Source organism: Agelaius phoeniceus, chromosome Z (assembly GCF_051311805.1).
Source record: "Agelaius phoeniceus isolate bAgePho1 chromosome Z, bAgePho1.hap1, whole genome shotgun sequence".
NCBI classification, from domain to species: Eukaryota; Metazoa; Chordata; class Aves; order Passeriformes; family Icteridae; genus Agelaius; species Agelaius phoeniceus.
Genome location: NC_135303.1, coordinates 6085530 through 6157618, shown reverse-complemented (window position 1 = coordinate 6157618; position 72089 = coordinate 6085530).

Here is a 72089-nt window from a genome sequence, read left to right as displayed (position 1 = left end):
AAATCTGGACTAACAATGCTGGAGTCCGCGCCAGTATCCAATAATCCTTCCAAGGTTTGCCTTTCATCCTGATAAACCAGTATTACAGTGCGCTTTGGTCGATCATTCAGGTTCATTGTTAATAAAGTAAGTCCTCCAGTGGAACCAAATCCTCGCTCCCTTCTCGACTGTGATTGATGAGGGGGTAGAGTTTTAGCCATTTGTTCCAAAGGAATCAATTGAGCTATCCTTTGTCATTTCTCGATTTATATAGGTAGAAAAAGAGTATGCACCATAACACAAATTTCCCCTGTATAATCAATGTCTATTACCCCAGGTAAAACAAATAATCCCATCATGGTAGCCGATGAACGACCCAGAAGTAAAGCTCCCATAGGTAATCCATCAATGATGATTGGTCCCATTATTCCAGTCGGAACCTTTTGCGGTTGGGTGGTCATCAAGGTTACTGCTGCTGCAGCTGCCACATCCAATCCGAGGCTCCCGGCGGTGGCTGGTTGAAGGGAAGCTGGGCTGAGGTGTTGACGGCAGCTACTTGTGTCTGGGCGCGGCTGCTGGTGGATGTGCTGGCTTTCCCATTTCCCGAGCGGTGTCGGCAAGCTCCGGTGTTGTGGGTGTCCAAGCGACAATTTTGGCACCAGACGTTGACTGCTTGACAGGCCTGTCCCGTATGTCCCATGCCTCCACACCGGTAACATTTGAATCGGCCAGTAGATAGAGCCCGTGGAGTAATTGTTGCCGCTGCTTGTAGGGGGGCAAGATCTGCTAACACCTGACTCTGTGAGGCTGCTGCCTGTTTTTTAATGCTGTTCCTAATTCCTTAATAGCATCTACTACCATTGCTTGATTCCCTAAGGGCACATTTGCCAATCGTTCTAAAGCTTCTTCTATAGACCAATTAGCTCCTAGGGTATTTAATACGTTCATTTAATATGTTCTTTGTAGCCTGATTACTGTTCTGGAGTGCACATTGTTTTAACAAAGTACCCTTCATGAAATCAGGGACTCCTGCCCGCTCAATAGCATTGGCTACCTTATCTATAAAAGATCCAAATGACTCATCTCTTCCTCGCTTTATTCCCATATAAGAAGGAATCCCCCCTGGCTCTTTTATCCTTCTATAGCCAACCACACCAGACGCATAGCCTCCCGACACTTATCAGGACCAATTAACGCTTGTGCTTCTGTTCAAAGAAAAGGCCCTAGACCCATTAGCTCCTCTAGGGTTATTCCGTGTAACGGGTCGCCTGGCTGCCGTATTATTGCTACTCATTCCTGACAGAGTGATTGCCAGTGTGCATTAAACAAGAGCTGCTGATGCTGAGTGAAGATAAGCTTCGCTATTCCTCTGCAATCAGCTGGCAGCAAAACCTGAGTCCCCCAGATAGAATCAAGCATTTGTTTTGTGGGCTCACCGGTTACCCCAAATTGACTAACTGTGGACCGCAATTGCGACAACAACTTCCAGTCTAGAGCAGTTATTGTTGCTTGAAACCCGCCCCCTGCCACAGGAGAATATATCACCGGACAAGCAACATCCATAGCTGCTTTTATAGCCTCCTCATCCCCCGTATCCATGATATCTTTTGCTACCGCTGCCCATGCCTCCCTTTGCCCCCGTGCAATGGCCCCCGCTAGGTCACTCTCTGACCCAGGGATCGGCGCATTACCAGGAGGAGGAGATGGAGGGTTTGACACAGGCGGTGCGGACGGTGCTGTTGTAGCACACGTGGGGGGTGAGCTGCTGCTTGAAGCAGGAGCCGATGTTGGTGGCAAAATGACTGTAGATGTGGCAGGGGGTAACAGACAATTAAACCAGCCCCCATAACCCTTATTCTTTTCATGCCCCACACTAGCTTGCTTAGCAGCCTTTTCTTTTGCCTGATATTGTAATAACTCATCATGCACAACTCGCCACAGCTTTCCCAACTTTTTTGCAGTTTTATCATCATCTATGACTGCCTGCCACAGCTTGTCCCCAGATTTATGCCACTCTGTTAATTCATGAACTGTATGAGGATTTTGAAAAAGTCCCTGTTCATACCCATAAGCTAACAACCCAGGAAGCTCTTTCTGCAAATCTATGCCCTTAACCTTACGCTTTTGTAAAAAGCAAGTAAATAAATCATATGCTGCTTGCCTTTCTCCATCCATTTTAAAAACGTCAGTGCTGTTGCAGCCCCACAAGGTCTTGGCAGCACGTATCAGCCGGGCTCTCCGTTGAGGTCACCCAGGGCACGGCCTGGTGGACTGATTGCAAAGCCCCTGTATGAAGCTCAGAAGACGTAGCCATTCACCTGGGGCAAACCACAGAAAGAAGCCTTCCTAAAATTAAACAATGCACTGACAACTGCTCCAGCATTTGGGTTACCTGATTTGTCTAAAGATTTTCAGCTGTTTGTACAGGAAAGGCTGCGCCTTGCACTAGGAGTCCTGATCCAACGTCTGGGAAGCTGGAAAAGGCCGGTGGGCTACTTTTCCAAACAACCTGACAACATAAGTGCCGGGTGGCCTCCATGTCTGCAGGCAGTTGCAGCCACTGTGATGCTGATACAAGAAGCCGGGAAGCTTACTATGGGAAGGCACATAGATGTCTATGTACCACACATGGTAACCACTGTCTTAGAGCAGAAGGGGGGCCATTGGCTATCCCCAAGCAGCATGATGAAATTCCAGGTAGTCCTGACTGAGCAGGATGATGTCACATTAAAAACGACTAACCTTTTGAATCCAGCTTTGTTCCTAGGTACCACAACTGAAGAAGGCCCATTAGAGCACGACTGTGGAGAGGTAATAGAGTACCTATTCAGCAAGAGAAGACCTGAAAGATGTCCCGCTAGAACAGCCAGAGTGGGAGCTGTTTACAGATGGGAGCAGCTTTGTGGAAAATGGAACCAGATACGCCGGATATGCGGTAGCAACAGTCAGTACAGTAGTGGAGGCAAAGGCATTACCACCAAATACATCTGCCCAGAAGGCAGAACTGGTTGCTTTAACCAGGGCACTAGAATTAAGTGAAGGGAAAAAGGTAAATATCTGGACTGACTCAAAATATGCTTTTGGAGTGGTGCATGTACACGGAGGACAATGGAAAGAAAGAGGATTACTATCTTCTTGAGGTATGCACATTAAACATCAGGATGCAGTCCTGCAATTGATAAAAGCAGTACAAAAACCTGAACAAGTGGCAATCATACACTGTAAAGCACACCAATCAGGAAACTCCAAAATCTGTGAGGGAAATCGAACGGCAGATTGGGCAGCCCGACAGGTTGCTCGAAGGCTGCAAACAACAATGGCATTGATACCTTTAAAGCTTAATGTATCCCAATTCAATTTGCCCCCAGAACCAAAATATTCAGTAAAAGATGAGAGACTGGCATGTTTGCTAAATGCACAAAAGAATTCAGAGGGATGGTATATGACTGCACAAGGACAAATAGTGGTACCCCCCTTGATAATGAGAGAAGTCCTGCAAATTAAACATAACGAATGTCACTGGGGAGCAGAGGCATTGGTAAAATTGCTAAAGAAGTGTTTAATTTCGGTACGGATGTTAACAATGGCAAAATCAGTATTGTCAAAATGTGATATCTGCTTGAAAAACAACCCAGTGGCTAGGCGACAAGCACAGCTAGGAAGAATTTGGATAGGAATAGAGCCAGGAGACTACTGGCAGGTAGATTTTGTAGAACTGCCAAGAACTCGAGGATACAAATACCTGTTAGTGGGGGTTGACACATTCTCTGGGTGGCCAGAAGCCCTCTCCTGTCGCACAAACCAAGCAAAGGAAACAGTTAAGTGGTTACTACAGGAGATTATTCCCAGGTTCAGGGTACCCCTAGGGGTATCATCAGATAGGGGGCCCCATTTCATAGCTACAGTAGTAAGAGAGGTAAGTAGATTGCTGGGGATAACCTGGGACCTCCACACACCATGGAGACCCCAGTTGAGTGGACAGGTAGAGAGGATGAATCAGACACTAAAAAGGCAAATCAGTAAAATATGCCAAGAAGTGAAATTGCAGTGGCCCCAGGCTTTGCCAATAGCACTACTGAGGATTCAGATAAAGCCTAGGAGTGAATGTCAGTCAGTCCTTATGAGATATTGTATGGGAAACCATATGAATCTCCTGAGCCTAACCCTAATGTACACATCACAGGAAAGCAGGAAGTGTATAATTATGTTCTGTCTCTCGGGAAAACTTTAGCTCGGCTCCGGAGCATCCTTGTGTGGAACAGACCACTGACTCTCGAGAGCCCAATTCATAACACACATCCAGGAGACGAGGTGTACATCAAGAACTGGAACAAAGAACCGCTGAAAGAAAAGTGGAGTGGACGCCATCAGGTACTGCTGACCACCTTTACAGCAGTCAAAGGAGCCAGCGTGGACTCCTGGATTCATTACACCCGAGTGAAGAAAATCCATCCTGAATCACGGACTGTGTAAACTGTGGAACCAACAAGGCTGCAGATAAGATGTGTTTAATTACTTTGAGAATGCTATCAGTAATTGTGCCAATGTTATGGTCATTAATGTCTTTGGGATGTGGAATGCAAAATGATCAACAACTACTCTTCATTCTAGAATGAAGAGAGATACAAACAGAAACACAGGTGATAAAGGTTTCTAATGCAGTTCAGGCTGAGAATGTAATGATTGGATTAGTCAAAGACTTTGCCAAAATGCAAAACACCAGTAGAATAACTGTCTGTTTGCCAATACCAAAGGCAGCAGGTAACCCAGTAAATTGGGGAATCATAACATCAAAACTACCTGAAATACAAAAGGACAAAACAATTACATGTAAACAGGTATCTGAATCGAGGCAAGTAATCAAGGAAACTTGGGAGAAAATAGGAACATGGATGAGATCCATGGGCCAGAAAGACTGTATTCTAAGTGATGGCATACTAGGAACCCCTATGGGAGAATCAGGAGGCATCACACAATGGCAATGCTATTTGCCACACTATCAAAAGATTATAGAAAATGTTACAGAAACCACTCTGGTATGGAAGTGTGAGGCCAAGGATCAGAAAGATCAGATAGAGCCTTGGGACAGTGCGTGGTCTGTGAGTATTCTTCAAAGATTCCAATATATGGCAAACACCCCTTGGTGTATTAAGTGGGAAGGCCCCGAGAATGAAACAGATCTAACAGTAACAAACACTGCCACTAGGAGCAGAAGGAGGGCAGACAAAGTAAGTTGGTGGGCATGTAATAAAACTTAGGACTGCACTTCTGATGATGCAGAGATAAAACAGATGCCACCCCTGGCAATAGCCCTACAAATTGGTTGTGCTTGCAGAGGGATCAAACATAAACAAGGCAGAGTGAATGATAAAGCAGTCATAGGATGTACCAGAATTACAGTCCAAGGTCCAGGACAATTTGTATGGGCAGCAAGCAATGGCACCTGGACAACGCATCTGCCTGTAGATGGAAAGTAAAGGAAATTACTTTAGGCCTTCCAACCTTATGTCCAATTTGGAAAAAGTCCCCATTTAACGGAAAACATGAACTTCTGCAGAGAAGAGCAAGATGGGAAGTCCTAGGCAGTGAAAATCCAGATGACACTTGGCAAGAACCCTCTAGTGGAGTGAAATTTGGGTGAGACATAGAGTCATTACTTGGTCCTATAGCAAACTATCAGAGTAGGGAGATGCTGTACAAACTTACAGGTCAGGTAGATAGACTGGCAAGCGTCACCCGGGAGGGATTTAAAGAATTAAACGTACAATTACAAGCCACCACAAAAATGACTTTACAAAATCGATTAGCCTTAGATTTGTTACTCCTGAAAGAGCATGGAGTATGTGGATTTTAAAGGGACAAGTTGATCATTGCTGCGTTCATATCCCAAATGTAACTGCAGATGTAGAATATGACATCAATCAGTTGAAACAAATAGAGCATGAAGCAAAAAAAAGAGCAAAAGGACTTGACTACAAGCTGGTTAGGAAAAAATCTTTAAAGGGTTAGGGTGGAATATGAGTTCATGGATTAAATCTATCATTGAGAGTGTGATAATCTTACTAATTGTATTCTTAGCAATTTGGTTAGTTTACAGCATCTTAAAGGGAGAGATACAGAAGAAAACGTCCTGGAACCAGAAAATAATAAAGGCACTGACATGAGATCCACGCCCACCATCTTCTGCTTCTCCAGTTTGTGATAGCATCCACATCAACCCTGGATTTGAAGAACCCCAAGTATAAATTGAGGAATAAAGGACTGGATCAAGTGAAAACATTTAACCTATAGTAAAGTGAAAATGCTTTCAAAGGGGGGAGAATGATAGTGGAGCCCTGGAAAATGTTAAAAATAGTCTTTGAAAATATTAGGCTTTGTGTTTTCTCAGATCACCGCACCTGCGTAAGCAGTATGATAAAAGATATAATTGTTGGATGTGATGATTGTTTAGTAAATAAATATAATTATGATATAACCAGAAGAAGAATAGCGAGACACTATGTTGGAAATTAAAAGGGGGCTATGTTTAGCTGAAATCTGTGTATACAATAGAACAATATAACTTTGATAATTAACATGAAAGTTACATAACGATAGAGTACAAAACACATTCACCTCGAACGTATGGTTGGAATCAGATTTGGGTGGAAACTACCCCGATTCCCAGAGCTCTAAAAGAAACAGCACCACATATAATCGCTTATGTGATTATGTGTTTTTGAACGCTACAAGAGGCACAGGTACATGGGAGACTACAGTACAGCCCAAAATGATTAAATCTCTAACTACAATACACCTGTGGAAATAAGGAATGGAGAGAAATAAGGAATGCAAAGAAGATGCAGTCCTACTATAGAGACTTTCTGTAGCTGCCTAAGAGTGTTTGTTATCAATTTTAATGGTATATGAAATTTTTTCTTTGCATGTCCCAAAGGGCATGTTCTGCACGTCTTGGGTCATATTGTGGACATTTTGCATGTAAAACAATATTAGACAGCTGTGCTGAGACTACAGATAAATTCTAGATATCTGGTTCTAAATTACAGAATATTTAGATATTCTCAACTATAGATCTCTAAATTCTAGATACCTGGTTATCACAGACTTGACGAGCCTTCAGATACAATCCTGGAGCAGCCCAGAAGAGCAAAGACAAAAACTTAGGCAAAAGTGATTCTTGGTTTAGATGGCTTAAAATAACAAAATGTGGAGAATATCAAAGCTTTTTTAGTATTACTTTTCCTAGATGGAAACCATAGAGTCTGTGATCTAAAATGTCTCCTACAATCCATAGCTGCTGACCAAGAGCAGAGATATTAGCCGAAGGAATAAATCATGCTGCACACGGATAATCAAGAGATTTCATAATGTGGCCTAAACAATAACAAATCTTTGATATTGAACTGCATTGCTGCTGCCTCAGCAGCCTCCAGATGAATGAGTAGAATAATTCACTGATGCTGTTGAGTCAGAGATGGAATGAAAGACTCCAGTCTTCAGAAGCTGAATCAGAAGGCAATTGAATCAAGGGAGTGTGTCTTTTATAATGTGACTCGCTAAGGCGGGATTTGGTTGGTCTCAAAGTAAAAACCCTCACACTGTTGGTGAACTATGAATAGCACACTCTGGAGAACCATATCTATAAACAAGGGTTACAGAAGGAGAGATAATAATTGTTTTAATTCTTTTCCCAGGCTTGGCCTGGGAGAAATTCTCTCTGTTCTTGCTTCGACTGAACTGAGGATATTCACAATTTCCCCATTTTTGTTTAGAGGAGGAGGCGGTGTTTATTTGATCCTGTGCGATCCCTTGCAGGAAAGAGGATAAACACAGCTCCAGAGCTTTATCAGTTATCAATCAAAACCTCAATCAGACATTGGCTCAGAATGGTCAAAGAGATCTCATACTTATTCTGTTACATTCCATAAACTTTAACTATTCATTCTAAAAGTCAGTTACCAACTTTTAGTATAGTAACATTGCTAATCTGCTGGTAACACTGGAGTCTAACTCATCAACAATCTCTTTCTGGAAACAAAGAAAAGAGAAAATGTTCATTCCCCACTAGTAGAGGGCTCAGCTTGTTGATGGTTGGTGTCTTGATCATCACTCAAAGACTGATGATTGATGGTCAGCACTTTGGCCACTGCTTGAAGGTTGCCTGCTGGCCACATTCTGTTTCTGATGTTGCAAGTCAGGGTGAACACTCCTTGCAGGTATCCATCGTACCCCGGTACCTGCGGAGACATATGCATACCCGCAGCCTCAGGCGATAAGGTGGCACGGGCCCTCCCACTTCTTGGTGGCAAGGTCCCATATCCAGACCTTGGCTCCAGGCAGGTGCGTCTCACCTGCTGAATTCAACGAGAGAAAATGGTTCAGAATTACAGGAATCTCTGAATTCTTTGGCACTGTAAGGTGATTATTCGTATATAAAGCTTTTTCTAGTCGACTGTGTGAAGTCTCTCCCAGCATTCCCCTTTTACATTTTTCCAGAACATACTTCAAGTGCATAAGCGCATTCAACAATAGCTTGACCCATTGGGGAATGCAGAATACCAAGTTTATGTGAGACTCCCCATAAGCATACAGAATGACGTGTTTTCTTGGGAGACAAGGCAGGGCCATTGTCAGTTTCCACAGAAGAAGGTAGGCCCAAAACTGCAAAAGCCATCCTCCAATGGGCAATCACATCGCAACCCCTTTGAGCAGATGCCCACGTGGCAGAGTGTCGCAGACATCTTTTCCCTAAAAATCCTTTCTTTAGGATTTTTCCTTCTGAGAAGCTGAGAGGCCTCAGAGACAGAATGTAAACAATGCTGATCTGCTGCTGTGGAATGCAACAGGTCCACCTGGGATTGGCCCATCTTGGCTGTTTATAATTAATGGCCAATCAAGGACCGAGCTATCTCGGACAGAGTCCGAGAGACTTGCCTTTGTTATCATTCTTTTCTTTTCTCAGCTTAGCTTAGCTAGCCTCTGAGAAAACCTGTCCTTCTTTTCCTTTTTAGTATAGTTATAATGTAATATATATATATATACCATCAAATAAGAAATTGAGCCTTCTGATCATGGAGTCAAGATTCTCGTCTCTTCCTTCACCTGAAAACCCCTGTGAGCATGGTCACAGCAGAGGAGAAGGTGTCAATAGACACATGCACATAGGAAACTTGGCAATGTGAGTAACATCTATTTGCCAAAGCTCCAAGCCCCTTAGGCCTCTGGGGTTCAGCCCTGCTGGTAAAGGTGCAGCAAGTCCATGACAGCACAGGAACTGACAATGTCATGAGCTTCAGTCAACATTAACTGAAATTGCTTTTGCAGAGTGTGTGCACTTTGATGAAAAAATCATGCGATGCTTTGGCTTGCACAATCTTGTCAGGCTGAAGCGCTACCCATGCAGGGTTCGCCAACCTGTCAGCCCTGCATTACCTTCTGCTATGAAACCTGGTAAAGTGGTGAGACTCCGCATGTGCAGGATGGAATACAAATGAACCTGGGTTTCAATTGCACACCACAAGGCTTTCAATAGTGAAAAAAAGCTGCCTTATTGACCTCTCTCAGAAGTGAGCAACCCAAATGCTTGGTTATGTCTGCCACATAGGCAGAGTCAGTGACCAAATTCAGAGGCATCTGAGAAAATTTCTGGAATGCCATAGCAACAGCCTTTAGTTCAACCAATTGGGTCGAGCCGGACACGTGGCCTTCCAGCACTTGCCATCCGGACTCATCCTTCCAGGTAACAATAGCCTTCCCTGTTTTTCCTGAGCCGTCAGTGAAGACGGTGGGTCCCTGCACTGGCACTCAACTATTATTTGGCCGTAAGGACAGACTGATTGTTTTTGCCAGCTGCAGTAACTTGTGACTGGGCAGATGATAAGCAATGTAGCAGGCATAGGGCCTGCAAGGGCTCCCTGGCATGCAGAAGCCTAAGACAGGAAATGCCAAGTCATGGGGAATGGGCTAGAAGCCCCTCTCTTCTGCCTTCGGACCCCTGCTTATCTCTCTGTAAGACTATAGGTCACTTTCCTTTAACCCTTTCTATTGGACAATTCCTCATACCCCTCTACCCTAGATAAAGAGCTGCTTTTGCCCAGCTCAGGCAGAACAGCTGTCACTGGGAACTCCGCAGAGGAATCAATAAAGACGCTCCTGTGGAACCCCACACAGACTTCTCCTCTCTCTCCCTGTGTCTGCCTGCCTAGGCACCTAGCAAGCTGAAGGGCTGCAATCACATTGAGCTGATAGTCACTAAAGAGCTGATATCACTTAATCTTGCTAAGGTGGCCTGCAGCTAAGAATTGCTTGGGAGCTCGGACAGTCTGTCCTGACCCGGACTGCGCTACCTGGGCCGCTGCTGCCTGCTGGAAACACCCTGAAACCCAGCAAAAAGTCGCAATAAGTGGCACACCGAACAGAAGGAACTCTGGAGCAGCATTTCTTTTGAAATCCTTATTACCTTCAGATTGCTAGGACCCCCAAAGAAAAGCCTCCATTATAGCAGGGCTCTTCTGCAGGGGGGGGTCAGTCGACCCTCACAGCTGACATCTGAACGAGTGTTCGAGGAGACTGACAACAGCAGACCGCCTCCAGCAGACCCTTGACCCACACCCAGCTGAAGAAGTGTAAGTTTTAAAAGAGCTTTTATCACGGGCATCTTGGGTATCCTTTTTGGGTTTTTTTCTTTTTTTTTTTTGTCCTTTTGTCTGCTAGTAGGGAACGGGAAAACATGAGATCAAAACTTTGTACATTGAAAGGATCCCAGAATGAGAGGGATTTATACTTAGTAATCCTAGAAATCCTATCTTCTAACAACTTTTCTTTCTCTAAATGTAATCTTTCAAAAACTAACCTGAAAAAATTTATAAAATGAATTCTTTCTCAGTTTCCAGATACTAACACAGACATCATTACTAAAGACTTCTTTTAGGACAAAGTCAGGAACACGATATAGAACTCTAAACTAACCTCCAAACTAACCAAACTAAACTCAGTTCATTCCTATGTTCCACATTATAACTAAAGCCATAGAGAAAGCCAACAGAGATAGCTCACATTCCCTGCAACCTCCTGCAGCAGGGACAGACAACCCCCCTTCAAATCCTAATCACACTGATAACAATCTTTCCCTGGAATTCCGCCCTCCGGCTCCGGGTCCCATTGGTCCCAGCTCTGCCGCTGTTCCATCCTCTGCCCCTTTCCCTGCAATCTCTCGCCGCTTCCCCCCACCACCTCCGCACCTGCAGGGTTCCAGTGGTCCCCCCTTCCCCAGCCTGGACGCGCCAAACACGAATACTGCAGCATCCTGTGCGTTATCTGCAAGTGCAAAAGTGCCTCTTTCCACGGAGTCAGCTCCCCCCACCCTTCTTGCTGCTTCTCCTACCCCTACCACGGCTTCCCCTGCCCCCACTGTGCCCGACCCCACTAATAGAAAGACATGGGAACCTAACTCAAATAAGAACTCATACAATTAAGAAATATAGCCAAAGAAGATGGCAGAAGTTCACATCTTTTTAGAAATTTCCTAGAAGCTATGTTCTCAGCCCATGTTTTAGTACCTCATGATATTAAAAATATTGCTCACTGCCTCCTTTCCCCAGCAGAATATATCTTACGGAAATGGCATTGGAAAAGACAATTCAAAACATTATCAGACTCATATTCTACAAATGCTGATAAGTCAGATTTTACGGTTGAACAGCTGGCTGGGGAAGGGGATTTACAGAAACTCTCTGACCAAGCTGATAGCTAAGGAAGCATTACAAGATGTGGCACTTGCAGCAAAAACCTCCTTACTTCTTACCTACCCCAGATGACTCTTTCCCTACCCAACACTTGTCCAATATTCAACAAGGAGTAGATGAAAGCTTTATCAAATTTGTGGACAGAATTAGAGATGCTCTGAAAAAACAGATAGAGAGCACAGTGGCAAGAAAGGGGCTGGTATGCAAGCTTGCCATGAGTAACTCAAATGAACAATGCAAAACAATTCGGAGGTCTCTGCCCTTGGATACAGAACCTACCTATTACATGCCCTGTTCTAAAAGACTTTTCTACTGTTTTCCCTCTCCGTTTTCACACTTGTTCAACAAGGTTTTCTTTCTAAGAATATTAATCAGAATATCTCAAAGGATTAAAAAATGCTTGGGTATTTGTTCCCTAAGTATTTACAAAGGAACAATTAAAAAAAATCTGTATACATGCTGGATGCAAAATGCAAATAAAAATAAGCTTGAGAGTTCTCCCAAAAAACCTTAAGAAAAAACTCCATGTATTCTGTAAAACCCAGAGTATTCATCTACAGAATACTTAAATCAGCACGTTCTAGAAGAGAAAATTTGTACAGTGATTCTGCACAGAACTATATGCTTTCAAGCTTTTTACACTTCAGGGGCAGTGCCATTCTCTCAACTGTAATGCTCTGAGCATCTTCTGCTCACCATGGCAGCTTTCTGTTCTCCCCTGGTACAGATCACCCTCCCAGCAAAGGGGGAGTGCAGCCACCACAACTCGCAGCCCCTTCCCACGCAGCAAGAACCTGAAGGAGAGAGATGGCTTTCACCAGCTGCTGCGGCTTCTAATAGTGCCACCTTTAGGCTGCTAAAAGCCTGAATGTCTGTGTTGCAGTGTGTTAGTTTCTGAGTCAAATCTTCTGTTATCTTGTGCTATGTTCAAGCGCCCCCTGAGTTCCTACAGTTAGTTTCTCCCCTGTGTTTTGCCCTCCTACCCAGGCGTCCCTCAAGGAATCCCCTCCCTCCTTCCCGGATTTTTCCCTGTCTGTCAAGACAACCTGGCCCATTTGGCCCATCCATCAGCCCAAACCCTACCCTTTGTTCCAGAAAGTTCCCTGTCCCTCACCCTAAGATCCAATCCCTATCCCAACCCTCTCTCCTCCCCTTGTTCTGATTTGTTGTGGCCCTCGAAACCACACCCTGAGAGTCGCTTATTGGTTACTATATGGTGTCCACCCTCCACTTTGAAAGATTTTAAAAGCCCATGCACAGGGCTACTGGGAGTGCTTTTCACTTTTGCTTGCTTTTAGGGTGTTTATGTCTATGTACCTTTCCCCTGCCTCTCCTGATAAATTTACTGTATTTTACACTGCAGAAGAGCCTCTTTTGCCTCTCTCGCCTGGTCCTCGTCACTCCTCCAGGGATCTTCGCTGCTAGGCAATTGGCCTAGAGGTTCTGGCTCAGGCAAAACTCTACCAGTTCCCCGCTCTTGCCATTGCCTCTGGAACGTCCCAGAGCTAGCCAGGGCTCTGGAGGCCAGTGACTGTGACCCATGCCCTGGCATGTCCCAGCTTCCAGAGCCGCACCTGCCAGGCCACAAGCCCCAGCCCTGGTCCCCACTGCCGGCCTCAGCGGCTCCTGGGCATCCTCACCCAGGATGCAAAGGCAGCCACAGGAGCCCCCAAGGGCGCTCTGGAGCCAGGCTGCAGACACCCTAAAGCCAGCACTGAAAGGGATGTGGATGGGGACTGCAGCTGGATCTTGCAGTGCTCACCACCCCTACCTGCTCTCTGAGTCAATCCAAACCTCACCTGCTGCACCTTGAGCACATTTACCCTTCTTGCCCACCCTGGCATGTGGTGTTCCCACATCACAGAGCAGCCCTTTGCAGGGAGTGACCAGCTCCCAGCTGCTCTGCTAGCCTGGCCTTACTTTCTGTTTCCCAGCAATCAACTGAACGGATACACTCATGAGAATTGTAGCACAACATTGGCTTCTCAGGAGCTCTTAGGCAAAAAAAACTCCACCGATGACTAGGTTTTGCACAGAAGAGGAGGTGCCGACAAGCATAAGGCACAGGCAGGGCTCTGGCATAAGAATTCCTGAGCCACAGGATTGCAGGCACTGCTGTTGCCAGCTGCTTTGCTCATATTTTACAGCCAATTGTGGACAAAGACTGCTGTTGACAGGGTAGGAAAATGTAGAGAAAGAAAGGTGTAGGAAACAAGCAAAAAACCTCAAGAGAGCAAAGGCTTAGAAATAGAGAGCTCTACAGAAGTCCTGGGGGAGATGGTTCAATGGAAAATGGCACCAGCAGTGAGCAGAGCCCGAGGCTGCTCACTGCCACCCCAGGGGCTCCTCAGTCGCCTGCTGCTTTGTGTCTGATCCCTGCTGGGCTCTCTCTGCCCCTGCAGTAGATGCAGTCCTGCCTGGAAAAAGGGCTCCATGCTCTGGTGTTGCAGCTTGCTGCAGGCTACATTCTTAGCAGCACTGAAAGAAGAGGTGAAAGCAAGAGGCATTTTCTGTCCTGCCTGCAAACTCTTGTCCTTCAGTGCCACTGGCAGAGATCATCCCTGTGTCAGCTTGGCACTGTGCCTGCTGCATCCTGGTCCCTGTGCCTTCCATCAGCTGGAAGTCTCCTGCACATCAGCACTGGCTATCCCACATGATGAAGAGAGAGCTGTGTCAGAAAAGCAAAGCTTGCATTTTCTTGGTCTTCCTAACAGCCAGAAGAAACATGAGTCCAAAGAACTTTGTTGGTTGTTCCTGGCCTCCTTTTAGACAACTCTTTTGTGCTTTAATGCAGAAGTCTCTTTTCTCACGTGGATGGAATGTGGTGGAATTGGCAGTTGCTTCAGGCTGTCAGGCAGCATGGGAGTTTTGTCTTGTCTCTGCTGAGGATTTGGTGAATTTTCCATTGGTCACTTGGTGGTGTCACCATGGGCTGAGCTCAGCGGCCGACTCTGCTGCCCGCAGGGGATGCATTGGGACGCCAAGGCCCTCAGGGCTGGAATTCGGGGGGAGGGTGGGCTCGGAGCGTGCAGAGGCTGGGCCCGTCAGGAGCTGCTGCTGCTGCCGCTCGCTGTGCTCAGCCCGCTGGGCCGAGCAGCCGCGGCCATGGAGACACAGGCGGGAGCTGTGGCCGAGGCCGGCAGGCGGCCCGGGCCGGGCTGCGAGGACGGCGGCAGCCCGTGCCCTGAGGCCGAGGCCGTGGCGGGCATTTTGCGGGCAGGGCTTTTCCGAGCCGGCCGCAATGTGCTGCCTCCCGTGTGGGCCCGGCTGCGGCAGAGGCCGGCGGCAGCGCGGCGGGGCCGGCAGCGGCGGGCAGAGGCCGCAGAGAGCAGCAGCCCGGCCGGGCCCACTGCGGAGCGGCAGGGAGCTGTCGGGCAGCCCTCGGCCGTGTCTGTGCGCACAGGGCAGGAGCCGCGGCAGGAGCCGGCCATAGCGGCAGCTGGCCGTGCCCAGGGCCGCAGCCGCAGCTCTCCCCTGCCGGCCACAGCAGCAGCCGCTCGCCTCCGAGGCTCCGGCGCTTGCCGAAGACGAGGGGCCCGCCCCCCAGCGCGCCCTGGAGCCCCGCAGCGAGAGGAGGCCCCGGCGCCGCAAAGGGCAGCGCAGAGGGTGCAGGTTGAGGAGGAAGAGCACATGAGGTTCGGCCTGGGGCAGCTCGGGCCTCTCGGCCTTCGCCTTGAGCCCTTTGCTTCTTTTTCATGAGCCCTGATGGCCGTCCTCGGCCAAGGGCCCCTGCAGCTCTTCCCAGGGCTGCAGGAAAAGCTGCCTCAGTCACCGATGCACAGAATCACTGCCTTGGAAGACAGGCACCTTTGAGATGATGGAGTCCAACCCATGCCCTAACGCCTCAACTAAAGCACGGCACCGAGTGCCACATCCAGTCTTGTTTGAAAGGCTTGGGGATGGGGAGTCCACCAGCTCCCTGCAGGGCACTGTCCAGGAAGAACCTAGCTAACACTGGGGGCCTTCTACCCCCCAGCGCTTGGAGCTCTGCAAGTTTGTCTTTCTGCTTAGGCAAAGGCCATGGAAAAGTACTGGGAAAAGTAGTCACAAATAGATTCACCTACAGAGCTCTAAAGAGATGTGCAAAGAATCTAGAAACCCAACAAGAAAGAAAAAAAACAGGGGCAAAAGCCAAATGGCATCAGCAAAGTGTTGGGCATAAACAGCTAGCTGCAGATGGTCTTGTCAACCCTCTTTCTTTGTATTTCTGGGAAGCAAAGGTATCCTGCTTGAGCCTCTGGGGAGATGGGTTTGGGAGGTAAAAGTGACTTCTTTTTTTCTCTTTGGGGCAGCTCCTTTTCCTAATGTCAACTGAGCCTCTCTCCAGCCTGATGCCTGTTGTGATTGTTGCAGCAAAACAATTGATGGCAGGCAGACAGAAGACACTTGACACTTACAGAGAGTTGCCTTTGCCAGTGCCAGCTGGGAGTGGGAGTCAGAAGAAAAACTGGAGAAAGCACAACTGCATTGGAAAATTGCCTTCTTTTTCATTGGGTAAAGAAGCTCTAGATCCACCTGTCAATGGTCAGTTGTTTGTTAAGGATGGGAAGTTGTCTTGGAGGATATTTTTCATGTGCTTTGGAAGTGGATCATGGTCTCCTTCATTGACCAACTGCAGACCAAAGTGCCTCTGCAATATGAGCCACGTGGCAGTTTTTGCCCAGCCATGCTAGTTGTGGCTAGAAGAAAGCAAGGGCAAAGGGTATTTGCAGCCAAAAGGCAGTAAAGCTTGGCTCAGCCAAAACATCCTGGGGAGATAGAGGCCTCCAGCTGTTGCTAGAAATGAGCAAAGTTCCAACCCAATGGTTCTAAGTGCAGATCTTTTTGCCTTGCTCAACTGAAGAAGCAGAAAGATGAGCAAGGAGTTCCCAAAGGCCCATGACATAAGGGGTTGTTTTGCTCATCTCGTGGAAGTTTGCAACTGAAGCTGTGTTTGCAGTTGAGCTAGTGAGAGAAAAAACAAAGAGGTTTGTGACAGGGCCATGACATTCCACAAGAGGAATCAGTGGTGTACATTTTATGGACCTCTCTCAATGCTCTCAAAAGTATTGTAGCCCTGCTTTAAATAGACTGGTCTGAAGCAACTTGGAGAGACAGAGGCTCAAATAGCTTCTAGGGGTTTTTTTTAAGAGTGAGGAAAAGTACGCAAAGGGTGTTGTTTTGTGACATTTGAAAAAGAGACTAGTTGAGAATGAGCAACTGCAATAAATCAAGAGTTAAAAAAGAAGTCTTTTGGTATAGGAATAATTAGACAAAACCTGTCAAGATAGGAATGGATGTTTTGATACAAATGATGAAATGATAGGGAGAAAAATAGATGCCCTGAAGTACAGTGCAAAGGCAGGTAGAGCTGGACTTGAATGATCTCTTTTTCCATTGCTGGAGTTTCTTCCTTGTGAGGAGGTGCTAGGGTATTGCTGAAGGAAAGTGAGACAAGCAGGATGGGGCAGCGAGCCGTGCTCGCTGGGGGCTTGATGGGGCTGTGCGAAGAGCGCCCTGCTGCAGCCAGAGCCCTCCTGGTCTGGGGCCCGGCAGCAAAGGGGCAGGGCAGCCACCTCCTCCTCATCCTGACCCTGCCACTGCTTCCTGCTGCTGCTGAGGGAAAGAGAAGCAAAGGCCGTCAGTGGAGAACACCAGGCCAGCACTGCCGCAGCCTGTCCTGCCCTGCCCGGCCTTCAGTGCCCTGCCAGAGGCATGTGGCATGGTGGGCAAGGAGCAGCAGCTGGTGTGTGCCTGTGGCTCGGAGGCTCCTGAGAGCTGGCATGTAAGTGGGAAAAGCTGCCCCAGCCCTGGCCCTGGCCTCTGCAAGCTGTGGCAGCCGTGCAGACTGTCTCTGCACAACCACCTGCAGTGCCCACAGTCCACTTGGTTGCCTTGCCTGCCCAGGGGACGCCCTCCCTCCCTCAGGGTGCCACAGCTCCATGGCTCCACTTGGGGGAAGAAGTGAGCACAGCTTGGCCAGACAAAGAGGTCACCTTTTGTTGCCAAAGTCACCTGGCGAGAGGTCAATACTTGGATGGGGCCAGATGGGGCAGGGGCAGGCTCTTGCTTGGGATCAACGGCACTCTTGACTGCTTGTTCCTTGTCATAACCTCTGTACACGCTTGCAAGCGTGTCAGCAGCTGCCAGCGGGTGTCCCTGCCTTGCCACCAGCACCATTTTTGGGGAGCTGGCTGTCACTCCAAGCAGCCCCACACCCACATGCCCGGAAGACTGCAGCTGACCAAGAATCTACTGAGCCAGCTTGACAGAGCTGTCAGTTCTGAGAAGGATGTTGGCACTGTAGACATCTTGGTGGATCAGGAGGTTTGAGTGCAGAAAATGCAGTCCTCGCAGGCCCAGCGAGAGAAAACAGAAAGAGGAGGGCAAGAAATTGATGAGGCGAGTTCATCACACAAGAAAGGAAAGAAAGACTCTGAAAGATTGCCTCTCCAGGGCAATGGGCAATAATGGCAGAACACGGTGCCATTGAGAGGAAGAGCTGGCTCAGCCACTGCCAATATCTTGCAGTTCAGTGAATTTCATGATGGCATTTTCCAGCTTGACTATTTTCCCGCAGGCAACCAAAATGCAAGATGCCTACTTGAAAGCAGAGATCCCAGCTTGCAGGAGATAGAAAAGGCAGCCCCACTCGCTGGGGCTCTGAGCCCTTTGTGATCAGCTGGCTAACAACAAGCACAAGAACAACAGGACAGGCAGGCCTGCAGCTTTCTTTTCCACCAGATTTCCAGAAGAAGACCAAGCGCATCTACACCACCACTGGTCCTTCAGAGGAAGACTCCACCCTTCTCCAGGATCACTGCTTGAAAAGAAGCACATCTGCCACTCCAAGAAAGCTACAGCCACCATGTATCTTTGGACTGCTCCCAACACCCCAACCAGCAGAGTGGCAGGGCATATGCTGACTCTGTCAGTAGCTTGTTTTCCTACTAGTGCATTTGTATTTTAATTTTCCTAATAAAGAACTAGTATTCCTGCTCGCATGTCTTGGCCTGAGAGCCCCTTAATTTCAAACTGAAAATTCAGAGAGAGGGAGTTTGCATTTTCCATTTCAAGGCAGGCTGCTTCCTTCCTTAGCAGACACCTGTCTTTTCAAACCAAAAGACAAGGCCATGACATTCCACAAGAGGAATCACTGGTGTAGATCTCATGGACCTCTCCCAATCCTATTAAAGTATTGAAATCCTGGTTTAGAATAGACAGGGATGAAACAACTTTGAGAGACAGAGACTAAAATGGCTTCTGATTGATTTTTTCTTTAGGAATGGGGAAAAGTACCCAAAAGGTGTTGTTTTCTAACGTTTTAAAAGATACTACATCAAAATGAAAAACGGCAATAAAAAGAGTTGTACAAAGAAGTGCTTTTGAATTAGAAACACTGAAATGTGGAGATATGAATGACATTTTCCTAAAAATATGAAATTACAAACCAATATATACAGTGAACTACAATAGAAAGGGAGGGAAGAGTGTACTTTATTTAGATCTTCTTGTATTGCTGGAGTATTTTCCTTCTGAGGAGAAGCTAGTATTTCAATGAAGAACTCTCTCACATCTGCTAATTAAATGTGCTTCTTTCTTCTACTGCTGGGTAAGACATCCCGGCTGAAAGGAAATACTGAAGGCAAAGAACTGGTTCTGCGTGGTCTGAAACTAAAGGATGGTTCCATTGCTGACACAAAACCTGTTCTTTGTGGCATCGCAGCGGAGGCAATGTTGGTATCAGATGCGCTGTAGGGTCTGAAATTACACCTTGAAATTAGTGAGAACTAAAGGAGAGCTAGAGCACTTTGGACCTGCATTCTTGAGCAAGGCTGGGCTTCTTTGTGGCACCTGGGACTGTCTGTGTTTCAAGCTCTCGTGGGAGCCCTTTGCACTGGGAGGGCTTTGAGTTTATTGAGATACTTCAAAACTTCAGAAGTTTTGAACACTTGGAGTCTGGCTCTTTGAAGAGCAGGCTTGAAACTGCAAGTGAGAGTCGGCCTTTCTGGCCATCTTTTACAGACTTTGATAGAAGGACAGTTACTTCCAAAGGGAAAGCTGCACAGAGGCCAATATTGACCCAGTGTTCCCTTTGCTTCCCAGACTTCTAGCTGATCTGCCTTGCCGGGACAGCTGCCCTGCATGAGAAGAAGAATCAGAGGGAGAGCCTGTGACCATTGGGCAGGTGGAATCCCTTAGTGCATACATAGATTGATAGATTTCTACAATTCTATTTCTATATGCATATGGTTGCATTTCTAGATTTATAGTGATGTGTCTGTATGTGTATATATATACATCCATACAGTTAAATTGATCTCTATTGTTATAGATGGGAAAGAATCAGTTACATTTCTAGATTTTGAGATTTACATTTATATATTTATAGAGTTACATTTAGACGTCTACATTTAGACGCCTACATTTAGATGCTTACATTTAGATGCTTAGATATAGATTTAGTGATGCGCATAGTTATTTAGTTAGAGTTATGTGGAAGTTTAGATTCCTGGATTGAGCTGTGTAGGCCTAGGCTGCATTTTTAGCTCTTTCCCCCCTCGGCTGCCTTTTTCACCTCTTGCTTTTCCCCTGGTGCCCCTGTGTTCCCTGTCCCTGTGCTGGGTCCCAGCTGGCGGCAGGGCTGGGCGGAGCAGCACTTCCAGCCCTGGCTGTCCCTGGAGCGTTTCTAAATTGTGGGGACGTCAGAGATACAGCATCTATACTCTGTCTGAAACCGACTCGGACTACAGTAGCATGACACCCAACAGAACCTATACTGTGTCTGGGAGCGACTCTGTCTTAACTTCGTCACCCAGCAGATCCTCTACGTTATCTGGAATTGACTCAGGCCTCCTTAGTATGACACCCGGCAGAACCTATTCTGTTTCTGGAAGCGGCTCAGCCTTCAGTACGTCACCTAGCAGATACTATACTGCGACTGAAGGCCACTCACCCAGCACATACTATACTGCGACTGAAAGCCACTCACCCAGCAGATACTATAGTGGCACCGAAGGCCACTCACCCAGCAGATACTATAGTGCAACGGAATGCACTCACCCAGGAGATACTATAGTGCGACCGAAGGCCAATCGCCCAGCAGATACTATAGTGCGACCGAAGGCCGCTCACGCAGCAGATACTATAGTGCGTATGAAGGTGACTCACTCAGCACATACTATAGTTCGACGGAATGCCACTCACCCAGCAGATACTATAATGCGACCGAAGGCCGCTCACCCAGCAGATACTATTGTGCGACCGAAGGCTGCTCAACCAGCAGATACTATACTGCGACCGAAGGCCGCTCACCCAGCAGATGCTATAGTCTGGCTAAAGGCCGCTCACCCAGCAGATACTATACTGCGACCGAAGGCAACTCACCCAGGAGATACTATTGTGCGACCGAAGGCCGCTCACCCAGCACATACTATTGTGCGACTGAAGGCCGCTCACCCCGCCAATACTATAGTGTGACCGAAGGCGACTAACCCAGCAGATACTAAAGTGGGACCAAAGGCCACTCACCCAGCAGATACTATAGTTCGACGGAAGGCGACTCACCCAGCTGATACTATAGCGCGTCCGAAGGCCACTCACCCAGCAGATACTATAGTTCGACGGAAGGCGACTCACACAGCTGATACTATAGTGCGACGGAATGCTGTTCACACAGCAGATACTATATTGTGGCTAAAGGCCACTCACCCAGGAGATACTATACTGCTACCGAAGGCCGCTCACCCAGCAGATACTATTTTGCAACCGAAGGCTGCTCACCCAGCAGATACTATTGTGCAACCGAAGGCCGCTCACCCAGCAGACACTATAGTGGGACCGAAGGCCACACACCCAGCAGATACTGTAGTGCGACCGAATGCCACTCACCCAAAAGATACTATAGTGCGTCCGAAGTCCACTCACCCAGCAGATACTATAGTCTGGCAAAAGGCCGCTCACCTAGCAGATACTATAGTGAGACCGAAGGCCGCTCACCCAGCAGATACTATAGTGTGACCGAAGGCCGCTCACCCAGCAGATACTATAGTCTGGCTAAAGGCCGCACACCCAGCAGATACTATACTGCGACCGAAGGCCGCTCACCAAGGAGATACTGTAATGCGACCGAAGGCCACTCACCCAGCAGATACTAAAGTGTGACCGAAGGCCACTCACCCAGCAGATATTATTCTGCGACCGAAGGCCGCTCACCCAGCAGATACTATTGTGCGACCGAAGGCCGCTCACCCAGCAGATAGTAAAGTGTGACAGAAGGGCACTCACCCAGCAGATATTATACTGTGACCGAAGGCTACTCACCCAGCAGATACTATTGTGCAACCGAAGGCCGCTCACCCAGCAAATACAGTAGTGCGGCTGAAGGCCGCTCACCCAGCAGATACTATTGTGTGACCGAAGGCCGCTCACCCAGCAGATTCTATAATGTGACCGAAAGCCGCTCACCCAGCAGATACTATATTGCGACTGAAGGCCGCTCACCCAGCAGATATTAAACTGCGACCGAAAGCCACTCACCCAGCAGATACTATTGTGCAACCGAAGGCCGCTCACCCAGCAGATACTATATTGCGACTGAAGGCCCCTCACCCAGCAGATACTATTGTGCAACCCAAGGCCGCTCACCCAGCAGATACAGTAGTGTGGCTGAAGGCCACTCACCCAGAAGATACTATTGTGCAACCGAACGCCGCTCACCCAGCAGATACTATTATGCGACCGAAGGCCGCTCACCCAGCAGAAACTAAAGTGTAACCGAAGGCCGCTCACCCAGCAGATATTATACTGCACCGAAGGCCCCTCACCCACCAGATACTATTGTGCGACCGAAGGCCTCTCACCCAGCAGATACTATTGTGCAACCGCAGGCCGCTCACCCAGCAGATACAATACTGTGGCTGAAGGCCACTCACCCAGAAGATACTATTGTGGGACCGAAGGCCGCTCACCCAGCAGATACTATTTTGCGACCGAAGGCCGCTCACCCAGCAGATACAATTGTGCGACCGAAGGCCGCTCACCCGGCAGATACTAAAGTGTAACCAAAGGCCGCTCACCCAGCAGATATTATACTGCGACCGAAGGCCGCTCACCCAGCAGATACTATTGTGCAACCGAAGGCCGCTAACCCAGCAGATACAGTAGTGTGGCTGAAGGCCACTCACCCAGCAGATACTATTGTGTGACCAAAGGCCGCTCAGCCAGCAGATACTATTGTGCAACCGAAGGCCGCTCACCCAGCAGATACTAAAGTGCGACCGAAGGCCGCTCACGCAGCAGATACTAAAACGGGACCGAAGGCCGCTACCCCAGCAGATACAATTGCGTGACCGAAGGCCGCTCACGCAGCAGATATTATGCTGCGACTGAAGGCCGCTCACTCAGCAGATACTATTTTGCGATCGAAGGCCGCTCACACAGCAGATACTATTTTGCGACCGAAGACTGCTCACCTAGCAGATACTGTAGTGTGCTTGAAGGCCACTCACCCTGCAGATAGTATTGTGCGACCGAAGGCCACTCACCCAGCAGATATTAAAGTGTGCCCGAGGACCGCTCACCCAGCAGATACTATAATGCGACCGAAGGCCGCTGACCCAGCAGATACAGCAATGTGGCTGAAGGCCACTCACCCAGCAGATACTATTGTGGAACCGAAGGCCGCTCACCCAGCAGATACTTTAATGCGACCGAAGGCCGCTCACCCAGCAGATATTATACTGCGACCGAAGGCCGATCACCCAGAAGATACTATTGTGCGACCGAAGTCCGCTGACCCAGCAGATACAGCAATGTGGCTGAAGGCCACTCACCCAGCAGATACTATTGTGGAACCGAAGGCCGCTCACCCAGCAGATACTTTAATGCGACCGAAGGCCGCTCACCCAGCAGATACTATACTGCGACCGAAGGCCGATCACCCAGAAGATACTATTGTGCAACCGAAGGCCGCTCACCCAGCAGATACTAAACTGTGACCGAAGGCCGCTCACCCAGCAGACATTATACTGCGACCGAAGTCCGCTCACCCAGCAGATACTATTATGCAACCGAAGGCCGCTCACCCAGCAGATACCGTAGTGTGGCTGAAGGCCACTCACCCAGCAGATACTATTGTGTGACAGAAGGCTGCTCACCCAGCAGATACTAAAATGTGACCGAAGGCCGCTCACCCAGCAGATACTATATTGCGACTGAAGGCCGCTCACCCAGCAGATACTAAAGTGCGACCGAAGGCCGCTCACGCGGCAGATACTAAAACGTGACCGAAGGCCGCTAACCCAGCAGATACAGTAGAGTGGCTGAAGGCACACACCCAGCAGATACTATATTGCGACTGAAGGCCGCTCACCCTGCAGCTATTATACTGCGACCGAAGGCCGCTCACTCAGCAGATAGTATTGTGCGACCGAAGGATGCTCATCCAGCAGATACTATTGTGCGACCGAAGGCCGCTAACCCAGCACATACTATTGTGTGACCGAAGGCCGCTCACGCAGCAGATATTATGCTGCGACTGAAGACCGCTCACTCAGCGGATACTATTGTGCGATCCAAGGCCGCTCACCCAGCAGATATTTCACTGCGACCGAAGGCCGCTCACGCAGCAGATACTAAAACGGGACCGAAGGCCGCTAACCCAGCAGATACAATTGCGTGACCGAAGGCCGCTCACGCAGCAGATATTATGCTGCGACTCAAGGCCGCTCACTCAGCCAGATACTATTGTGCGATCGAAAGCCGCTCACCCAGCAGATATTTCACTGCGATCGAAGGCCGCTCACCCAGCAGATACTATTGTGCAACCGAAGGCCGCTCACCCAGCAGATTCTATAATGTGACCGAAACCCGCTCACCCAGCAGATACTATATTGCGACTGAAGGCCGCTCACCCTGCAGATATCATACTGGGACCGAAGGCCGCTCACCCAGCAGATACTATTGTGCGACCGAAGGCCGCTCACCCAGTAGATACTATTGTGCGACTGAAGGCCGCTCACCCAGCAGATACTATTGTGTCCGAAGGCCGCTCACCCAGCAGATACAGTAGTGTGGCTGAAGGCCACTCTCCCAGAAGATACTATAGTGCGACCGAAGGCCGCTCACCTAGCGGATACTATAATGCGACCGAAGGCTGCTCACCCAGCAGATACTATATTGCGACTGAAGGCCGCTCACCCTGCACATATTATACTGCGACTGAAGGCCGCTCACTCAGCAGATAGCATTGTGCGACCGAAGGCCGCTCACCCAGCAGATAGTTTAATGCAACCGAAGGCCGCTCACCCAGCAGATACTATACTGCGACCGAAGGCCGCTCACCCAGAAGATACTATTGTGCGACCGAAGGCCGCTCACCCGGCAGATACTAAAGTGTAACCAAATGCCGCTCACCCAGCAGATATTATAAGGCGACCGAAGGCCGCTCCCCCAGCAGATATTATACTTCGACCGAAGGCCACTCACCCAGCAGATACTATTGTGCAACCGAAGGCCGCTCGCGCAGCAGATACAGCAGTGTGGCTGAAGGCCACACAACCAGCAGATACGATTGTGTTACCGAAGGCCGCTCACCCAGCAAATACTATTGTGCGACCGAATGCCGCTCACTCAGCAGATACTATTGTGCAACTGAAGGCCGCTCACCCAGCAGATACGATTGTGTGACCGAAGGCCACTCACCCAGCAGATATTATACTGCGACCGAAGGCCGCTCACCCAGCAGATATTATGCTGCGACTGAAGGCCGCCCACTCAGCAGATACTATTGTGAGATGCAAGGCCGCTCGCCCAGCCGCTATTTCACTGCGACCGAAGGCCGCTCACCCAGCAGATACTATTGTGAGACCGAAGGCCACTGACCCAGCAGATATTGTACTGCGACCGAAGGCCGCTCACCCAGCAGATACTATTGTGCGACCGAAGGCCTCTCACCCAGCAGATACTATAATGCGACCGAAGGCCGCTCACCCAGCAGATATTATACTGTGAGCGAAGGCAACTCACCCCGCAGATAGTATTTTGCGACCGAAGGCCTCTCACCCAGCAGATACTATAATGCGACCGAAGGCCGCTCACCCAGCAGATATTATACTGCGACCGAAGGCCACTCACCCCGCAGATACTATTGTGCAACCAAAGGCCGCTCACCCAGAAGATACAGTAGTGTGGCTGAAGGCCACTCAGCCAGCAGATACTATTGTGTGACCGAAGGCCGCTCACCCAGCAGATACTATAACGCGGCCGAAGCCCGCTCACCCTGCAGATACTATATTGCGACTGCAGGCCGCTCACCCTGCAGATATTATACTGCGACCGAAGGCCGCTCACTCAGCAGATGGTATTGTGCGACCGAAGGCCGCTCACCCAGCAGATACTATTGTGCGACCGAAGGCCGATCACCCAGCAGATACTAACGTGTAACCGAAGGCCGGTCACCCAGCAGATATTATAATGCGACCGAAGGCCGCTCCCCCAGCAGATATTATACTGCGAACGAAGGCCCCTGACCCATCAGATGCTATTGTGCGACCGAAGGCCTCTCACCCAGCCGGTGTTATAATGCGACCGAAGGCCGCTCACTCAGCAGATATTATACTGCAACCGAAGGCCACTCACCCAGCAGATACTATTGTGTCAGCGATGGCCGCTCACCGAGTAGATACTGTAGTGTGCCTGACGGCCACTCACCCAGCAGTTACTATCGGGCGACCGAAGGCCGCTCATCCAGCAGATAATATTGTGCGACCGAAGGCCGCTCACCCAGCAGATACTAAAGTGGGACCAAAGGCCACTCACCCAGCAGATACTATAGTTCGACGGAAGGCGACTCACACAGCTGATACTATAGTGCGATGGAATGCCGTTCACACAGCAGATACCATATTGTGGCTAAAGGCCACTCACACAGGAGATACTATACTGCTACCGAAGGCCGCTCACCCAGCAGATACTATTTTGCGACCGAAGGCCGCTCACCCAGCAGATACTATTGTGCAACCGAAGGCCGCTCACCCAGCAGACACTATAGTGGGACCGAAGGCCACACACCCAGCAGATACTGTAGTGCGACCGAATGCCACTCACCCAGCAGATACTATAGTCTGGCAAAAGGCCGCTCAACTAGCAGATACTATAGTGAGACCGAAGGCCGCTCACCCAGCAGATACTATTGTGCGAGCGAAGGCCTCTCACCCAGCAGATGTTATAATGCGACCGAAGACCGCTCACTCAGCAGATATTTTACTGCGACCGAAGGCCACTCACCCAGCAGATACTATTGTGCAACCGAAGGCCGCTCACCCAGCAGACACTAAAGTGTGACCGAAGGCTGCTCACGCCGCAGATATTATACTGCGACCGAAGGCCCCTCACCCAGCTGATACTATTGTGTGACCGAAGGCCTCTCACCCAGCAGATACTATAATGCGACCGAAGGCCGCTCACCCAGCAGATATTATACTGCGACCGAAGGCCACTCACCCCGCAGATACTGTTGTGCAACCAAAGGCCGCTCACCCAGGAGATACAGTAGTGTGGCTGAAGGCCGCTCACCCAGGAGATACTATTGTGCGACTGAAGGCCGCTCACCCAGCAGATACTATAATACGACCGAAGGCCGCTAACCCGGCAGATACTATTGTGCGACCGAAGGCCACTCACCCAGAAGATACGACTGTGCGACCGAAGGCCGCTCACCCAGCAGATACTGTAATGTGCCTGACGGCCACTCACCCAGCAGATACTATTGTGTGACCGAAGGCCGCTCACCCAGCAGATACTATTCTGCGACCGAAGGCCGCTCACCCAGCAGATACTATAATGCGACCGAAGGCCGCTCACCCAGCAGATACTATTTTGCGACCGAAGGCCGCTCACCCAGCAGATACTAAAGTGCGACCGAAGGCCGCTCACCCAGCAGATATTCTAGTGTGACCGAAGGCCGCTCACCCAGCAGATACTATTGTGCAACCGAACGCCGCTCACCCAGCAGATACCGTAGTGTGGCTGAAGGCCACTCACCCAGCAGATGCTATTGTGCGACCGAAGGCCGCTCACCCAGCAGATTCTATAATGTGACCGAATGCCGCTCACCCAGCAGATATTATACTGCGACTGAAGGCCGCCCACTCAGCAGATACTATTGTGAGATCGAAGGCCGCTCGCACAGCAGATATTTCATTGCGACCGAAGGCCGCTCACCCAGAAGATACTATTGTGCGACCGAAGACCGCTCACCCAGCAGATGTTATAATGCGACCGAAGGCCGCTCCCCCAGCAGATATTATACTGCGACCGAAGGCCAATCACCCAGCAGATACTATTGTGCAACCGAAGGCCGCTCACCCAGCAGATACAGTAGTGTGGCTGAAGGCCACTCACCCAGCAGATAGGATTGTGTGACCGAAGGCCGCTCACCCAGCAGATACAGTAGTGTGGCTGAAGGCCACTCACCCAGCAGATACTAAAGTGTGACCGAAGGCCACTCACCCAGCAGATACTATTGTGCGACCGAAGGCCGCTCACCCAGCAGATACTATATTGCGACTGAAGGCCGCTCACCCAGAAGATACTATTGTGCAACCGAAGGCCGCTCACCCAGCAGATACAGTAGTGTGGCTGAAGGCCACTCTCCCAGAAGATACTATAGTGCGACCGAAGGCCGCTCACCTAGCAGATACTATAATGTGACCGAAGGCCGCTCACACGGCAGATACCATATTGCGACTGAAGGCCGCTCACCCTGCACATATTATACTGCGACCGAAGGCCCCTCACCCAGCAGATACTATTGTGCGACCGAAGGCCGCTCACCCAGCAGATACTATATTGCGACTGAAGGCCGCTCACCCTGCACATATTATACTGCGACCGAAGGCCGCTCACCCAGCAGATACTATTGTGCGACCAAAGGCCGCTCACCCGGCAGATACTAAAGTGTAACCGAAGGCCGCTCACCCAGCAGATATTACAATGCGACCGAAGGCCGCTCCCAGAGCTGATATTATACAGCGACCGAAGGCCACTCACCCAGCAGATACTATTGTGCAACCGAAGGCCGCTCACATAGCAGATACAGTAGTGTGGCTGAAGGCCTCTCACCCAGCAGATACTATTGTTTGACCAAAGGCCGCTCACGCAGCAGATAATATTGTGCGACCGAAGGCCGCTCACCCAGCAGATACTATTTTGCGACCGAAGGCCGCTCACCCAGCAGATATTTCACTGCGACCGAAGGCCACTCACCCAGCAGATACTAAAGTGTAACCGAAGGCCGCTCACCCGCCAGATACGATTGTGCGACCGAAGGCCGGTCCACCAGCAGATGTTATACTGCGACCGAAAGCCACTCACCCAGCAGATACTATTGTGCAACCGAAGGCCGCTCACCCAGCAGATACTATATTGCGACTGAAGGCCGCTCACCCAGAAGATACTATTGTGCGACCGAAGGCCGCTCACTCGGCAGATATTAAAGTGTAACCAAAGGCCGCTCACCCAGCAGATATTATACTGGGACCGAAGGCCGCTCACCCAGCAGATACTATTGTGCACTCGAAGGCCGCTCACCCAGCAGATACAGTAGTGTGGCTGAAGGCCACTCACCCAGCAGATACTATTGTGTGACCGAAGGCCGCTCACCCAGCAGATACAGTAGTGTGGCTGAAGGCCGCTCACTTAGCAGATACTATTGTGCGACCGAAGGCCTCTCACCCAGGAGATGTTATAATGCGACCGAACGCTGATCACCCAGCAGATATTATACTGCAACCGAAGGCCGATCACCCAGCAGATACAGTGGTGTGGTTGAAGGCCACTCAGCCAGCAGATATTATAATGCGACCGTAGGCTGCTCACCCAGCAGATATTATACTGCGACGGAAGGCCGCCCACTCAGCAGATACTATTGTGAGATCGAAGGCCGCTCGCGCAGCAGATATTTCATTGCGACCGAAGGCCGCTCACCCAGCAGATACTATTGTGCGACCGAAGGCCACTCACCTAGCAGATATTATACTGCGACCGAAGGCCGCTCACCCAGCAGATAGTATTGTGCGACCGAAGACCGCTCACCCAGCAGATACTATAATGTGACTTAAGGCCGCTCCCCCAGCAGATATTATACAGCGACTGAAGGCCCCTCACCCAGCAGATACTATTGTGCGACCGAAGGCCTCTCACCCAGCAGATATTATAATGCGACCGAAGGCCGCCCCCCCAGCAGATATTATACTGCGACCGAAGGCCACTCACCCAGCAGATACTATTGTGCAACCGAAGTCCGCTCACCCAGCAGATACAGTAGTGTGGCTGAAGGCCACTCACCCACCAGATACTATTTTGTGACCGAAGGCCGCTCACCCAGCAGATACTATTGTGCGACCGAAGGCCGCTCACCCAGCAGATACAGTAGTGTGGCTGAAGGCCACTCACCCAGCAGATACTATTGTGTGACCGAAGGCCGCTCACGCAGCAGATATTATGCTGCGACTGAAGGCCGCTCACCCAGCAGATATTTCACTGCGACCGAAGGCCGCTCACCCAGCAGATATTTCACTGCGACCGAAGGCCGCTCACCCAGCAGATACTATTGTGCAACTGAAGGCCGCTCACCCAGCAGATACAGAATTGTGGCTGAAGGCCACTCACCCAGCAGATACGATTGTGTGACCCAAGGCCGCTCACCCAGCACATACTATTGTGCGACAGAAGGCCGCTCACCCAGCAGATACTAAATGCGACCGAAGGCCGCTCACCCAGCAGATACTAAAGTGTGACCGAAAGCCGCTCACCCAGCAGATACGATTGTGTGACCGAAGGCCGCTCACCCAGCAGATATTATGCTGCGACTGAAGGCCGCCCATTCAGGAGATACTATTGTGTGATGGAAGGCCGCTCGCCCAGCAGATATTTGACTGCGACCAAAGGCCGCTCACCCAGCAGATACTATTGTGTGACCGAAGGCCACTCACCCTGCAGATATTATACTGCGACCTAACGCCGCTCACCCAGCAGATATTATACTGCGACCGAAGGCCGCCCACCCAGCAGATACTAAAGTGTGACCGAAGGCCGCTCACCCAGCAGATACTATAATGCGACCGAAGGACCCTCAGCCTCCAAATAGTATTGTGCGACTGAAGGCCTCTCACCCAGCAGATATTATAATGCGACCGAAGGCCGCTCACCCAGCAGATACTATTATGCAACCGAAGGCCGCTCACCCAGCAGATACCGTAGTGTGGCTGAAGGCCACTCACCCAGCAGATACTATTGTGTGACAGAAGGCTGCTCACCCAGCAGATACTAAAATGTGACCGAAGGCCGCTCACCCAGCAGATACTATATTGCGACTGAAGGCCGCTCACCCAGCAGATACTAAAGTGCGACCGAAGGCCGCTCACGCGGCAGATACTAAAACGTGACCGAAGGCCGCTAACCCAGCAGATACAGTAGAGTGGCTGAAGGCACACACCCAGCAGATACTATATTGCGACTGAAGGCCGCTCACCCTGCAGCTATTATACTGCGACCGAAGGCCGCTCACTCAGCAGATAGTATTGTGCGACCGAAGGATGCTCATCCAGCAGATACTATTGTGCGACCGAAGGCCGCTAACCCAGCACATACTATTGTGTGACCGAAGGCCGCTCACGCAGCAGATATTATGCTGCGACTGAAGACCGCTCACTCAGCGGATACTATTGTGCGATCCAAGGCCGCTCACCCAGCAGATATTTCACTGCGACCGAAGGCCGCTCACGCAGCAGATACTAAAACGGGACCGAAGGCCGCTAACCCAGCAGATACAATTGCGTGACCGAAGGCCGCTCACGCAGCAGATATTATGCTGCGACTCAAGGCCGCTCACTCAGCCAGATACTATTGTGCGATCGAAAGCCGCTCACCCAGCAGATATTTCACTGCGATCGAAGGCCGCTCACCCAGCAGATACTATTGTGCAACCGAAGGCCGCTCACCCAGCAGATTCTATAATGTGACCGAAACCCGCTCACCCAGCAGATACTATATTGCGACTGAAGGCCGCTCACCCTGCAGATATCATACTGGGACCGAAGGCCGCTCACCCAGCAGATACTATTGTGCGACCGAAGGCCGATCACCCAGTAGATACTATTGTGCGACTGAAGGCCGCTCACCCAGCAGATACTATTGTGTCCGAAGGCCGCTCACCCAGCAGATACAGTAGTGTGGCTGAAGGCCACTCTCCCAGAAGATACTATAGTGCGACCGAAGGCCGCTCACCTAGCGGATACTATAATGCGACCGAAGGCTGCTCACCCAGCAGATACTATATTGCGACTGAAGGCCGCTCACCCTGCACATATTATACTGCGACTGAAGGCCGCTCACTCAGCAGATAGCATTGTGCGACCGAAGGCCGCTCACCCAGCAGATAGTTTAATGCAACCGAAGGCCGCTCACCCAGCAGATACTATACTGCGACCGAAGGCCGCTCACCCAGAAGATACTATTGTGCGACCGAAGGCCGCTCACCCGGCAGATACTAAAGTGTAACCAAATGCCGCTCACCCAGCAGATATTATAAGGCGACCGAAGGCCGCTCCCCCAGCAGATATTATACTTCGACCGAAGGCCACTCACCCAGCAGATACTATTGTGCAACCGAAGGCCGCTCGCGCAGCAGATACAGCAGTGTGGCTGAAGGCCACACAACCAGCAGATACGATTGTGTTACCGAAGGCCGCTCACCCAGCAAATACTATTGTGCGACCGAATGCCGCTCACTCAGCAGATACTATTGTGCAACTGAAGGCCGCTCACCCAGCAGATACGATTGTGTGACCGAAGGCCACTCACCCAGCAGATATTATACTGCGACCGAAGGCCGCTCACCCAGCAGATATTATGCTGCGACTGAAGGCCGCCCACTCAGCAGATACTATTGTGAGATGCAAGGCCGCTCGCCCAGCCGCTATTTCACTGCGACCGAAGGCCGCTCACCCAGCAGATACTATTGTGAGACCGAAGGCCACTGACCCAGCAGATATTGTACTGCGACCGAAGGCCGCTCACCCAGCAGATACTATTGTGCGACCGAAGGCCTCTCACCCAGCAGATACTATAATGCGACCGAAGGCCGCTCACCCAGCAGATATTATACTGTGAGCGAAGGCAACTCACCCCGCAGATAGTATTTTGCGACCGAAGGCCTCTCACCCAGCAGATACTATAATGCGACCGAAGGCCGCTCACCCAGCAGATATTATACTGCGACCGAAGGCCACTCACCCCGCAGATACTATTGTGCAACCAAAGGCCGCTCACCCAGAAGATACAGTAGTGTGGCTGAAGGCCACTCAGCCAGCAGATACTATTGTGTGACCGAAGGCCGCTCACCCAGCAGATACTATAACGCGGCCGAAGCCCGCTCACCCTGCAGATACTATATTGCGACTGCAGGCCGCTCACCCTGCAGATATTATACTGCGACCGAAGGCCGCTCACTCAGCAGATGGTATTGTGCGACCGAAGGCCGCTCACCCAGCAGATACTATTGTGCGACCGAAGGCCGATCACCCAGCAGATACTAACGTGTAACCGAAGGCCGGTCACCCAGCAGATATTATAATGCGACCGAAGGCCGCTCCCCCAGCAGATATTATACTGCGAACGAAGGCCCCTGACCCATCAGATGCTATTGTGCGACCGAAGGCCTCTCACCCAGCCGGTGTTATAATGCGACCGAAGGCCGCTCACTCAGCAGATATTATACTGCAACCGAAGGCCACTCACCCAGCAGATACTATTGTGTCAGCGATGGCCGCTCACCGAGTAGATACTGTAGTGTGCCTGACGGCCACTCACCCAGCAGTTACTATCGGGCGACCGAAGGCCGCTCATCCAGCAGATAATATTGTGCGACCGAAGGCCGCTCACCCAGCAGATACTAAAGTGGGACCAAAGGCCACTCACCCAGCAGATACTATAGTTCGACGGAAGGCGACTCACACAGCTGATACTATAGTGCGATGGAATGCCGTTCACACAGCAGATACCATATTGTGGCTAAAGGCCACTCACACAGGAGATACTATACTGCTACCGAAGGCCGCTCACCCAGCAGATACTATTTTGCGACCGAAGGCCGCTCACCCAGCAGATACTATTGTGCAACCGAAGGCCGCTCACCCAGCAGACACTATAGTGGGACCGAAGGCCACACACCCAGCAGATACTGTAGTGCGACCGAATGCCACTCACCCAGCAGATACTATAGTCTGGCAAAAGGCCGCTCAACTAGCAGATACTATAGTGAGACCGAAGGCCGCTCACCCAGCAGATACTATTGTGCGAGCGAAGGCCTCTCACCCAGCAGATGTTATAATGCGACCGAAGACCGCTCACTCAGCAGATATTTTACTGCGACCGAAGGCCACTCACCCAGCAGATACTATTGTGCAACCGAAGGCCGCTCACCCAGCAGACACTAAAGTGTGACCGAAGGCTGCTCACGCCGCAGATATTATACTGCGACCGAAGGCCCCTCACCCAGCTGATACTATTGTGTGACCGAAGGCCTCTCACCCAGCAGATACTATAATGCGACCGAAGGCCGCTCACCCAGCAGATATTATACTGCGACCGAAGGCCACTCACCCCGCAGATACTGTTGTGCAACCAAAGGCCGCTCACCCAGGAGATACAGTAGTGTGGCTGAAGGCCGCTCACCCAGGAGATACTATTGTGCGACTGAAGGCCGCTCACCCAGCAGATACTATAATACGACCGAAGGCCGCTAACCCGGCAGATACTATTGTGCGACCGAAGGCCACTCACCCAGAAGATACGACTGTGCGACCGAAGGCCGCTCACCCAGCAGATACTGTAATGTGCCTGACGGCCACTCACCCAGCAGATACTATTGTGTGACCGAAGGCCGCTCACCCAGCAGATACTATTCTGCGACCGAAGGCCGCTCACCCAGCAGATACTATAATGCGACCGAAGGCCGCTCACCCAGCAGATACTATTTTGCGACCGAAGGCCGCTCACCCAGCAGATACTAAAGTGCGACCGAAGGCCGCTCACCCAGCAGATATTCTAGTGTGACCGAAGGCCGCTCACCCAGCAGATACTATTGTGCAACCGAACGCCGCTCACCCAGCAGATACCGTAGTGTGGCTGAAGGCCACTCACCCAGCAGATGCTATTGTGCGACCGAAGGCCGCTCACCCAGCAGATTCTATAATGTGACCGAATGCCGCTCACCCAGCAGATATTATACTGCGACTGAAGGCCGCCCACTCAGCAGATACTATTGTGAGATCGAAGGCCGCTCGCACAGCAGATATTTCATTGCGACCGAAGGCCGCTCACCCAGAAGATACTATTGTGCGACCGAAGACCGCTCACCCAGCAGATGTTATAATGCGACCGAAGGCCGCTCCCCCAGCAGATATTATACTGCGACCGAAGGCCAATCACCCAGCAGATACTATTGTGCAACCGAAGGCCGCTCACCCAGCAGATACAGTAGTGTGGCTGAAGGCCACTCACCCAGCAGATAGGATTGTGTGACCGAAGGCCGCTCACCCAGCAGATACAGTAGTGTGGCTGAAGGCCACTCACCCAGCAGATACTAAAGTGTGACCGAAGGCCACTCACCCAGCAGATACTATTGTGCGACCGAAGGCCGCTCACCCAGCAGATACTATATTGCGACTGAAGGCCGCTCACCCAGAAGATACTATTGTGCAACCGAAGGCCGCTCACCCAGCAGATACAGTAGTGTGGCTGAAGGCCACTCACCCAGAAGATACTATAGTGCGACCGAAGGCCGCTCACCTAGCAGATACTATAATGTGACCGAAGGCCGCTCACACGGCAGATACCATATTGCGACTGAAGGCCGCTCACCCTGCACATATTATACTGCGACCGAAGGCCCCTCACCCAGCAGATACTATTGTGCGACCGAAGGCCGCTCACCCAGCAGATACTATATTGCGACTGAAGGCCGCTCACCCTGCACATATTATACTGCGACCGAAGGCCGCTCACCCAGCAGATACTATTGTGCGACCAAAGGCCGCTCACCCGGCAGATACTAAAGTGTAACCGAAGGCCGCTCACCCAGCAGATATTACAATGCGACCGAAGGCCGCTCCCAGAGCTGATATTATACAGCGACCGAAGGCCACTCACCCAGCAGATACTATTGTGCAACCGAAGGCCGCTCACATAGCAGATACAGTAGTGTGGCTGAAGGCCTCTCACCCAGCAGATACTATTGTTTGACCAAAGGCCGCTCACGCAGCAGATAATATTGTGCGACCGAAGGCCGCTCACCCAGCAGATACTATTTTGCGACCGAAGGCCGCTCACCCAGCAGATATTTCACTGCGACCGAAGGCCACTCACCCAGCAGATACTAAAGTGTAACCGAAGGCCGCTCACCCGCCAGATACGATTGTGCGACCGAAGGCCGGTCCACCAGCAGATGTTATACTGCGACCGAAAGCCACTCACCCAGCAGATACTATTGTGCAACCGAAGGCCGCTCACCCAGCAGATACTATATTGCGACTGAAGGCCGCTCACCCAGAAGATACTATTGTGCGACCGAAGGCCGCTCACTCGGCAGATATTAAAGTGTAACCAAAGGCCGCTCACCCAGCAGATATTATACTGGGACCGAAGGCCGCTCACCCAGCAGATACTATTGTGCACTCGAAGGCCGCTCACCCAGCAGATACAGTAGTGTGGCTGAAGGCCACTCACCCAGCAGATACTATTGTGTGACCGAAGGCCGCTCACCCAGCAGATACAGTAGTGTGGCTGAAGGCCGCTCACTTAGCAGATACTATTGTGCGACCGAAGGCCTCTCACCCAGGAGATGTTATAATGCGACCGAACGCTGATCACCCAGCAGATATTATACTGCAACCGAAGGCCGATCACCCAGCAGATACAGTGGTGTGGTTGAAGGCCACTCAGCCAGCAGATATTATAATGCGACCGTAGGCTGCTCACCCAGCAGATATTATACTGCGACGGAAGGCCGCCCACTCAGCAGATACTATTGTGAGATCGAAGGCCGCTCGCGCAGCAGATATTTCATTGCGACCGAAGGCCGCTCACCCAGCAGATACTATTGTGCGACCGAAGGCCACTCACCTAGCAGATATTATACTGCGACCGAAGGCCGCTCACCCAGCAGATAGTATTGTGCGACCGAAGACCGCTCACCCAGCAGATACTATAATGTGACTTAAGGCCGCTCCCCCAGCAGATATTATACAGCGACTGAAGGCCCCTCACCCAGCAGATACTATTGTGCGACCGAAGGCCTCTCACCCAGCAGATATTATAATGCGACCGAAGGCCGCCCCCCCAGCAGATATTATACTGCGACCGAAGGCCACTCACCCAGCAGATACTATTGTGCAACCGAAGTCCGCTCACCCAGCAGATACAGTAGTGTGGCTGAAGGCCACTCACCCACCAGATACTATTTTGTGACCGAAGGCCGCTCACCCAGCAGATACTATTGTGCGACCGAAGGCCGCTCACCCAGCAGATACAGTAGTGTGGCTGAAGGCCACTCACCCAGCAGATACTATTGTGTGACCGAAGGCCGCTCACGCAGCAGATATTATGCTGCGACTGAAGGCCGCTCACCCAGCAGATATTTCACTGCGACCGAAGGCCGCTCACCCAGCAGATATTTCACTGCGACCGAAGGCCGCTCACCCAGCAGATACTATTGTGCAACTGAAGGCCGCTCACCCAGCAGATACAGAATTGTGGCTGAAGGCCACTCACCCAGCAGATACGATTGTGTGACCCAAGGCCGCTCACCCAGCACATACTATTGTGCGACAGAAGGCCGCTCACCCAGCAGATACTAAATGCGACCGAAGGCCGCTCACCCAGCAGATACTAAAGTGTGACCGAAAGCCGCTCACCCAGCAGATACGATTGTGTGACCGAAGGCCGCTCACCCAGCAGATATTATGCTGCGACTGAAGGCCGCCCATTCAGGAGATACTATTGTGTGATGGAAGGCCGCTCGCCCAGCAGATATTTGACTGCGACCAAAGGCCGCTCACCCAGCAGATACTATTGTGTGACCGAAGGCCACTCACCCTGCAGATATTATACTGCGACCTAACGCCGCTCACCCAGCAGATATTATACTGCGACCGAAGGCCGCCCACCCAGCAGATACTAAAGTGTGACCGAAGGCCGCTCACCCAGCAGATACTATAATGCGACCGAAGGACCCTCAGCCTCCAAATAGTATTGTGCGACTGAAGGCCTCTCACCCAGCAGATATTATAATGCGACCGAAGGCCGCTCACCCAGCAGATATAATGCGACCGAAGGCCGCTCACCCAGCAGATATTATACTGCGACTGAAGGCCGCTCACCCAGCAGATACTATTGTGCAACCGAAGGCCGCTCACCGAGCAGATACAGTAGTGTGGCTGAAGGCCACTCACCCAGCAGATACTATTGTGTGACCGAAGGCCGCTCACCCAGCAGATACTAAAGTGCGACCGAAGGCCGCTCACCCAGCAGATACTAAAGTGCGACCGAAGGCCGCTCACCCAGCAGATACTAAAGTGTGACCGAAGGCCGCTCACCCAGCAGATATTTCACTGCGACCGAAGGCCGCTCACCCAGCAGATACTATTGTGTGACCGAAGGCCGCTCACGCAGCAGATACTGTAATTTGCCTGACGGCCACTCACCCAGCAGATACTATTGTGAGATCGAAGGCCGCTCGCGCAGCAGATATTTCATTGCGACCGAAGGCCGCTCACCCAGCAGATACTATTGTGCGACCGAAGGCCACTCACCTAGCAGATATTATACTGCGACCGAAGGCCGCTCACCCAGCAGATAGTATTGTGCGACCGAAGACCGCTCACCCAGCAGATACTATAATGTGACTTAAGGCCGCTCACCCAGCAGATACTAAAGTGTGACCGAAGGCCGCTCACCCAGCAGATACTATTGTGCAACCGAAGGCCGCTCACTCAGTACATACTATTGTGCGATCGAAGGCCGCTCACCCAGCAGATATTTCACTGCGACCGAAGGCCGCTCACCCAGCAGATACTATTGTGTGACCGAAGGCCGCTCACGCAGCAGATACTGTAATTTGCCTGACGGCCACTCACCCAGTAGATACTATTGTGCGACCGAAGGCCGCTCAGCCAGCAGATATTATAATGCGACCGAAGGCCGCTCACCCAGCAGATATTATGCTGCGACCGAAGGCCGCTCACCCAGCAGATACTATAGTGCGATCGAAGACCGCTCACCCAGGAGATACTATAATGTGACCGAAGGCCGCTCACCCAGCAGATACTATAATGTGACCGAAGGCCGCTCACCCAGCAGATACTAAAGTGCGACCGAAGGCCGCTCACCCAGCAGATACTAGAGTGTAACCGAAGGCCGCTCACCCAGCAGACAGTATAATGCGACCGAAGTCCGCTCCCCCAGCAGATATTATACTGCGACCGAAGGCCACTCACCCAGCAGATACTATTGTGCAACCAAAGGCCGCTCACCCAGCAGATACAGTAGTGTGGCTGAAGGCCACTCACCGAGCAGATCCTATTGTGTGACCGAAGGCCGCTCACCCAGCAGATACTATATTGCGACTGAAGGCCGCTCACCCAGCAGATATTATACTGCGACCGAAGGCCGCTCACGCAGCAGATACTATTGTGCGACCGAAGGCCGCTCACCCAGCAGATACTATTTTGCGACCGAAGGCCGCTCACCCGGCAGATACTAAAGTGTAACCGAAGGCCGCTCACCCAGCAGATATTATAATGCCACCGAAGGCCGCTCCCCCAGCAGATATTATACTGCGACCAAAGGCCACTCACCCAGCAGATATTATACTGCGACCGAAGGCCGCTCACCCAGCAGATACTATTCTGCGACCGAAGGCTGCTCACCCAGGAGATACTACAGTGCGACCGAAGGCCGCTCACCCAGCAGATACTAAATTGTGACCGAGGGCCGCTCACCCAGCAGATACTATTGTGTGACCGATGGCCGCTCACGCAGCAGATATTATGCTGCGACTGAAGGCCGCTTACTCAGCAGATACTTTCGTGCGATCGAAGGCCGCTCACCCAGCAGATATTATACTGCGACCGAAGGCCGCTCACTCAGCAGATACTATTGTGCGACTGAAGGCCGCTCACCTCGCACATACTATTGTACGACCGAAGGCCGCTCACCCTGCAGATACTAAATTGTGACCGAAGGCCACTCACCCAGCAGATACTATTTTGCGACCGAAGGCCGCTCACCCAGCAGATACTATTGTGTGACCGAAGGCCGCTCACCCAGCAGATAGTATATTGCGACTGAAGGTTGCTCACCCTGCAGATATTATACTGCGACCGAAGGCCGCTCACTCAGCAGATACTATTGTGCGACCGAAGGCCGCTCACTCAGCAGATACTAAAGTGTGGCCGAAGGCCACTCACCCAGCAGATATTATACTGCGACCGAAGGCCACTCACCCAGCAGATATTATACTGCGACCGAAGGCCGGTCACCCAGCATATATTATACTGCGACTGAAGGCCGCTCACTCAGCAGATACTATTGTGCGACCGAAGGCCGCTCACCCAGCAGATACTATACTGCAACCAAAGGCCGCTCACCCAGGAGATACTATTGTGCGACTGAAGGCCGCTCACCCAGCCGATACTATAGTGCGTCTGGATGCAACGTATTTACCGGTGTGTCATGCTACAGAATCTGTACTGTCTGTGGAGCCTACATTGCCTTTCCTTCCAACTAGAACCATTTCCATTCCATACATCTCCTTGCTTTTTCAAATTTACCATCTCTGAAGTAAATTCACTTTCTCTGCACAGACTCCTCACAGTGTTCCTTAGGACCCATTTCACCTAATGGTCTTGCTCCTGCTATTTATTATAAGTCTGCTGGTGAAAATATTATTGTCATTTCGATGTGGGTTCAGAGCCCACATCCATGGGGAGTGGTTGAGGTGGATGTGTTGGTGTTTGCGTTTTCATTTTTTTTATTAGTTCTTTTAATTGCATGCTTCTTTCCTTCTGGTTTTTGGTTTTTTTTTTAAATAGCAAAATTTGTGTTCCTTTATTTCTGTTACAAACCTATCATATTCTGCAATAGGCTTTTTTTTTTTAACCATAACCATTTCCAATCGGTGCATTTCCTTGCTTTGTAAATCCTAGTTTTCCTCAAGAGATAATATTGAGCCTTATGTTTCACCCCAAGCAGCTCCTACACCTCCTGTTTGTCCTGCTCCTGCTCCTTCTTTTAAGTCACTTTTGCAAGCAATTTTCGTCACTGGGATGTGAGTTCCTAGCCAGCATCTCCCTTCATGCTGCACAGCTTCTGCAGGCCAATCCCGCAACACTTACTTATAAACACAATGGAGTGTTAAACCTAATGCAAACAGAAATGGTGTAATACTTTTTAAAGATGAGAAAGGGGATGTTGGAGGCTAACCCAGGGATTAAAAGTAACGCTGGAGGATTTTTTTTTCCCTATGGGTCCTTTATTTGCTTAGATAGTTTTTTATTACTCTGGGTTTAGCTGCTTGGTTGGTTTGATTCTTTCTGGTTTTTCACAGTGGTCCTTGTGGGTGGGCAGTGTTTTATTTTGGATTTTTTTTCTTTTATGACTTCTTTGAATTGCATTGTTTTTCACCAAATCCTTTTTCCTTTCTTTCTGTTAGAAATCATTAACATTTTTGTAACAGCCTTTCCTTTCAACCATAAGCATTTCAGTTCTGACTATTTCCTGGTTTTTTCAACCTTACTTTTACTCAACAGGTAATTTTCAGCCTCCAATTTCATCCCAAGCAGCCAGTACACCTGCTGCTCCTACTTCTCCTGATGCTAAGTCTGCTTTTCAAGAAATGATCCTTTCTTGGATGTGGGTTTCTAGGCAGCATCTCCCTTCATGCTGAACAGATCCTGTAGGTAAATACAACAATCCTTAATTGGAAACATCATGGAGCATTAAAACTCTTGCTAACAGAAATATTCTGAGACATTTCTCAGAAGAGAAAGGGGTGGTGAAAGCTAACACAGGCATTAAAATTACTACCGTGCTTCCTCCTATTGGTGCCCAATTGCTTGCCTATTTTTGGTTTGGGGTTTTTTTTGCAGTTGTTTGCTTGTTACGATTTTTTTGCTTTTGCACAGTAGCAGTAGTGGGTGGGTGGTTTTTTGACTTTTTAAATTTTTCTTTCTTATTTTCTCTTCTTTTTTTTTTTTGCCAAATGCTTCTTCCTTTCATTCTATTATATACCAATAACATGTTTTAATCATCTTCTCTTGCAAACACAAACATTTCAGTTCTGTGCATTTCCTTGCTTTTAAAAATTTACCTTCTCTGAAGTAAATTTATTCTCTCTGAACAGATAGATTTCAGGTGAGCTTTGGACCCAGAGCACCCCGTACACCTGCTACTTCTGCTCCTGCTGGTAAGTCTTCTTTTTGAATTTTTTCTTTCTCACTTATTTTAAATGCTTTCTTGCTTGCTTGCTTGCTTTTTAAGAGCCAAAGGCTTTTTCCTTTCTTTCTCTTATAAACCATTACCATGCAGAATAAGGTTGTTTCCTTGAATAAAAACCACAGCTTTGGAGTGAATATGATGAGAGGTAAAAGATGTCTTGAAGTGAGTACTTGTAGCACTTGATTTAAAGTGCTATACCACCAGTTTATGGGGCAGGATACTTGTGCTAATGTCCTTTGGCCATTAAATCTTTCTATCTAATCATCAGGTGCCATGTGTTTCAAAGAAGCATTTAAGAAGCAAACATTTCTAAGGACTTCACATCCGTGCCCTTGTGAGCAGCATTTGACAGCAACCATAGATTCTCTCTTGATTTGTTTTTTATCCTTTTGTTAACCCCAGCACAGCAGAGAGTGCCTGGACACAGAGTCCATACTGTGTCTGACACCAACGTACCTCCCGTTGTGCTACCGGCCAGACCCTACAGCGCATCTGATACCAACATTGCCTCCGCTGCGATGCCACAAAGAACAGGTTTTGTGTCAGCAATGGAACCATCCTTTAGTTTCAGACCACGCAGAACCAGTTCTTTGCCTTTAGTATTTCCTTTCAGCCGGGATGTGTTACCCAGCAGTAGAAGAAAGAAGCACATTTAATTATCAGATGTGAGAGACTTCTTCATTGAAATACTAACTTCTCCTCAGAAGGAAAATACTCCAGCAATACAAGAAGATCTAAATAAAGTACACTCTTCCCTCCCTTTCTATTGTAGTTCACTGTATATATTGGTTTGTAATTTCATATTTTTAGGAAAATGTCATTCATATCTCCACATTTCAGTGTTTCTAATTCAAAAGCACTTCTTTGTACAACTCTTTTTATTGCCGTTTTTCATTTTGATGTAGTATATTTTAAAACGTTAGAAAACAACACCTTTTGGGTACTTTTCCCCATTCCTAAAGAAAAAATCAATCAGAAGCCATTTTAGTCTCTGTCTCTCAAAGTTGTTTCATCCCTGTCTATTCTAAACCAGGATTTCAATACTTTAATAGGATTGGGAGAGGTCCATGAGATCTACACCAGTGATTCCTCTTGTGGAATGTCATGGCCTTGTCTTTTGGTTTGAAAAGACAGGTGTCTGCTAAGGAAGGAAGCAGCCTGCCTTGAAATGGAAAATGCAAACTCCCTCTCTCTGAATTTTCAGTTTGAAATTAAGGGGCTCTCAGGCCAAGACATGCGAGCAGGAATACTAGTTCTTTATTAGGAAAATTAAAATACAAATGCACTAGTAGGAAAACAAGCTACTGACAGAGTCAGCATATGCCCTGCCACTCTGCTGGTTGGGGTGTTGGGAGCAGTCCAAAGATACATGGTGGCTGTAGCTTTCTTGGAGTAGCAGATGTGCTTCTTTTCAAGCAGTGATCCTGGAGAAGGGTGGAGTCTTCCTCTGAAGGGCCAGTGGTGGTGTAGATGCGCTTGGTCTTCTTCTGGAAATGTAGTGGAAAAGAAAGCTGCAGGCCTGCCTGTCCTGTTGTTCTTGTGCTTGTTGTTAGCCAGCTGATCGCAAAGGGCTCAGAGCCCCAGCAAGTGGGGCGTCCTTTTCTATCTCCTGCAAGCTGGGATCTCTGCTTTCAAGTAGGCATCTTGCATTTTGTTTGCCTGCGGGAAAATAGTCAAGCAGGAAAATGCCATCATGAAATTCACTGAACTGCAAGATATTGGCAGTGGCTGAGCCAGCTCTTCCTCTCAATGGCACCGTGTTCTGCCATTACTGCCCATTGCCCTGGAGAGGCAATCTTTCAGAGTCTTTCTTTCCTTTCTTGTGTGATGAACTCGCCTCATCAATTTCTTGCCCTCCTCTTTCTGTTTTCTCTCGCTGGGCCTGCGAGGACTGCATTTTCTGCACTCAAACCTCCTGATCCACCAAGATGTCTACAGCGCCAACATCCTTCTCAGAACTGACAGCTCTGTCAAGCTGGCTCAGTAGATTCTTGGTCAGCAGCAATGTTCCGGGCATGTGGGTGTGGTGCTGCTTGGAGTGACAGCCAGCTCCCCAAAAATGGTGCTGGTGGCAGTGCAGGGACACCCGCTGGCAGCTGCTGACACGCTTGCAAGCGTGTACAGAGGTTATGACAAGGAACAAGCAGTCAAGAGTGCCGTTGATCCCAAGCAAGAGCCTGACCCCGCCCCATCCGGCCCCATCCAAGTATTGACCTCTCGCCAGGTGACTTTGGCAACAAAAGGTGACCTCTTTGTCTGGCCAAGCTGTGCTCACTTCTTCCCCCAAGTGGAGCCATGGAGCTGTGGCACCCTGAGGGAGAGAAGGCGTCCCCTGGGCAGGCAAGGGAACCAAGTAGACTGTGGGCACTGCAGGTGGTTGTGCAGAGACAGTCTGCACGGCTGCCACAGCTTGCAGAGGCCAGGGCCAGGGCTGGGGCAGCTTTTCCCACTTACATGCCAGCTCTCAGGAGCCTCCGAGCCACAGGCACACGCCAGCTGCTGCTCCTTGCCCACCATGCCACATGCCTCTGGCAGGGCACTGAAGGCCGGGCAGGGCAGGACAGGCTGCGGCAGTGCTGGCCTGGTGTTCTCCACTGATGGCCTTTGCTTCTCTTTCCCTCAGCAGCAGCAGCAGGAAGCAGTGGCAGGGTCAGGACGAGGAGGAGGTGGCTGCCCTGCCCCTTTGCTGCCGGGCCCCAGGCCAGGAGGGCTCTGGCTGCAGCAGGGCGCTCTTCGCACAGCCCCTGGCAGCCTCTGCACGGAGCATGGCTCGCTGCCCCGTCCTGCTTGTCTCACTTTCCTTCAGCAATACCCTAGCTCCTCTTCACAAGGAAGAAACTCCAGCAATGGAAAAAGAGATCATTCAAGTCCAGCTCTACCTGCCTTTGCACTGTACTTCAGGGCATCTATTTTTCTCCCTATCATTTCATCATTTGTATCAAAACATCCATTCCTATCTTGACAGGTTTTGTCTAATTATTCCTATACCAAAAGACTTCTTTTTTAACTCTTGATTTATTGCAGTTGCTCATTCTCAACTAGTCTCTTTTTCAAATGTCACAAAACAACACCCACCCTTTGCGTACTTTTCCTCACTCTTAAAAAAAAGCCCTAGAAGCCATTTGAGTCTCTGTCTCTCCAAATTGCTTCATACCAGTCTATTTTAAAGCAGGGCTACAATATTTTTGAGAGCATTGAGAGAGGTCCACAAAATGCACACCACTGATTCCTCTTGTGGAATGTCATGGCCCTGTCACAAGCCTCTTCTTTCTTTGTTTTTTCTCTCACTAGCTCAACTGCAAACACAGCTTCAGTTGCAAACTTCCACAAGATGAGCAAAACAACCCCTTATGTCATGGGCCTTTGGGAACTCCTTGCTCATCTTTCTGCTTCTTCAGTTGAGCAAGGCAAAAAGATCTGCACTTAGAACCATTGGGTTGGAACTTTGCTCATTTCTAGCAACAGCTGGAGGCCTCTATCTCCCCAGGATGTTTTGGCTGAGCCAAGCTTTACTGCCTTTTGGCTGCAAATACCCTTTGCCCTTGCTTTCTTCTAGCCACAACTAGCATGGCTGGGCAAAAACTGCCACGTGGCTCATATTGCAGAGGCACTTTGGTCTGCAGTTGGTCAATGAAGGAGACCATGATCCACTTCCAAAGCACATGAAAAATATCCTCCAAGACAACTTCCCATCCTTAACAAACAACTGACCATTGACAGGTGGATCTAGAGCTTCTTTACCCAATGAAAAAGAAGGCAATTTTCCAATGCAGTTGTGCTTTCTCCAGTTTTTCTTCTGACTCCCATTCCCAGCTGGCACTGGAAAAGGCACTTCTCTGCAAGTGTCAGTGTCTTCAGTCTGCCATTAATTGTTTTGCTGCAACAATCACAACAGGCATCAGGCTGGAGAGAGGCTCAGTTGACATTAGGAAAAGGAGCTGCCCCAAGGAGAAAAAAGAAGTCACATTTACCTCCCACACCCATCTCCCCAGAGGCTCAAGCAGGATTCCTTTGCTTCCCAGAAATACAAAGAAAGAGGGTTGACAAGACCATCTGCAGCTAGCTGTTTATGCCCAAGACTTTGCTGATGCCATTTGGCTTTTGCCCCTGTTTTTTTCTTTCTTGTTGGGTTTCTGGATTCTTTGCACATCTCTTTAGAGCTCTGTAGGCGAATCTATTTGTGACTATTTTTCCCAGTACTTTTCCATGGCCTTTGCCTAAGCAGAAAGACAAACTTGCAGAGCTCCAAGCGCTGGGGGGTAGAAGGCCCCCAGTGTTAGCTAGGTTCTTCCTGGACAGAGCCCTGCAGGGAGCTGGTGGACTCCCCATCCCCAAGCCTTTCAAACAAGACTGGATGTGGCACTCGGTGCCGTGCTTTAGTTGAGGCGTTAGGGCATGGGTTGGACTCCATCATCTCAAAGGTGCCTGTCTTCCAAGGCAGTGATTCTGTGCATCGGTGACTGAGGCAGCTTTTCCTGCAGCCCTGGGAAGAGCTGCAGGGGCCCTTGGCCGAGGACGGCCATCAGGGCTCATGGAAAAGAAGCAAAGGGCTCAAGGCGAAGGCCGAGAGGCCCGAGCTGCCCCAGGCCGAGCCTCATGTGCTCTTCCTCCTCAACCTGCACCCTCTGCGCTGCCCTTTGCGGCGCCGGCGGCTCCTCTCGCTGCGGGGCTCCAGGGCGCACTGGGGGCCGGGCCCCTCGTCTTCGGCAAGCGCCGGAGCCTCAGAGGCGAGCGGCTGCTGCTGTGGCCGGCAGGGGAGAGCTGCGGCTGCGGCCCTGGGCACGGCGAGCTGCCGCTATGGCCGGCTCCTGCCGCGGCTCCTGCCCTGTGCGCACAGACACGGCCGAGGGCTGCCCGACAGCTCCCTGCCGCTCCGCAGCGGGCCCGGCCGGGCTGCTGCTCTCTGCGGCCTCTGCCCGCCGCTGCCGGCCCCACCGTGCTGCCGCCGGCCTCTGCCGCAGCCGGGCCCACACGGGAGGCAGCACATTGCGGCCGGCTCGGAAAAGCCCCGCCCGCAAAGCGCCCGCCACGGCCTCGGCCTCTGGGCACGGGCTGCCGCCGTCCTCGCAGCTGCGAGCCGGCCCGGGCCGCCTGCCGGCCTCGGCCACAGCTCCCGCCTGTGTCTCCATGGCCGCGGCTGCTCGGCCCAGCGGGCTGAGCACAGCGAGCGGCAGCAGCAGCAGCTCCTGACGGGCCCAGCCTCCGCGCGCTCCGAGCCCGCCCTCCCCCCGAATTCCAGCCCTGAGGGCCTTGGCGTCCCAATGCATCCCCTGCGGGCAGCAGAGTCGGCCGCTGAGCTCAGCCCATGGTGACACCACCAAGTGACCAATGGAAAATTCACCAAATCCTCAGCAGAGACAAGACAAAACTCCCATGCTGCCTGACAGCCTGAAGCAACTGCCAATTCCACCACATTCCATCCACGTGAGAAAAGAGACTTCTGCATTAAAGCACAAAAGAGTTGTCTAAAAGGAGGCCAGGAACAACCAACAAAGTTCTTTGGACTCATGTTTCTTCTGGCTGTTAGGAAGACCAAGAAAATGCAAGCTTTGCTTTTCTGACACAGCTCTCTCTTCATCATGTGGGATAGCCAGTGCTGATGTGCAGGAGACTTCCAGCTGATGGAAGGCACAGGGACCAGGATGCAGCAGGCACAGTGCCAAGCTGACACAGGGATGATCTCTGCCAGTGGCACTGAAGGACAAGAGTTTGCAGGCAGGACAGAAAATGCCTCTTGCTTTCACCTCTTCTTTCAGTGCTGCTAAGAATGTAGCCTGCAGCAAGCTGCAACACTAGAGCATGGAGCCCTTTTTCCAGGCAGGGCTGCATCTACTGCAGGGGCACAGAGAGCCCAGCAGGGATCAGACACAAAGCAGCAGGCGACTGAGGAGCCCCTGGGGTGGCAGTGAGCAGCCTCGGGCTCTGCTCACTGCTGGTGCCATTTTCCATTGAACCATCTCCCCCAGGACTTCTGTAGAGCTCTCTATTTCTAAGCCTTTGCTCTCTTGAGGTTTTTTGCTTGTTTCCTACACCTTTCTTTCTCTACATTTTCCTACCCTGTCAACAGCAGCCTTTGTCCACAATTGGCTGTAAAATATGAGCAAAGCAGCTGGCAACAGCAGTGCCTGCAATCCTGTGGCTCAGGAATTCTTATGCCAGAGCCCTGCCTGTGCCTTATGCTTGTCGGCACCTCCTCTTCTGTGCAAAACCTAGTCATCAGTGGAGTTTTTTTTGCCTAAGAGCTCCTGAGAAGCCAAGGTTGTGCTACAATTCTCATGAGTGTATCCGTTCAGTTGATTGCTGGGAAACAGAAAGTAAGGCCAGGCTAGCAGAGCAGCTGGGAGCTGGTCACTCCCTGCAAAGGGCTGCTCTGTGATGTGGGAACACCACATGCCAGGATGGGCAAGAAGGGTAAATGTGCTCAAGGTGCAGCAGGTGAGGTTTGGATTGACTCAGAGAGCAGGTAGGGGTGGTGAGCACTGCAAGATCCAGCTGCAGTCCCCATCCACATCCCTTTCAGTGCTGGCTTTAGGGTGTCTGCAGCCTGGATCCAGAGCGCCCTTGGGGGCTCCTGTGGCTGCCTTTGCATCCTGGGTGAGGATGCCCAGGAGCCGCTGAGGCTGGCAGTGGGGACCGGGGCTGGGGCTTGTGGCCTGGCAGGTGCGGCTCTGGAAGCTGGGACATGCCAGGGCATGGGTCACAGTCACTGGCCTCAGGAGCCCTGGCTAGCTCTGGGATGTTCCAGAGGCAATGGCAAGAGCGGGGAACTGGCTAAGCTAGGGTTTTGCCTGAGCCAGAACCTCTAGGCCAATTGCCTAGCAGCGAAGATCCCTGGAGGATCAACGAGGACCAGGCGAAGGAGGCAAAAGAGGCTCTTCTGCAGTGTAAAATACAGTAAATTTATCAGGAGAGGCAGGGGAAAGGTACATAGACATAAACACCCTAAAAGCAAGCAGAAGTGAAAAGCACTCCCAGCAGCCCTGTGCACGGGCTTTTAAAATCTTTCAAAGTGGAGGGTGGACACCATATAGTAACCAATAAGCGACTCTCAGGGTGTGGTTTCGAGGGCCACAACAAATCAGAACAAGGGGAGGAGAGAGGGTTGGGATAGGGATTGGATCTTAGGGTGAGGGACAGGGAACATTCTGGAACAAAGGGTAGGGTTTGGGCTGATGGATGGGCCAAAGGGGCCGGGTTGTCTTGACAGACAGGGAAAAATCCGGGAAGGAGGGAGGGGATTCCTTGAGGGACGCCTGGGTAGGAGGGCAAAACACAGGGGAGAAACTAACTGTAGTAACTCAGGGGGCGCTTGAACATAGCACAAGATAACAGAAGATTTGACTCAGAAACTAACACATTGCAACACAGACATTCAGGCTTTTAGCAGCCTAAAGGTGGCACTAGTAGAAGCCGCAGCAGCTGGTGAAAGCCATCTCTCTCCTTCAGGTTCTTGCTGCGTGGGAAGGGGCTGCGAGTTGTGGTGGCTGCACTCCCCCTTTGCTGGGAGGGTGATCTGTACCAGGGGAGAACAGAAAGCTGCCATGGTGAGCAGAAGATGCTCAGAGCATTACAGTTGAGAGAATGGCACTGCCCCTGAAGTGCAAAAAGCTTGAAAGCATATAGTTCTGTGCAGAATCACTGTACAAATTTTCTCTTCTAGAACGTGCTGATTTAAGTATTCTGTAGATGAATACTCTGGGTTTTACAGAATACATGGAGTTTTTTCTTAAGGTTTTTTGGGAGAACTCTCAAGCTTATTTTTATTTGCATTTTGCATCCAGCATGTATACAGATTTTTTTTAATTGTTCCTTTGTAAATACTTAGGGAACAAATACCCAAGCATTTTTTAATCCTTTGAGATATTCTGATTAATATTCTTAGAAAGAAAACCTTGTTGAACAAGTGTGAAAACGGAGAGGGAAAACAGTAGAAAAGCCTTTTAGAACAGGGCATGTAATAGGTAGGTTCTGTATCCAAGGGCAGAGACCTCCGAATTGTTTTGCATTGTTCATTTGAGTTACTCATGGCAAGCTTGCATACCAGCCCCTTTCTTGCCACTGTGCTCTCTATCTGTTTTTTCAGAGCATCTTTAATTCTGTCCACAAATTTGATAAAGCTTTCATCTACTCCTTGTTGAATATTGGACAAGTGTTGGGTAGGGAAAGAGTCATCTGGGGTAGGTAAGAAGTAAGGAGGTTTTTGCTGCAAGTGCCACATCTTGTAATGCTTCCGTAGCTATCAGCTTGGTCAGAGAGTTTCTGTAAATCCCCTTCCCCAGCCAGCTGTTCAACCGTAAAATCTGACTTATCAGCATTTGTAGAATATGAGTCTGATAATGTTTTGAATTGTCTTTTCCAATGCCTTTTCCATAAGATATATTCTGCTGGGGAAAGGAGGCAGTGAGCAATATTTTTAATGTCATGAGGTAGTAAAACATGTGCTGAGAACATAGCTTCTAGGAAATTTCTAAAAAGATGTGAACTTCTGCCATCTTCTTTGGCTATATTTCTTAATTGTATGAGTTCTTATTTGAGTTAGGTTCCCATGTCTTTCTATTAGTGGGGTCGGGCGCAGTGGGGGCAGGGGAAGCCGTGGTAGGGGTAGGAGAAGCAGCAAGAAGGGTGGGGGGAGCTGACTCCGTGGAAAGAGGCACTTTTGCACTTGCAGATAAGCCACAGGATGCTGCAGTATTCGTGTTTGGCGCGTCCAGGCTGGGGAAGGGGGGACCACTGGAACCCTGCAGGTGCGGAGGTGGTGGGGGGAAGCGGCGAGAGATTGCAGGGAAAGGGGCAGAGGATGGAACAGCGGCAGAGCTGGGACCAATGGGACCTGGAGCCGGAGGGCGGAATTCCAGGGAAAGATTGTTATCAGTGTGATTAGGATTTGAAGGGAGGTTGTCTGTCCCTGCTGCAGGAGGTTGCAGGGAATGTGAGCTATCTCTGTTGGCTTTCTCTATGGCTTTAGTTATAATGTGGAACATAGGAATAAACTGAGTTACAGAGAAATCTTGGTTAGTTTGGAGTTCTATATCGTGTTCCTGACTTTGTCCCAAAAGAAGTCTTTAGTAATGATGTCTGTGTTAGTATCTGGAAACTGAGAAAGAATGCATTTTATAAATTTTTTCAGGTTAGTTTTTAAAAGATTACATTTAGAGAAAGAAAAGTTGTTAGAAGATAGGATTTCTAGGATTACTAAGTATAAATCCCTCTCATTCTGGGATCCTTTCAATGTACAAAGTTTTGATCTCATGTTTTCCCGTTCCCTACTAGCAGACAAAAGGACAAAAAAAAAAAAGAAAAAAACCCAAAAAGGATACCCAAGATGCCCGTGATAAAAGGTCTTTTAAAACTTACACTTCTTCAGCTGGGTGTGGGTCAAGGGTCTGCTGGAGGTGGTCTGCTGTTGTCAGTCTCCTCGAACACTCGTTCAGATGTCAGCTGTGAGGGTCGACTGACCCCCCCCTGCAGAAGAGCCCTGCTATAATGGAGGCTTTTCTTTGGGGGTCCTAGCAATCTGAAGGTAATAAGGATTTCAAAAGAAATGCTGCTCCAGAGTTCCTTCTGTTCGGTGTGCCACTTATTGCGACTTTTTGCTGGGTTTTGGGGTGTCTCCAGCAGGCAGCAGCGGCCCAGGTTGCACAGTCCGGGTCAGGACAGACTGTCCGAGCTCCCAAGCAATTCTTAGCTGCAGGCCACCTTAGCAAGATTAAGTGATATCAGCTCTTTAGTGACTATCAGCTCATTGTGATTGCAGCCCTTCAGCTTGCTAGGTGCCTAGGCAGGCAGACACAGGGAGAGAGAGGAGAAGTCTGTGTGGGGTTCCACAGGAGCGTCTTTATTGATTCCTCTGCGGAGTTCCCAGTGACAGCTGTTCTGCCCGAGCTGGGCAAAAGCAGCTCTTTATCTAGGGTAGAGGGGTATGAGAAATTGTCCAATAGAAAGGGTTAAAGGAAAGTGACCTATAGTCTTACAGAGAGATAAGCAGGGGTCCGAGGGCAGAAGAGAGGGGCTTCTAGCCCATTCACCATGACTTGGCATTTCCTGTCTTAGGCTTCTGCATGCCAGGGAGCCCTTGTAGGCCCTATGCCTGCTACATTGCTTATCATCTGCCCAGTCACAAGTTACTGCAGCTGGCAAAAGCAATCAGTCTGTCCTTATGGCCAAGTAATAGTTGAGTGCCAGTGCAGGGACCCACCGTCTTCACTGACGGCTCAGGAAAAACAGGGAAGGCTATTGTTACCTGGAAGGATGAGTCCGGATGGCAAGTGCTGGAAGGCCACGTGTCCGGCTCGGCCCAATTGGTTGAACTAAAGGCTGTTGCTATGGCATTCCAGAAATTTTCTCAGGTGCCTCTGAATTTGGTCACTGACTCTGCCTATGTGGCAGACATAACCAAGCATTTGGATTGCTCACTTCTGAGAGAAGTCAATAAGGCAGCTTTTTTTCACTATTGAAAGCCTTGTGGTGTGCAATTGAAACCCAGGTTCATTTGTATTCCATCCTGCACATGCGGAGTCTCACCACTTTACCAGGTTTCATGGCAGAAGGTAATGCAGGCCTGACAGGTTGGCAAACCCTGCATGGGTAGCGCTTCAGCCTGACAAGATTGTGCAAGCCAAAGCATCGCATGATTTTTTCATCAAAGTGCACCTACTCTGCAAAGCAATTTCAGTTAATGTTGACTGAAGCTCATGACACTGTCAGTTCTTGTGCTGACTGTCATGGACTTGCTGCACCTTTACCAGCAGGGCTGAACCCCAGAGGCCTAAGGGGCTTGGAGCTTTGGCAAATAGATGTTACTCACATTGCCGAGTTTCCTATGTGCATGTGTCTGTTGACACCTTCTCCTCTGCTGTGACCATGCTCACAGGGGTTTTCAGGTGAAGGAAGAGACGAGAATCTTGACTCCATGATCAGAAGGCTCCATTTCTTATTTGATGATATATATATATATATATATTACATTATAACTATACTAAAAAGAAAAAGAAGGACAGGTTTTCTCAGAGGCTAGCTAAGCTAAGAATAGAAAAGAAAAGAATGATAACAAAGGCAAGTCTCTCGGACTCTGTCCGAGATAGCTCGGTCCTTGATTGGCCATTAATTATAAACAGCCAAGATGGGCCAATCCCAGGTGGACCTGTTGCATTCCACAGCAGCAGATCAGCATTGTTTACATTCTGTCTCTGAGGCCTCTCAGCTTCTCAGAAGGAAAAATCCTAAAGAAAGGATTTTTAGGGAAAAGATGTCTGCGACACTCTGCCACGTGGGCATCTGCTCAAAGGGGTTGCGACGTGATTGCCCGTTGGAGGATGGCTTTTGCAGTTTTGGGGCTACCTTCTTCTGTGGAAACTGACAATGGCCCTGCCTTGTCTCACAAGAAAACATGTCATTCTGTATGCTTATGGGGAGTATCACATAAACTTGGTTGTTGCAGTGTGGTTTCCTGTCTCACCTATCCCATCCCCCTCAGGTACACCAACCTTTCCCCCTCCCCCTTTGCCTTCCTGCCTGGGAGCTGTCCATTAATCTCCACCTTCCAGCAAGGCGTCGTGTGATTGGCAGATGCCCCCCAGGCCTGGGCTCATTGGTTTGTCCTAGCGTCCACATCCCCTGACCCTTCCCCTGCTCACACCTGGTTGGGCCTCACCTGTCCCTCCCCTCCCCCTTTCCCCGGGGCTTAAAAGGACACGAGGCCATGTGGCCGGGTCTGTCTGTCTGGAGCTGTTACCACATTCAGAAATCTACCATGCTATAATAAAACTCTGGATCTAAGCTCCACGGCAGAACCCGCTCCTTTTCTCTTCACTGTCGTCTGAACCTTTTCTACCAAAGGTAAACTGAGTTCCTATTTTGCCTGGACTTGTTCTGAGCGCCCCGCTGCAGCACCTAGCCAGCCAAAGGCATCTCTGGGGTGAAAAACGCCACAGCTGCCGCCTTTGGTCCAGCAGCGAGGCCAGACGAAGCCAGGCAGGACACACCCCAGAAGCATTCGCGGTTTAATTTAATAGAGTGGCGCCCAATGTCAGGCTGCACGGACCTGCAGCCTCAGAAGGATTCTCAGAACCTTGGAAAAGTGTTACAGCAGCTTTGCTTCCACTGGAAAGAGCTGTGGTTGCACAGCTCTCCGGAGAGACTTGGGACGGATCCCAGAAAAAGCCTCGAGGAACGCATTGCGACTCTGGAAAGTGAAGCTCCTTTCTGGTGAGTGAAGTTTCCAGGGGAGAATAGGGGAGCCCCTTCCTGCCCAAGGGGTCCTATTCAGTGAAGAGACCAGCCTGCCTGATCTTGCCAGGAACTGCTTTGATTTCGGTGAGTATTTCTGCTCCTTGGGGGGGTAGAAGCTCAAAAATCCGTCTTTGCCGTGAGACAGGTTCCTTTTTGCTCTTTGCATTTTAGGCTGCGCAGCCCTGCGGTGATAAGGTTGTTGCCTGTGTAAAGCTTTAACTCTGTGGCGTGTTCTCGCCGCTTTTGGAATTGGCGCCAGCTCAGAGGAGCGGGATGGCTCTGCCTGCCCCTCCCCCCAGCTCGGCAGCGTGCCCGGCTCTCGGTGCAGGGGGGCTGCATTCTTGGGCGGGGGATGCTTTGTCTGTCTCTCCACGCGGCCGGGGCGGGTCCCGACTCCCTGCTGCTGCCGCCGCGGCAATTTTAAAAGCAGTGTATACAGCTGCATTGTGAAAGCTTTTGTCTGTTATCGCCTTTTACCCGTGGGTTTTTTTTTTTTAAATTGGTAGCTGATTTTGGTTTTGTATTCGGTCAGGCGGGACTTGTTCTGTGCCATTTACATCTAACATGGGCTCGAAATTAAGTACAGAACAAAAAGGAGTGTATTATCATATTATTGGAATTTTAGTTAATGCAAACGTAAAGTTCTCTAAAGGAAAATTGAAACAGTTTGTAAGGTGGCTTTTTCTGCACTTCCCACAAACTTCTCCTGAGGAAGTCCACAATCTTCAATTTTGGGAAAAAATAGGGTATGAATTGATAACCTTGGGACAGTCTGGGAATACATCCTCAGCTAAATTTGTGTTCTGGAGCTTGCAAATTCGGACCGCTTTGCTCAAACAAAGGGAATTGGAGAAAAAGCCAAATATTAAGCCATGTACCTCTGCTCTCCCTGTGTCCCCCCCCACCAGCCCTGAACCTCTTACCCCAAAACTTGGTATTTTAAAGAGAGCAAATCCTGCTCATGCGCTGGGAAGTCGACTCCAGTGCAGGTTAAAATGCCTGAGTCCCCTTGTCCACAAGGCCCTGGCCAGGTCTTGTGGAAAACTTCCCAAAACCCTGTTTCCCCCGCTCTAAATCCCAGAGCACGTGTTAGCTTTTCGGAGAGCAGTGATCCCTAAAATGGCCCCCAGTCCCTAGGGGCTACCCAAGATGGAGGATGCCACCTGGCACCCTCCCAAACCTGGTCACCTTCTTCGCAAGATTCCCCTAAGTATCCCAAAATTCCTTCCCCATCCCCCTCTCCTCCTGTTCCTCGTGACACCTTCCCTCCCCATCCCCTACCCACTGTACCCTCAGCTCCGCCCCTCTACTCCTCCCAGGGGGCGTCTGCCGATGTGACGTCACCAGGTGTCCCCCACCCCCTGTTCCCATGGTATCCCCGCCCCCTGCCTTTCCTCTGTCTCCGCCCCCTGTTCCCATTGCGTCCCCGCTCCCTCCCCGGGTTCCCTCGGTAGGGGCACACCCACTGCATGTCCCCAAACCTGCTTCTGTGCTCCCGTTGCTTCCAATGCAAGGGATACAGGGCAGGAAGCTGCAGAGCCAATACAGGGTCCCACTCTGTCATTTGCCCCTGTTTCGTATCAGCCTGCAGCCCAAGGGGGAGCAGCTCAAACTGCTAATTGGAGCTCTTTTGGACGACAATTGATTAAAGAGATCTGTAAATCTCACAAGGAGTATGACCCACACAGTCCATACTTCCGTGGCCTTTTAAATTCTGAACTGAGCAGGACTGTAGGCGTCCCGCATGATTTAAAACAGCTTTTCTCATGCCTCATGACATCTACAGAATTCAAATTATGGGAATTAGCATGGAAACAACTGTTCAAAGAGGCTCTCCCAGGCTTGCATGCTGATCCAAACACAGCGAAAGATGCTAAAGGCATGCCGATTACCATTGAGCATCTCTTCGGTGATGGTCAGTGGTCTTCCCCCTCGATCCAAGCAACTGTAATAGCTGTACAAACACTCGAGAAGGTAAAAGAAGCAGCTGAAAAAGCATTATTTTCCCTCCAACCTGAGGGGCCTTTTGAGCCCTACAGTAAGATTAAACAGCTACCATCCGAGCCTTTTCTGAAATTTGTAGAAAGGTTAACTAGAGCCATTGAAGTCCAAGTTAAAAAAGAGAATGCAAGGGAAGAGGTTTTAGAGGAAATGGCATTTACAAATGCAAATGAACAGTGTCGAGCGGCAATTTTGAGCCTTCCTCTAGAACCTCCCCCTACACTAAAAGATATGCTTCTAGTTTGTAACAGGAAAGTGCCTCTGATGAGTGTGGCTGAAGACACCAGACCAAGGCTGCTGCCAAGACCACCTCAGCGTGTCGCCGTTGCCAGCCCTGCGCCCATTCCCTCAGCACAGCAGTACCCTGGGCAGCAGTGACGACCAGCAATGGTTGACCCCACAAAGCCATGCCTGCTTTGCCATAACCTTGGGCATTGGAGTAACCAGTGCCCCCTGAAAAGGCAATTTGATGTATTTAGAAATGGCACGGGAGGGAAATTACAAACACTCCCAGGGGGTCAACAACAACAAAAAAACCTAATGGGGAGCACCAGCCTGCCAGGCGTGCAGACATAAAAAGAGCAGGCCAAGAGAATGAGGGAACCAAAACGAACCAAGCGCGCAGTAATGTTACTATTTCTGTAAGTGAAGCAGATGCTTCAAAGACCACGTCTGCTGGTCCACTGTTAAAAATGAAACAAAATAACCTTTGTTATAATTTAGATGAAGCTATGTTAACCACGTCTTCTGTCAATGAGCCTTACAGGTTGCAGCTGACAGAATCACTCCACCTGAAAGATACGGACTGGCATTTTGTCCCTGTCAACCCAGATCAGAAGGGTACTTGGCACCGTATTCACTGTAAGTACATCGTCATTGGGGACACCAAACACACACCACATGAGATTGAAATTGCTCCAGGAATGACAGCATCAGACCCTGAGCAATTCGTTCTCAGGCTGCACTGTTTCCACCCACTTCTGTTTCTTCCCAAAGGTCAAATTGTTGCACAAGCTATCCCTGTGCCGTTTTTGCCTGAAAGCACCGAAAAACAAGGGCCCATAGTTGCCCAGGTCCAAGTTATTGGGAGAGACAAACCCAAATTATGGTGTAATGTCAGTGGGGGTGGAGAGTCACAACGCATTGAGATGCTTGTAGACACGGGTGCAGACTGCACAGTGATCCCAGTACAAGACTGACCAGCACACTGGCCTTTGCAAAATGTTGCTAGTCACGTTCAAGGTGTAGGAGGTCTGCAATTGGCAAGACAATCCAAAAGCATCATCCAAATCGAAGGACCAAATGGACAGTTGGCAAATATCCGTCCATTTGTGTTAGATTATTCGGAACCTTTGTTAGGGAGAGATTTAGATTTCATGGCCCAGTGGGGTGTCACAATTGATATTCCAGACTCACCACAGGATTTTTGTACAGCGGTCATTGAACAGCAGCGCCACACCCAAAAACTGAAGTGGAAAACAGACAAACCAGTTGAGGTGAAACAGTGGCCGCTCAGTAAACAAAAAAAAAAAAAAGGCGCTTGAAGAGCTAGTGGAAGAGCAATTGAAAAAGGGTCACATTGTGGAGACCACGTCCCCGTGGAACTCTCCAGTGTTTGTCATTCAGAAAGCTGACAAAAAGAGATGGCGGCTCCTCCACGACCTCCGACAAATTAATAATGTCATTGAAGATATGGGCTCTCCCCAGCCTGGTATGCTTCCCCAGCAATGCTTCCCCAGGATTGGAAATTAGCTGTTATTGATAGAAAAGATTGTTTTTTCAATATTCCCCTTCACCCTGACGATGCACCGTGTTTCCCATTCTCGGTCCCCACCATCAACATGGAAGCCCCTATGAAAAGGTACCATTGGACAGTTCTCCCTCAGGGCCTTAAAGTCTCGCCAGCGATCTGCCAGTGGTCTGTCTCTTCCCTGCTTTCCCCAGTGCGTGCAGCTGCAGAAAAGGCCATCATCTATTGTTATATGGATGATATCCTTGTGTGTGCCCCCAATAATGATCTACTCACACATGCTCTTGATCTAACGATCGATGCATTGATTTTGCAGGGTTCGAGCTCCAGGGAAGGAAAATTCAAAAGATGCCACCTTGGAAATATTTGGGCCTAGAAATTGGAAATAGGACCATTGTTTCTCAAAAACTAGAAATCAATCCAAGGATCAAGACCTTTGAGGATGTCCACAAGTTGTGTGGGTCTTTGAATTGGGTAAGACCATGGCTCAGTCTGACTAATGAAGACCTTGCCCCTCTTTTCAATTTATTGAAAGGGGGAGAGGACCCAGGTGCTCCTAGGTCTATTACCCCAGAGGCACGGAAAGCTCTAGAAAAGGTTCAGATTGCAATGTCCACAAAACAGGCCCACCGATGCCAGCCTGACCTGCCATTCAAATTTATCATCTTAGGTAAGTCGCCACACCTCCATGGAATCATTTTCCAGTGGGAGGAAAAACAAACTCCTAAGGTAAAGGGCACATCTAAAAAGGGCCGGGACAAGAGGGACCCTCTCTTGATCATAGAATGGGTTTTCCTCAGTCACAAAAGGTCCAAGAGAATGACAAAGCCGCAGGAGCTGGTAGCAGAACTGATCTGGAAAGCAAGAACCCGGATCAGGGAGTTAGCAGGATGTGACTTTGAGTGCATTCACATTCCAATTGAGTTAAAATCGGGTCAAAATTCTATGCAGATATTGGAACAATTGCTTCGAGAAAATGAAGTGTTGCAGTTTGCTCTGGATTCCTACTCAGGACAAATTTCTGTCCACCGGCCTGCCCACAAAATGTTCCAACAAGATGTTCAATTTATTCTGAAATTGAGAAGTGCTCAGAGTAGGAGACCTTTAAAAAAGGCTCTGACTGTCTTTACAGATGCGTCCGGGAGGTCCCACAAGTCTGTTATGACTTGGAAGGATCCTCAAACCCAGCAGTGGGAGATGGACATTGCTGAGGTGGAAGGTTCACCTCAAGTTGCTGAATTGGCTGCTGTTGTTAGGGCTTTTGAAAGGTTCTCAGAACCATTCAATCTGATTACAGATTCTGCATACGTGGCAGGAGTAGTGTCCAGGGCAGATCAAGCCATACTGCAAGAAGTGTCTAACATCGCACTTTTTGAATTGCTCTCAAAACTTGTAAAGTCAGTCACCCGCTAAGAGCAACTATTTAATGTGATGCACGTCAGGTCACACACCAACTTGCCAGGGTTTATCGCTGAAGGCAACAGAAGGGCAGATGCTCTTGCTGCACCTGCAGTGATGGCCACTCTTCCAAACGTTTTTGAACAGGCAAAAATCAGCCACCAGCTTTTCCACCAAAATGCACCTGGCCTGGCTCATCAGTTTCACATCACTCAAGAACAGGCCAAAGCAATTGTGGACACATGCCCAAATTGCTAACAACATGCACTCCCTACAGTGAGTACGGGAGCAAACCCCAGGGGGTTGAACAGTTGTGAACTGTGGCAAACAGACGTAACACACATACAGTCTTTTGGACGGCAGAAATACATTCATCTTAGTGTAGATACCTTTTCTGGAGCGGTCTATGCTTCTGCCCACACAGGAGAATCATCTATCGATGCCATTAAGCACCTCTTACAGGCTTTTTCTTTCATGGGCATCCCCAAGGAGTTGAAAACTGATAATGGGCCTGCCTAGAAATCCAAGGAATTTGGGAGCTTCCCGCAGCAATGGGGAGTAGAGCACAAAACTGGCATCCCCTACGCCCCTACAGGTCAAGCCATTGTAGAACGGACTCACCGTGATATTAAGAGTCCTGGACCAGCAACAACAGGTTCTGAAGGTGGAACCTCCCAACCTCCGGTTGTCCAGGGCACTGTTCACAATAAATTTTCTGAATTGTTCCTTTGGCAGCCTGAACCCGCCCATCCTACGCCACTTTGGGGGGAGCAGTCCTACGATGATGAAAGAAAAGCCTCCGGTTTGAGTAAAGGACCCTGAGACTTGGAAAACTGTGGGACCTTACAAATTGGTTACTTGGGGACGTGGATACGCCTGTGTGTCCACCCCGTCTGGGTTAAAGTGAGTTCCTTCCAAATGGGTAAGGCCCTACGTCCCCAAGGTCTCAGAGAAATCGACAGAAGCGCCCCAGTTGCCAATGCTGCCTGGAGAAGGAAATGCCGCACGCATTCTCTGGAGGAAATTCCATTTAAGCCTCCTTTCTGGAATAGTTTGTAATATGTTTGTCTTAAGTTCCTTGTACCAGTTTAGATCCCATGGTTCGTGTGTAGCCTCAAGATGCCATGAGACCAAGCCTGCTCCTTGTCCTACTCGTGATCATCCCACCCGCGATCTCCTGCATAGCCCCTCAGCCCAAAGCACGTATGGACTACCTTGGCAAAAGCCCTCGGACATCAAGAGAGAAACTGGCGACTGGCTGAGTGAACTGTTCAAAGGCTGGGGACTCTCGGGCTGGTTGGGATCTATTCTGAAAACTGTGTTTTTAGTATTGTTTATATTAGTTATTGCTCTAGTTGTTAGCATTGTTTTTGGACTAGTCAAACGCATGGTTCTCAAGTTGATTTCAAGCTCATCTCCCCCTCCTGAAGTTTACCATTTGGAAGCCCTTAGTGCTCCGATGAATGACATGGAACCCTCAGTGGAAAGCACTGAACCTCCTGTAGAGGAGGAATTGATTTACCAACCATGGTTTGGCAAGCACTCTGCACCACAAACCCAGTCCTCTTCTTTTTAAACAAAACTAGGGGAAGATGTTGCAGTGTGATGGCCCCAGGTGTGCCAACCTTTCCCCTCCCCATTTTGCCCTCCTGCTAAGAGGTGTCCATCAATCTTAACGTTCCAGCAAGGGCGTCGTGTGGTTGGCAGAAGTTCAAAAGATTCCCCTCAGGTCTGGCCTCATTGGCCTGTCCAAGCGTCTGTATCCCTTGAGCCTTCCCCTCCTCCCACCTGGTTGGCCCTCACCTGTCCCTTCCCCTCCCCCTGTCCCCGGGGCTTAAAAGGAGACGAGACCATGCGGCCGGAGTTCAACAGCTGGGAGCTGTTTCAGAGGTCTACCATCCTGAAATAAAACTCTGGATTAAGGCTCTACGATAGAATCTGCTCCTTTCTCTTCACCGTCGCTTAACCTTTTCCGCCAGAGGTAAACTGAGTTCCTACTATGCCTGGATTTGTTCCCAGTGCCCAGCTGCAGCATCCAGCCAGCCAAAGGTATCTCTGAGGTGAAACACCACAGCTGCCGCCTTTGGTCCAGCAGCAAGGGCCAGATGAAGCCAGGCACTCCCCACCCGGAAATATATGGGATTAATATTCTATAAGAAAGTAATCTCCACAATGGACAGCAGAGAAAGAGTTGACTGACAAAACTTTTGGAGGAGCTAAGGGTATAAAAGGCAGAGCATCCTTTTTGTAGATGAGCGCATGGCTGCTAGTCACAGAGACTTCCAATGCTGTAATTTTTCCTTATTAACCTTAACCTCTGTTAAGGTTTAATAAACCTTTAAATTTTTAAAATGAGAGTCATTTCTCACATGTGCAATGCTATGGGCCATTTTCTTGGTCTAGCTTGCTTTGCTTGTCTCCCATCTGAGTGTTCAGCTGGGGTACAGGCTGTAGGTGCTTGGGGCACTCTTGGAGTTCCTCTTGGATCCCCTGAACAACAGGGTTTGGCCCATGAGGGGAATTTGTGCTGCTTTGGGACAGAGGAGAACTTCCCTGGCTCTTTTGTGTTTGCTGTAGGGAAGGTTGGTTATTGCTTGGCATAAATTCACAGACCAACATGGAGCGTTTGCTTTGTGATGTCAGGGCATGGTTGCCACGTCGTCGTAGTGACATCAGAAGGGTGCCTTGGTGCACGGAAGGCCTGAGTGTCAGAGCAGCCCTAGTGCTTGCTCAGATCAGGAGAACTTTCCTGGTTGGAGCCTTTGTCAGTAGGCAGCTGCCCACTGACGAGAGCCTTTTTTGTTCTAATGTTGTGGCAAAGTCCCACAACATTGCCACAATGTTTCACTATCTGGCCACGGCAGGTTTTGCTGCCTACGGCATTTCTTTTTCTGCCTATTATGTGACACACTTCTACCGTAAGTAGAGGTTTCCCTTCTACTTAGGTTAGGATGTAACCTAACCTGGCTTTTGTACATCTTCCTGCTCTTTCTTAGTCTCTGAGTTTCTGATTTTGAAACAGAAAGAGCATTAGGATGCCACTGCTTTGGTAAAGCTCCTGTCAAGACGTTCAGCTAAAAAGGGGGTGTCTGTAGCCACAGGGGCAGCATTTGCAAGGGAACCTGCAGGGCTTCCGTTCCCTCCATGGGAGAGTCTGTGGCAGCAGAGTCTGTCATTTCCTCAGTTTACTGGGACAAGCAAGACACCTTTGAAAATGTAGACTGGGAGAACTTCTTGGAGGCCTTCTAAAAACTCTGCAGTTGTTCCCAGAATTCAGAGAAAGCTTCTTTCTTTCTAAGTTTTCTCCTGAAAGGATTTGACTGTCTAACTTGACCTTTTACTGAGTGCTAAAATAGTGATTCCCTTTGCAAGGAAGTGCAACCTCTAAAGCAGTGAGTGTCTGCTCCAGAACCCTGGAGCTGCTGTTGTGCTGTTTCACAAAGAACTGCCACAGCTCAGGGGAATTTTGGGAAGCTTTTCTGGGCGACTGTTTCCTGCAAGTTAATGAGAAATAGTGCATACAACTGATTGAAAAAAAAAAAGAGTAACTGAAGGAGAGGATTTCAGAAGCTGTTTTATGTGTTTGATAGAACAGGAGCATGGAGTGTTAAAGAACAATTTGCACTTTCTTGATTGTATTTGTATTCATTTCCTGGATAAACATGCTGAAGTGTAGGCACAGCCAAGAATATTGTCCTGATCTTGTGCTGGCTGTGTGAATGAAATGTGTCTCCTGGCGGGATGTTATAAAACGGGAAATGATCTCTTTTTGGGTTGACTTGTTCTGTGGAATTCAGAAGCCCAGGGAGTTTTCTGACAGCATCTGGTTCATTTTCCCTTCCCACTACAGGTCACCTGAAGCATGTATTCAGCAGTGCTGAACCTGAGGTGAGTGAGAAAGGGACACTTCATGTTTCTGGTGTTTAAGAATTGCAGAGGAAGATGTGAGCTTGGCCAGTAGCAGTAGACAGAAGGGGGCCAGCCAGGAAGGTTGAAAGAAAATCCATTTTAATGACTGAAAAAAAAAAATAACAAAGGCAGAGATATATATTCTTACATTTAATTCTCCCAGATCTAAAGAACTAAAAAACAAGTTAGCAAACAGAACAATTCTGGCTAACAGCAGATAAAGAAAATTTAACAAAGAGCAACTCCCTGTACAGAGGACTAAAATATTTAAATTCAAAAGAGTGTCTTGAAATCCTATTACTATAAAATTTTAAATCAACTTGGAACATACGATGGTAGAAAAGGAAGGCCATCTTGCAATGGTGCCTGCTGTATCTGAAGTGACATGGGCACCTTTGTGGGGGAGGAGCGGCATGGGCCCAAGGGACGCAGGGCTGGCGGCCTTGAGCTGCTGAAGATGAGGCAGCGTGTGGCCAGGTGGCCAAGAAGGCCAAGGGCCTGGTGGCCTGTGTCAGCAGCAGTGGGGCAGCAGGAGCAGGGCAGCGAGCGTGGCCCTGTGCTGGGCAGCGCTGCGGCCACCGCTGCAGTGCTGGGTGCACTTGTGGGCCCCTGGGAAGCAGAAAGTCCTTGAGGGGCTGCAGCGCGTGCACAGAAGGACAGGGGAGCTGGGCAAGGGGGTGTAGCACAAGGCCAGTGAGGAGGTGCTGAGGGAGCTTTTGCCTGGACAATGGGAGGCTCTTGAAGGACCTTCAGGCAGACGTCCATCAATCCCTGCGTGACACTGCTCAGCACAAGGGCTGTTTCACCGCCAAACATCCCCTCACTGCATCCTAGGCCTTTAGACCCTGGAGGGGGTGACCTTTCCATCTTGTGCTTTGTTGGCTGGTAGTTTTGTTAAGAAGAGAAGGCCTGTTCATTTTCCTTTTTGCAGCAAGCAAAGATGCTTCTGGACAACATTTCCTGCCCCTTTTTCAGCCCTGGCTGGGATTGTGATCCAGTTTCAGTTTTCTACGTCTGCTGCAGCAGGAGCAACGGCATTGCTGTCGCTTTCCTAGTTTTGCATTTCAGTGCTTTCAAGCACTTAAAGCTCCCTTTTGCCAAGACAACCTTCTTGCTGATAGCAGCCAGGGAGGAAAATCAACTTCATATCCATGTAGAGCACTGTTGAATTGGCCCATTTTAATTTGGTAGCTGTGAATTAGAAGCCCTCTGTCACCATGAAATGGTACGATTTTTCCTTAGTAGGTGTGGCGGTAGATGTGAAAAGAAATGAGATTCTACATAATAGGAAATGGCCTGTCCCTCATGCTCCTCTCTTCTGACAGATGACAGAAGCAAAAGCCGTCTCTCCCCTGGCTCCCGCTGCTCCTGGACAAGAAGCCAAAGAGGAGCAGGCTGAGCTGCATGACCGCCAGCCTCCATCAGTGCTCACACCAGAGGCTGGATATTCTGAAGATGTAAGTGCCAGTTGTGTGTGGTGCTGTCTTTAGTGCAAGGCAGAGCTGCAAGTTTTGCAGCAGCCAGCACTTTGCTGTGTCTGGCTGAGGATGCTGGGTGCCGGAGTCCTGCCAGGAGCTCGGCATTTCCTCCAGGCAGCGACCAACGCACTTGGCCTCTGACCTGTCACCTTGAGGCAGCCCAGGGCTGGTGCTTCTGGGAGAGCATCTGGCTGCTTGACTCAGGGCAGCTCTATCTCTAGGCTTCTGCAGTGCTATGGCCAAGGGCAAAGCAGGTAGTGCTGGAGGTGGCAGGCCTTTGTTTGTTTGTTTTCCCGTTTTGGAAAGGTGGGCTTGGCTTGGCAAAGCGGTCTGCACTTTCCTTGAGTAGTTCTTCACTTGTACAGTCTCTTTTGGGCCAGCTGTCTTTTGGCTTTTGATAAGCTGCAAGGGGAGGATTGTGTGGTCCATGCAGCTGTGGGGGGGCCACTCTTGTCCCTCCTAGGCAAAGAAAGAAAGTGCGGAGTTGCCAAGCCTTCTTGGGAGGCCAAAAGCAGAAGTGGCCAGTTTCTGTAGATGCATCTTTTGCTGCAGTCTGCAGCTTTGGCAAATGCCTTGGAGCCTGCAGTGGGGGTGAAGCTGCAAGTCCTTGAGCGCTGTCTTGTGTTGCTGGGAAGAGGAAGGCCATCTTGCAATGGTGCCTGCTGTATCTGAAGTGACATGGGCACCTTTGTGGGGGGGGAGCTGCGTGGGCCAAAAGGACGCACGGCTGGCGGCCTTGAGCTGCTGAAGTTGAGGCAGCATGTGGCCAGGTGGCCAAGAAGGCCAAGGGCATGGTGGCCTGTGTCAGCAGCAGTGGGGCAGCAGGAGCAGGGCAGCGAGTGTGGCCCTGTGCTGGGCAGCGCTGCGGCCACCGCTGCAGTGCTGGGTGCACTTGTGGGCCCCTGGGCAGCAGAAAGTCCTTGAGGGGCTGCAGCGTGTGCACAGAAGGACAGGGGAGCTGGGCAAGGGCGTGTAGCGCAAGGCCAGTGAGGAGGTGCTGAGGGAGCTTTTGCCTGGACAATGGGAGGCTCTTGAGGGACCTTCAGGCAGACGTCCATCAATCCCTGCGTGACAGTGCTCAGCACAAGGGCTGTTTCACCGCCAAACATCCCCTCACTGCATCCTAGGCCTTTAGACCCTGGAGGGGGTGACCTTTCCATCTTGTGCTTTGTTGGCTGGTAGTTTTGTTAAGAAGAGAAGGCCTGTTCATTTTCCTTTTTGCAGCAAGCAAAGATGCTTCTGGACAACGTTTCCTGCCCCTTTTTCAGCCCTGGCTGGGATTGTGATCCAGTTTCAGTTTTCTACGTCTGCTGCAGCAGGAGCCACGGCATTGCTGTCGCTTTCCTAGTTTTGCATTTCAGTGCTTTCAGGCACTTAAAGCTGCCTTTTGCCAAGCCAACCTTCTTGCTGATAGCAGCCAGGGAGGAAAATCAACTTCATATCCATCTAGAGCACTGTTGAATTGGCCCATTTTAATTTGGTAGCTGTGAATTAGAAGCCCTCTGTCACCATGAAATGGTACGATTTTTCCTTAGTAGGTGTGGCGGTAGATGTGAAATGAGATGAGACTCTGCATGATAGGAAATGGCCTGTCCCTCATGCTCCTCTCTTCTGACAGATGACAGAAGCAAAAGCTATCTCTCCCCTGGCTCCCGCTGCTCCTGGACAAGAAGCCAAAGAGGAGCAGGCTGAGCTGCATGACCGCCAGCCTCCATCAGTGCTCACACCAGAGGCTGGATATTCTGAAGCTGTAAGTGCCAGTTGTGTGTGGTGCTGTCTTTAGTGCAAGGCAGAGCTGCAAGTTTTGCAGCAGCCAGTACTTTGCTGTGTCTGGCTGAGGATGCTGGGTGCCAGAGTCCTGCCAGGAGCTCGGCATTTCCTCCAGGCAGCGACCAACGCACTTGGCCTCTGACCTGTCACCTTGAGGCAGCCCAGGGCTGGTGCTTCTGGGAGAGCATCTGGCTGCTTGACTCAGGGCAGCTCTATCTCTTGGCTTCTGCAGTGCTATGGCCAAGGGCAGAGCAGGTAGTGCTGGAGGTGGCAGGCCTTGGTTTGCTTGTTTTCCCTGTTTGGAAAGGTGTGCTTGGCTTGGGAAAGCGGTCTGCACTTTCCTTGAGTAGTTCTTCACTTGTACAGTCTCTTTTGGGCCAGCTGTCTTTTGGCTTTTGATAAGCTGCAAGGGGAGGATTGTGTGGTCCATGCAGCTGTGGGGGGGCCACTCTTGTCCCTCCTAGGCAAAGAAAGAAAGTGCGGAGTTGCCAAGCCTTCTTGGGAGGCCAAAAGCAGAAGTGGCCAGTTTCTGTAGATGCATCTTTTGCTGCAGTCTGCAGCTTTGGCAAATGCCTTGGAGCCTGCAGTGGGGGTGAAGCTGCAAGTCCTTGAGCGCTGTCTTGTGTTGCTGGGAAGAGGAAGGCCATCTTGCAATGGTGCCTGCTGTATCTGAAGTGACATGGGCACCTTTGTGGGGGGGGAGCTGCGTGGGCCAAAAGGACGCAGGGCTGGCGGCCTTGAGCTGCTGAAGTTGAGGCAGCGTGTGGCCAGGTGGCCAAGAAGGCCAAGGGCATGGTGGCCTGTGTCAGCAGCAGTGGGGCAGCAGGAGCAGAGCAGCGAGCGTGGCCCTGTGCTGGGCAGTGCTGCGGCCACCGCTGCAGTGCTGGGTGCACTTGTGGGCCCCTGGGCAGCAGAAAGTCCTTGAGGGGCTGCAGCGTGTGCACAGAAGGACAGGGGAGCTGGGCAAGGGCGTGTAGCGCAAGGCCAGTGAGGAGGTGCTGAGGGAGCTTTTGCCTGGACAATGGGAGGCTCTTGAGGGACCTTCAGGCAGACGTCCATCAATCCCTGCGTGACAGTGCTCAGCACAAGGGCTGTTTCACCGCCAAACATCCCCTCACTGCATCCTAGGCCTTTAGACCCTGGAGGGGGTGACCTTTCCATCTTGTGCTTTGTTGGCTGGTAGTTTTGTTAAGAAGAGAAGGCCTGTTCATTTTCCTTTTTGCAGCAAGCAAAGATGCTTCTGGACAACGTTTCCTGCCCCTTTTTCAGCCCTGGCTGGGATTGTGATCCAGTTTCAGTTTTCTACGTCTGCTGCAGCAGGAGCCACGGCATTGCTGTCGCTTTCCTAGTTTTGCATTTCAGTGCTTTCAGGCACTTAAAGCTGCCTTTTGCCAAGCCAACCTTCTTGCTGATAGCAGCCAGGGAGGAAAATCAACTTCATATCCATCTAGAGCACTGTTGAATTGGCCCATTTTAATTTGGTAGCTGTGAATTAGAAGCCCTCTGTCACCATGAAATGGTACGATTTTTCCTTAGTAGGTGTGGCGGTAGATGTGAAATGAGATGAGATTCTACATGATAGGAAATGGCCTGTCCCTCATGCTCCTCTCTTCTGACAGATGACAGAAGCAAAAGCCGTCTCTCCCCTGGCTCCTGCTGCTCCTGGACAAGAAGCCAAAGAGGAGCAGGCTGAGCTGCATGACCGCCAGCCTCCATCAGTGCTCACACCAGAGGCTGGATATTCTGAAGCTGTAAGTGCCAGTTGTGTGTGGTGCTGTCTTTAGTGCAAGGCAGAGCTGCAAGTTTTGCAGCAGCCAGTACTTTGCTGTGTCTGGCTGAGGATGCTGGGTGCCGGAGTCCTGCCAGGAGCTCGGCATTTCCTCCAGGCAGCGACCAACGCACTTGGCCTCTGACCTGTCACCTTGAGGCAGCCCAGGGCTGGTGCTTCTGGGAGAGCATCTGGCTGCTTGACTCAGGGCAGCTCTATCTCTTGGCTTCTGCAGTGCTATGGCCAAGGGCAAAGCAGGTAGTGCTGGAGGTGCCAGGCCTTGGTTTGTTTGTTTTCCCGTTTTGGAAAGGTGGGCTTGGCTTGGCAAAGTGGTCTGCACTTTCCTTGAGTAGTTCTTCACTTGTACAGTCTCTTTTGGGCCAGCTGTCTTTTGGCTTTTGATAAGCTGCAAGGGGAGGATTGTGTGGTCCATGCAGCTGTGGGGGGGCCACTCTTGTCCCTCCTAGGCAAAGAAAGAAAGTGCGGAGTTGCCAAGCCTTCTTGGGAGGCCAAAAGCAGAAGTGGCCAGTTTCTGTAGATGCATCTTTTGCTGCAGTCTGCAGCTTTGGCAAATGCCTTGGAGCCTGCAGTGGGGGTGAAGCTGCAAGTCCTTGAGCGCTGTCTTGTGTTGCTGGGAAGAGGAAGGCCATCTTGCAATGGTGCCTGCTGTATCTGAAGTGACATGGGCACCTTTGTGGGGGGGGAGCTGCGTGGGCCAAAAGGACGCAGGGCTGGCGGCCTTGAGCTGCTGAAGTTGAGGCAGCGTGTGGCCAGGTGGCCAAGAAGGCCAAGGGCCTGGTGGCCTGTGTCAGCAGCAGTGGGGCAGCAGGAGCAGGGCAGCGAGTGTGGCCCTGTGCTGGGCAGTGCTGCGGCCACCGCTGCAGTGCTGGGTGCACTTGTGGGCCCCTGGGCAGCAGAAAGTCCTTGAGGGGCTGCAGCGCGTGCACAGAAGGACAGGGGAGCTGGGCAAGGGCGTGTAGCGCAAGGCCAGTGAGGAGGTGCTGAGGGAGCTTTTGCCTGGACAATGGGAGGCTCTTGAGGGACCTTCAGGCAGACGTCCATCAATCCCTGCGTGACAGTGCTCAGCACAAGGGCTGTTTCACCGCCAAACATCCCCTCACTGCATCCTAGGCCTTTAGACCCTGGAGGGGGTGACCTTTCCATCTTGTGCTTTGTTGGCTGGTAGTTTTGTTAAGAAGAGAAGGCCTGTTCATTTTCCTTTTTGCAGCAAGCAAAGATGCTTCTGGACAACGTTTCCTGCCCCTTTTTCAGCCCTGGCTGGGATTGTGATCCAGTTTCAGTTTTCTACGTCTGCTGCAGCAGGAGCCACGGCATTGCTGTCGCTTTCCTAGTTTTGCATTTCAGTGCTTTCAGGCACTTAAAGCTGCCTTTTGCCAAGCCAACCTTCTTGCTGATAGCAGCCAGGGAGGAAAATCAACTTCATATCCATCTAGAGCACTGTTGAATTGGCCCATTTTAATTTGGTAGCTGTGAATTAGAAGCCCTCTGTCACCATGAAATGGTACGATTTTTCCTTAGTAGGTGTGGCGGTAGATGTGAAAAGAAATGAGATTCTACATGATAGGAAATGGCCTGTCCCTCATGCTCCTCTCTTCTGACAGATGACAGAAGCAAAAGCCGTCTCTCCCCTGGCTCCTGCTGCTCCTGGACAAGAAGCCAAAGAGGAGCAGGCTGAGCTGCATGACCGCCAGCCTCCATCAGTGCTCACACCAGAGGCTGGATATTCTGAAGATGTAAGTGCCAGTTGTGTGTGGTGCTGTCTTTAGTGCAAGGCAGAGCTGCAAGTTTTGCAGCAGCCAGTACTTTGCTGTGTCTGGCTGAGGATGCTGGGTGCCGGAGTCCTGCCAGGAGCTCGGCATTTCCTCCAGGCAGCGACCAACGCACTTGGCCTCTGACCTGTCACCTTGAGGCAGCCCAGGGCTGGTGCTTCTGGGAGAGCATCTGGCTGCTTGACTCAGGGCAGCTCTATCTCTTGGCTTCTGCAGTGCTATGGCCAAGGGCAAAGCAGGTAGTGCTGGAGGTGCCAGGCCTTGGTTTGTTTGTTTTCCCGTTTTGGAAAGGTGGGCTTGGCTTGGCAAAGTGGTCTGCACTTTCCTTGAGTAGTTCTTCACTTGTACAGTCTCTTTTGGGCCAGCTGTCTTTTGGCTTTTGATAAGCTGCAAGGGGAGGATTGTGTGGTCCATGCAGCTGTGGGGGGGCCACTCTTGTCCCTCCTAGGCAAAGAAAGAAAGTGCGGAGTTGCCAAGCCTTCTTGGGAGGCCAAAAGCAGAAGTGGCCAGTTTCTGTAGATGCATCTTTTGCTGCAGTCTGCAGCTTTGGCAAATGCCTTGGAGCCTGCAGTGGGGGTGAAGCTGCAAGTCCTTGAGCGCTGTCTTGTGTTGCTGGGAAGAGGAAGGCCATCTTGCAATGGTGCCTGCTGTATCTGAAGTGACATGGGCACCTTTGTGGGGGGGGAGCTGCGTGGGCCAAAAGGACGCAGGGCTGGCGGCCTTGAGCTGCTGAAGTTGAGGCAGCGTGTGGCCAGGTGGCCAAGAAGGCCAAGGGCCTGGTGGCCTGTGTCAGCAGCAGTGGGGCAGCAGGAGCAGGGCAGCGAGTGTGGCCCTGTGCTGGGCAGTGCTGCGGCCACCGCTACAGTGCTGGGTGCACTTGTGGGCCCCTGGGCAGCAGAAAGTCCTTGAGGGGCTGCAGCGCGTGCACAGAAGGACAGGGGAGCTGGGCAAGGGCGTGTAGCGCAAGGCCAGTGAGGAGGTGCTGAGGGAGCTTTTGCCTGGACAATGGGAGGCTCTTGAGGGACCTTCAGGCAGACGTCCATCAATCCCTGCGTGACAGTGCTCAGCACAAGGGCTGTTTCACCGCCAAACATCCCCTCACTGCATCCTAGGCCTTTAGACCCTGGAGGGGGTGACCTTTCCATCTTGTGCTTTGTTGGCTGGTAGTTTTGTTAAGAAGAGAAGGCCTGTTCATTTTCCTTTTTGCAGCAAGCAAAGATGCTTCTGGACAACATTTCCTGCCCCTTTTTCAGCCCTGGCTGGGATTGTGATCCAGTTTCAGTTTTCTACGTCTGCTGCAGCAGGAGCAACGGCATTGCTGTCGCTTTCCTAGTTTTGCATTTCAGTGCTTTCAAGCACTTAAAGCTCCCTTTTGCCAAGACAACCTTCTTGATGATAGCAGCCAGGGAGGAAAATCAACTTCATATCCATGTAGAGCACTGTTGAATTGGCCCATTTTAATTTGGTAGCTGTGAATTAGAAGCCCTCTGTCACCATGAAATGGTACGATTTTTCCTTAGTAGGTGTGGCGGTAGATGTGAAAAGAAATGAGATTCTACATAATAGGAAATGGCCTGTCCCTCATGCTCCTCTCTTCTGACAGATGACAGAAGCAAAAGCCGTCTCTCCCCTGGCTCCCGCTGCTCCTGGACAAGAAGCCAAAGAGGAGCAGGCTGAGCTGCATGACCGCCAGCCTCCATCAGTGCTCACACCAGAGGCTGGATATTCTGAAGCTGT